Here is a 72089-nt window from a genome sequence, read left to right as displayed (position 1 = left end):
ACTTTGAACTGATATATTTTGTTTTTGAAAGTGAACCCTAACCTCATTCTGTGAGTTACGTCCTTAAAGTCGGCGGAAAACATGAAATACTTTCCAGAGATAATAATTTTGAGTACGCTCTAGAAAGAATATTTGAAAGATGCTGCTGACATCTATTAACAGAGTCTAAGAACTTTATCAGTTTTCGGGATAGTGACAGGAAAGACGTTCTCTGCCTTTAACATCTTTATGACAGTACCTAACGTGAGGTCACTGTATGATAGCATGCTCAGAGTCACTCGTGTGGAAGAATCTATGGCCAAGAATGACTTTCTGTCAACTGATATGAACTTTATGTCCTCTACTTATGTGGTAAAGCTTTCTAATTAAGTTATCGATTAATATAGTTAAAATATGTAAGGTGCAAACACGAAGTTTAGATGTGTCACTTTTTATTAAGGTAAAGGACATATCCTGCCAAGTTTCTGCCTAACGAGAAACTTAGATGTACTACTTACTACCTATTTGTATTGATGCGTTAAAGTGATATGTGGATGATAAAAATGTATAATAGATACATTTTATGGTAAGGGGGACGGATAATAACTTTATGCCGGACTGACCTCTATTCTGTTGTTTTTAGAAATACCTTGGAATCTTGTCCTATTATTGTAATTATCTTAGTATATCATTAGTTATTGTTGCAGTATCTAGAACTTGTAATCTACTTGGGACAGCAAATTCTTGCATAATATCTTTATATGGAATTATTACATGTTAATTAGATAAAATTATCGTCTTTTAGACAACCTCTCTACAATCTACCTTTAGCCCCTCGAACATACCCAGTTGGTACGCCTCATTAGTTCGGTCATAGGCACGCTACCAAAGTTTAATTACCTTAGGGCCAGAGTTTATCTCCCCTATAAAGGAAGAATAAAGGCATCTACAACAACATCACCCAAATACCATAAAAGATACTTCACAACACTTATCCAGTTGATGGTAACAAATGGACTTTGGGTTTATGCGTGGTGCCTGTGAAGCTGAAAATGCGTCTTGACATTTGTAAGCTCTCGCTAGGTCCGGGATGCCGAAAGGGTCAAAGAAGTATTACGTCTTGAAACGATATTTTCTTCAATATTATAAGTATATACTGTTATCCAGCTAGCATAGCATATTTGTAATTGAACGCTGGAATTAAATTCAACTCTAATCACCAGAAAAACATACCACATGCCAGACCAGACCTATAGGTCAGCGCTGTAGTCGTTACAATACTATGCAATGACGGTACGTACGTCCAAGGAGTCGTGACCTTATATAATGGCGGTCTGTATTTCCAAAGCATTATGACCTTATGTAATGAGGGTCTGTACTCCCAAGGCGTTATGACCTTACGTACTGGTGGCTTGTACACCCAAGGTGTTATTACCTTATGTAATGCCGGTTTGTACGCCCAAGGCGGTATGACCTTATTTAATGATGGTCTGTACACCCTTTATGTAATGAGTAATATACCATACCATAAATATTGGGTTTAACACACCCAAATGATTAAAATACAAATAAGACACAAAAACTCACTTCTGTAATATTCTGTTTCATGATTTCTGCGTACTACCAGGGTTGCCAGCTGCCAATATCTAAAAAGGGGTAAAAACTGAGGAAAAAGGGGAAACCTTACTCAAAGAGTGAAAGTCCGAAACAAAGAATTGCGCACGCCTGTGCTTTCGCTCGGCCCGGTATGTCGAGAGGATCAAATAAATTACCACGTTCTGAGAGTGACTTATTCTTTGTTGTTGACTGCAGTTCTTCTGAGCGCTGCTTGATGAAGTTTTTCAGCATTGGGAAGAAAGGTAACGTGATAAGCGGTTTTCTGTTAAATGTCTCACTTGCAAAAACAGATCTGCTACCGAGAGCGGCTGTTGGATTGTAATGGTAGGCCTTGGGCAAATGGTGTCACCCAGTACTTCGTATACAAGGTCCAGCGACTCTGCCAAAGAGACCATGTCATCTGTTCCGGGATCGGTGTCTACCATCGACAGTTCGTCATAGAAATGCAAAGAATCATTGTCCTCATTCTCAGAATTGCCATCACCTGTGTCTTCTCGGTCTCTCGAGGTCGTTGTTGAGGGGCCTTCACCTCTGTTAGTGTTGGAGGTGTGGTCACGCTCGAAAAAGGATCTTCCATCATTTTGTAACAAACAATCTGTGACTTCGTATTTTTCATTTCATCCTGTAGTGATTATTTAAACAATTACAATATTATAAATACCTAATTTTAACCAACTATAAAATCTTTAGAATTAGATGCTGGGCCTAATCTGAGCTGCAATCTCCAGACCAACTTATCCCTTGCCAGAAAGCCTATAACGCCGTAGGCGTTATAACATTGTTTAATGGTGGTCTGTATGCCCTAGGCGTTATGACCTTATGTAATTATGGCCTATACGCCCTAGGCGTTATGACCTTATGTAATAACGGCCTGTACGCCCTAGGCGTTATGACCTTATGTTATGACGGCCTATACGCCCTAGGCGTTATGACCTCATGTTATTACGGCCTATACGCCCTAGGCGTTATGACCTTATGTAATGACGGCCTGTACGCCCTAGGCGTTATGACCTTATGTATTGATGGTCTATACGCCCTAGGCGTTATGACCTTATGTAATGACGGTCTATACGGCCAAGCTGTTATGACCTTATGTAACTTATAAAATATAAACCTATGAAAGGTATTATCCATACCCAAATACTGGATTTACCGCAGCTAAACCATTAAAATAAAATTAAAGTAGATATTTATATAAATATAGATAAATATGTTAAAAATGTGTATATGTTTCCTATGTAGGAAACATAGGAGAAACATTTTTGAAGTGCATCTATGCATTTTAAAAACGCATAAGAGTCTTTGTTATCAAAGTTTGGACTAACAACAGAGTTTAAAACGAGAAAGGTTGCAAAATTTCAATAATACGGTTTTTCATCTATTCATCATTTGATTTAACCATTTAGTGGCACAAAAATGAACAAAAGAAAGACTCGTGGAACAGTCTTTTAAGGTACTAAAAATCAAATCAAAAATTGAATTTTTATATACAATATCGCAATAGTGTCCTGGATAACTCTATTGAAGAAGGTATAATCATTAGCAAACATTACACATATTCCCAAACAGATCTTGTGAATAATTGTGCAATATGCATGCGGGGAGGGTAGGAAGTTCCTCTCCTATTACAAAAATATTTTGAGCATAAACTCATTTTCTTTTTTATTAATAAAAATGTTTTATATGTTGAATTAAAACCAAGAAACTACCTTGGATAGTGTCTATGCTTATGACCCCTTGTACCACGAAATAGAAACTGGCCTGAGTCGGCCATGGAGAGGGACTGGATAGTTGTGGAAACGTTTGTTTTTTGGAGGAATTTTGATGTCTTTGACCCCGTCTTTGTATTGCAAAACCGGAGAAAGCTTTTGTTAATAGATGTACCAATGTATGAGGTAATGGCGACGCCAAACTACACATACTTCAGAGCCTTAGGGGAGAGGAGGTGTACCAGAATGGATATACTTTTAAACTCACAACTCTTTAAAATATATTTTTAACTTTTTCTATCTCAATGTTTCAAAAATGAACTAAGTGGAAATAGAGTGCCTCATTAAATTGAGCTTGCTCAAGGAACACAACCAAATTTGTGTTCAAAATGTGTTGGAATCGGTATGAAACATTTGCATTTGCCAACTCGCTCCTTTTGTTGGTGACCGGCGTTTACCCCCCCCCCCCCCGCTGAAAATACTTCCCCATGGAAAATACCACCCGGCAAATATCACCCCGGAAAATACCCCCGTGGAAAACGAGGCTTTCCAAATTTGAGAATTTTATTTAAGTTATATTTTTTTTATTTCCGTAGGGGAAAGGAATTTTGGTACTTGTGGATTATGCGCCATTTACTAAAGTCTTCGCTGTGCAAAACTCGAGGACAAACCGGTTTCTTCGATAGTTTCTTTCATCATAGCATGAGACAAGACAAAGAAAAGTGACAGAATAGAGGGGAAATATATAATTCGGGCTATATTTTTGCACATAAAGGGGGGAGGGTAAAATATTTGGAAATTTTGAAGTCAGAAAACAATTCCTTCTAGGTATGGCCACTAAAGACTATAGAAGAATAGCGAGGTATCTGGAAATTTTGTTAACTATATATAAAAAAAAAAAAAGTATACAGTAATTGTAATGTTTCATTTAAGTGCTTTTTTTAAGTGGAAAGTGGTTTTTTTTTTAAATGACCGATTTTCCAAGTATTAAGTACTATTATTATCTTAATGTAGTGTTTAATTTGAGTGTTTTATGGATAATCCCTTATCAAAGTTCATGTTATTTGTGCCTTTTATTCACTTTAGTCTACTTTGTTCTTGGCCGTATATTTTGACTTTAAAATACAATTCTTTGTCGTTCAATCTAATATGCAGAATAATTGTACCAGACATATTTAGCATTCAGACCCACTCTACTTTACCCCCCCCCCCCTAATGTGCAAATCTATAGCCCAAATTTATTCCTAAAGCAACGAACAAAACTAACGAAATAACTGAAGTGTTCTCAAATTTTAGTACCAAAATTCGTTCCCCCTACGGAAATAAAACAAATAAAATTATCAAATTTGGAAAGCCTTTATTTCCACAGGGGGGTATTTTCCGGGGGTATTTTCCACGGGCGGAGTATTTTGCGGGGGGTAATCGCTGGGGGGGGGGGGGTAAACGCCTAGAACCCTTTTTCTTGGCAAGCTTGGCGAGCCTTAGCGTAGAAAGCAGAGTTGAGGGGGGTTGCAAACTTCCTCATATATAGGATAATCTTTGGTCATTTCATTTCCAACCCCACTCTTTACTTTCTTTTATTTGTGCTAAAATTGACATTTTGTAATGGCAATACTTATTTTGTTTAATGGAACAAATGCTTCAACTGACAAACATCAAGAAAAATATACTTTTTTACATCATTACTCGGTTGAACGAACAGTCGAACACTGTGCTTTATAAAATCTTCGCTAGGGAAAGGCCGAGGAACCGTAAAGTACCGCCTTTTTTTTATTAAGTATTGAGCTCTGAGTTTTTAGAACTCATAAAAATTCTGAAAAAAGCTCTGAGCCTTATTTTACACCTTATTTTCTTTAGGCCATGGAAATCCAGAACATTTCGAAAAATTTCCAAGACACTAGGACAAGACCCTTAAATCTGAGACTCAAGATTTTCTGGGGAGTATGGTCGCCGTATCCGTGTTATCCTATGAAACTGATCTCAAAACAGCCTAAAAGAAAAAAACACCATACTTGTGAAATCAAATTCACATTTTTTTGAATAAAGTTTATGATTTATATAGTTTTACCACAGTAGACAGAATATACGAACTACGATACGATACTACGATACAGAATATACGATAATATATGAACTGTGAGTTTTACTAAAAACTTCTCCAAGCACGTCTCCCAGTCAATACCCGTTGAATGGCCACTATTCTTGGACATAAAAACAAAAACAAACTTCGGATTCCTTTGGAAAGAAACATAAATGAAATATGGGTCTCTCACTGTGTAAATATCAAATAGTTGATGTGCTCATTCATTGCATTGCTGACATCCATATCACCGCAGAACAAATCAAATACAACTAAATAATAGTTACTGAGAGAAAAGTCAACAGAGTGGTTTGCTAATACTAGAAGATAAGATTGACACGCAGTCTCTTAATCTCGACGAGGCCCCGACAAAATTCAAATTTATAGAAAATAAGGTTTCTTTTTTTTTTTTTGTTTGTTTTTTTTTTTTTAGGAGAAAAGGTTAGCAAAATTCCGTTTAAACGTAAAAAAACCTTTTTTTCTTAACTCTGGAACGTGTATCGCGGTTTTTTGGAATAGTTTCATTGAAAAACGCTTCTTTTTGGTATTTTCATTGTGGAAAAACAACAAATTTGTTCCCCCAAAAGGTATTAAAAATATATTTGGCCCACCCCCCCTAAAAAAAAAAAAATTTGAATTGACACCACCAGCCTATCCCAGAACTGGCCTAGCTACTAGAACTAGCTTGGTTCTGTTAGCCAGCAAATGATTTTGAAACCTATTAGGGAGTAGAAAAGATTGTGAACTTCAGGTTAAGGGTTTTCGCTCATGGAGATTATGACAGTACCTTTTTCAAGCTTCCCAAATTTTCCACTCTAGAAATGACATTCAAAGTGACGATTTTGGGTGCCATATGGCACTTTATGGTGGCAATATTAAAGTTATAAATAGCGGTTAAATATAAAAATAAGTTTTTTAATAAGCCCTTAAATGAATCTATGATATTTTAGTGCCCAACTAGCGGCGAAAAAAAAACAAAACGAGACAGTTCTTTCCATGCCAAAATTGGTTTTTCTTGTTTTTAAAGGTGGAGGGCCAAAATTCTACATTACTGGATTTTCAACCATGAAAATTCCAATGGTACACTTCTCAATTCGACCCGCCACCATTTTGAGGGGTTTCAGTCTCTTACAAAATTCCTAAAAGTTTGTTTTCTAAATAACATTTTACTATGGATATTAGTCAAAATAATAGTTAACCTATTATTTGAAACAGAAACAGATACTACACTAAACAGTTCTTATTCCACAGCACGTTAATAATCTTTTGGTTACTATTGGCCGAGGTTCGCTCTTTACTAAGTTACAGCTACCGCTGCAACCATGATGCACTTTTTATATTTCAGTGACTATGAACAGTGGTCCACTTTAGTATTGGGTTACTGTTACAGTTACTGTTGTAGCTGCAAAGATGCAAAAGCAAAGATACAAAAGATGTAAAAATTCCACAGCTTGTGACACAAAAACAATGACACACGATCCGAGAAAAGAAAAAAAATATTACATTTTTTGAAGTAATAGATGAAACAATGAAAAATTCCTTGGCGATAGCAAAAAATAAAAAACTAATTTTGCATGATAAAACAATGATAATTTGGCTGGTGACACACACAAACAATGACACTTTTTTGTAATGATATTAAAAATGATAATGTATTTTGAATGGCAGATAACAAGAACGACATTTTGTCTAATGACCTAACATGAAACTTGAAACAAAACTTCCAAAATAGAACCAGTCAGCAGAAATTTCAGAATAATTTTTGATTCACATTATTTGTCCAAAATTCTTCCCTGTCACATGGAAATAAGGAAGATCTGCAATACCAAACATATGTTTTAATTTTTAAAAGGATTCGATGCCTTAAACATCGGTTTGTGAGTCTCAACGTCGGCTTACTGTCGCAATGGCAAAGGGTCCATTAGCGATTTCTCCCAGGGGAGTGCTTATCATAGAAACCTATTTAAGAATTTGTGATTTGATTAGGAAATTTGACTGAAAATGCAATGGAATTGTATCGGCAAAGTTTTCAATCAAAGCGGGCTGCAGCACAGAAAATGCGAAGAGCTGTCAAACTGATCAAACGACATTTCTTTTAAGGCTATTTTTGGTATTTTCCTAGCATGTGTACTAGACTGTTCTTACAGACAACCCTTTCCTGAATTAAAAAAAAATCTGCTCAGTTTAATCGAAAAAACCTAATTTAAACTTTCTAATGATATAAGTTTCCCTAAAACTAAATATCTCTATCTCTGGCACAAAACAATAGATGCTACAAGGTTTTTCCAAGATGTCAGGGAAAGTAGGTGTCGGTTTTTAGTTTTCTGCCATTTATTCGGATCTCTTATCAAAGCTATACAAGTTATGGCAAGACTGCCCAATCAATTCTGAATAATTTGGCAACAGAAACTAAAAAAGTTCGTAATGGACGAGGGTATTTTCCCCGTGGAAAATACCCCCCGCGGAAAATACCCGTCTTTGTCTTGTTTCGCGCTAAGCTGAAAAAAAAACCAACGAAGAAACCGGTTAGTTCTCTAGTTTTACACAGCGTAAACTTGAGTGAGTGGCGCATAATACACAAGTACCAAAATTCCTTCCCCCTATGGAAATTAAAAAAATAAAAATAAAATAAAATTCTTAAATTTGGAAAGTCCACGGGGGGGGGAGTATTTACCGGGGGTATATTCCGCGGGGGGGAGGGGGTATTTTCCGGGGGGATAATCGCCTAGAACCATGGACGAGAGAGGCTGATTCTTTAAGGTATCGAATCCCCTTAATGACCGTAAAAAGAGTTTCTCCCGAACGGTGATATCTTAAAATCGCCCAATTTGGAACCTTCTCTGAAAAATAATATCTTCTGCAACGGACATGGACCACTGTGCTATAGGTTGTGATCACTGTGAAAACTATAACTGGCAAAGAAAAAAGGGGCACTGACCTTTTAGGGGATTTTCGTTATTCGCCAGTGAGATAGTAGGAATATTATCATTTTCTTGTGGGTGGTATATATTGCAAATAAATAATCATGCAATTGGCAAAGTATCTTATTAGTCATGTGGAGGTTGATCTTTTATAGTAATTTTTTGGCCCTCCATCAACAGATGTTTTCACTAGTAACCAACCACATTCATTGCAAATTTCTTTTATCGATTTGTGTTAAGACCAACTGAATGAAATAGGATGACGATCTGGTCAATTTGTCTATTGGGTTTATTCGAAAGATATTTAAACCAATTAATTGGTTCTTAGTTTTAAATAGCTCAATTCTTAAACAATATGAATTAAAACGGCTGCAGGAGGCTTAGCAGGAATAGATAAAACTGGAAATATACGTATATGTTACCGTGAATGACCTTTGTTTCTCCTTGGATTTAGACAGCACAGGTTAGGTGAGATTAGGTTTGGTTTATCAGAAATAGGTTTTTAACCCATTTCTGATATTTATAAGCAAATGTAGCTTAACCTGAAGTAACATAATCTAACCTAACTTTAACTTTTACCATAATAACTTTTGTAAGACGGAAAAAGCTGACTCGCAAAGCTAATTGAATTCAAGCTGAGAAAAGGAAATTTCGGCCATTCACCAGTGAAAATCGACATTAACCGAATTTCAGACATTCACGGCAACATTTTTATTGGGGGAGACAAGAGGGGTCTATATCGGGAAATTCAAGGGGCATGGGCGGTACAATAGTTGTCTCCAAATTATTAGAGGGCGACAGCCCCCTTGTCCCCCCCCCCCAAAAAAAATGACGCCAATGGCTGTGTATTTGGGTAGTTTTCATAATTTCTGGGAACCATTTTCTAACAGAAAATTGTGGCCATTTTAAGAGTCTTAGGAAGGGATTAGAATAAAATTTGCGAAGGAAGTTATTATGTTCACCTTCTACCTAGCTAAGCAATGGAAAAAACTCCCAATTTACCCGGGGGTACTTAGCTGAGCCTTAGAAAATAAAAATGATAAAAACAAATAAAAAATGAAGAAAGGTAGACCTGTTCAATTATAAAATGATGTTAGTTTCTAATAGGATTATACTTTCCTCCTAGGGAAACAAATCATAACTTGGAGACTCAGAAGTTTCGGGAATAAGCTTCTTAAGTACAGTGGCGGATCCAGGGGATGGGCGAGGGGGGAGCGCGCCCCCCTAATATAGTCTAAAGTAGTTTAATTTACTTAATTACCTCAAATTTGTATTAAATAAACATGACCCTATCGCAAGTTTGTCGGATGAACCTATTTTGCGCCCCCCCCCCTAAAAACTCCTGGATCCGCCACCGGTTAGGTAACCATCTTTCCTAAACAAAAATATTTAGAGATATGATTTGTCATTGTGTCTTATTTTGCTAGCAATTTTAAAACATGATAGTCCATAACAAGTAACTCTTCCAAAATCCCAAACAAATGAATTAAGGAATAGAAACCATATAGAAGACAATGACAAAGAAATTAACAAACTTGAAATTTTCGCCTTTATCTCTAATAGCTGTCAAAGGACGAAAAATAATTAAAAGATAATATCTACAATCTCATACAGCGGAAAAGGTTAAAAAACTCAATCTTGATTATGAACAATAGTAAAATTATTCCTTAAGGTTTATATCCTCTTTGAAACATGCGATTTTGCGATAGACCATCAGCTATAACTTGTATCGGAAGAACAAGATACTTATATCGTTGGATTCATTAGTTTCAGATAGATGCATCCACTAGGCCAGAATTAACATGTTACGTAATTTTTTTCTTAGAAAATGATCTAAACGTGCTTAACAAATAGGCAATTCTTCTATTTTCGACAGTTTTAAGAAAATTTTTCAACTTAAAAAAATAATCAGCTGTCTAAAACTACCGGAACTATCGCCTTTAAACACTAAACACAAAACATTTAAACACTAAAACTGCAAGAGTGTAGAAAAATGACATACCAAAAACGTGCAGAGGGGACATAAATATGTCCCCTCATAATATGGAACATATTATCATAATATGGACATAAATATGCAAACCTCACCTTTGAGGCTTCCTGCCCCCTCTCCAGAAAAGTTTTTTTATTTGTTTAGTATTTTCGTTTATATCTTACTTATAATTTATATTTTTTCTTTTTGTTTGCCTACGAAAGCTGCTAGAGAAATAGCTTCGCTGAAACTATTTAGATTTAATTGTTTCCGTGTTTTTTTTTTGGGGGGGGTATTAGAAAAAACTTTAAGAAACGCATCAAAAATTGGTTTCTATTCATTTTTGTTACTTTTTTACGAGTCGGACAAACATTGCGGGGGGGAGGGTCAAACCTCTTCCCCCCCCCTGGAGACGGCCTTGGCCCCCCCCAATTCTTTCGCATGTCAATTGGGCTAAGAGTAAGGCATAGCTGCGTCTTGAAGCTACCTGGGAATTCCTAAAAGCTATATATATATTGCATCAAATATGGCCACGTAATTGTCCTAACTTACCTTCTGCCTGAAATAAAATCGTACAAAAATTTTTCCGTTTACAATCATACTTAAAAACCCTGTAATTTCTACTAAAGAAAATACATATTCCTTCACGTAATAATACGGCTGGGTTAAGAGCAGGCACGTACCCATAAGTGTTGCTTCAGGAGAGGGATGGGTGGGGGTGGCAATAATACCAAAACAAAATTGTATTTGTAAGTTTGAATAAAAAATGCCAACAAATTCAAGAACATTAAGGATTTAAGGAAGGGGGGATTCCACTCCTATGTACATCCCTGGTTGAGAGAATTGAAAGGCCCTTCACATTTATGATTATTTCTATTCGCTTTAAGTTTAGACGCCACTTCTCCACTTTTTGTGAAGAAAATATTTTTTTTTTCTAATTTTAAATTACCTAAAGAAGATATGAGTAGGGAAAGGGGTGCCAGCCCCAGGGGGAACGCGTGCTGCCATCTACAATTTAGCCTAACGCCAAGCCTATATATTTTATTCAAGGATTATCGATCGAGTCTAATGGGGTCAAGGTCGATTTATTTGTTGTTGTTGTTTCTAGGTTTAATGACTCCGGGGCGAAATTTGCACATGCGCACTAAGGGGAAGAGATGTATTGATCGAATCAAAGGGGAAGTGGATTTCTGAGAAATTGATTACATAATCGAGGGGAGAGAATTTCTGAGAAATTGATTGTATAATTGACTAGGAAAAGCGGGGAGCGGGAATGACGCAATATGTTCACTTAATACGAGCATGACAATGTTATTGATCTAGGGACTTAGAAATGACATCACTTGATTCCTAGGAATTATGCAGGACTCTAAAGAGATAGAAATTATATTTTAATAAGGCTTCATTTTCTTTAGGCTTAGCGATAAATGGTCTTTAGTGACAGAGATAAATTGATATTTTATTTTTAAATATAGCTTTTCTGATCTTTAGTGACAGAGATAAATTAATATTCTATCGAAACCTTAATAATGTAGGTAGGAACACATATGAGATGAAGAGATTAACGTGGGAATTTTTTCCGGAGAGTTTCAAATGTGACAGCGAAGGGATGCCAAAACAAAAGGAACACGCAGAAATTACGTTTAGGGATTATTTGGGCGAAACCGTTTGAGACATTTAAGAAGATGATATAGGCGAAACAGTTTGAGATATTTTAGAATATGATTTGAGCAAAACACTTTGAGACATTTTAGAAGATGATTTAGAAGATGATTTGGGGTGAAACTCTGTGGTCGTTATAATACACAAGCTCCATTTGAACAGTGTTGTGAGGTCCCCTACCCCAACCCCAGATAGCCCCATCCCCCCAACCCAAAGGGCCCCATCCCCCCGGACCCCAAAGGCCCCCTGGGCCCCAAAATGCCCCCCGGCCCCCAAAGGCCCCTCGGGGCCCCAAAGACCCCCCTTCCTCCCTCCCTTTTTTGTTTTTTTTTAAAGTTTTTTCGGACTGAATTTTTTTATACTTAGAAATTATCCAAAATTTTTCGGTTTTTTCTTTAACCCATTGGCATAATGTCTAAAGTGACTGTCTTTCTCGTTTTGTATGTATGATTCTATTTTCATGCATGTCAGGGTTTGTGTTTGCCAGTCCAAGAATTTGTCTTTGTTGGTTTGAATGTATAAAGTTTCTGTCTTTCTCTGTTTGTGTGTCTGATTCTGTCCGTTTGCATAACTGTATTGGTGTTTGCAAGTCCAAGTATTTGTCATTATTGGTTTGAATGTCTTAAGTGTCTGTCTTTCTCTGTTTGTGTGTCTGATTCTATTTGTTTGCATGTCTGTGTTGGTGTTTGCAAGTCCAAGTATTTGTCTTTGGTGGTTTGAATGTCTAAAGTGTCTGTCTTTCTCTGTTTGTGTGTCTGACTCTATTTGTTTGCATGTCTGGTTTGTTGTTTGCAAGTCCAAGTATTTGTCTTTGTTGGTTTGAATGTCTAAAATGTCTGTCTTATTCTGTTTGTGTCTGATTCTATTTGTTTGCATGTCTGGGTTGGTGTTTGCAAGTCCAAGAATTTGTCTTTGTTGGTTTGAATGACTAAAGTGTCTGTCTTTCTCTGTTTGTGTGTTTGATTCTATTTGTTTGCATGTCTGGGTTGGGGTTTGCATGTCCAAGCTTTTGTCATTGTTGGTTCGAATGTCTAAAGTGTCTGGATTTCACTGTTGGTGGGTTTGATTATTTTTGTTTGCATGTCTGGGTTGGTGTTTGCAAGTCCAAGAATTTTTCATTGTTGGTTTGAGTGTCTAATGTGTCTGTCTTTCTCTGTGCGTGTGTCTGAGTCTATTTGTTTGCATGTCTGGGTTGTGGTTTTCAAGTCAAAGTATTTGTCTTTGTTGGTTTGAATGACTAAAGTGTCTGTCTTTCTCTGTTTGTCTGTCTGATTCTATTTGTTTACATGTCTGGGTTGGTGTTTTGCAAGTCCAAGAATTTGTCTTTGTTGGTTTGAATGTCTAAAGTGTCTGTCTTTTTCTGTTTGTGTGTCTGATTCTATTTGTTTGTATGTCTGGGTTGGTGTTTGAAAGTCCAAGAATTCGTCATTGTTGGTTTGAATGTCTAAATTGTCTGTCTTTCTGTGTTTGTGTGTCTGATTATATTTGTTTTCATGTCTGGCTTGGTGTTTGCAAGTCCAAGAATTTGTCTTTGTTGGTTTGAATGTCTAAAGTGTATCTCTTTCTCTGTTTGTGTGTCTGTTTCTATTTGTTTTCTTGTCTGGGTTGTTGTTTGCAAGTCAAAGAATTTTTCTTTGTTGGTTTGAATGACTAAAGTGTATGTATTTCTTTGTTTGTGTGTATGATTCTATTTTTTTGCATGTCTGGGTTGGTGTTTGCAAGTACAAGAATTTGTCTTAGTTGGTTTGAATGTCTAAAGTGTCTGTCTTTATCTGTTTGTGTGTCTGATTCTATTTGAGTGCACGTCTGGGTTGGTGTTTGCAAGTCCAAGAATTTGTCTTTGTTGGTTTGAATGTCTAAAGTGTCTGTCTTTCTCTGTTTGTGTGTCAGATTCTATTTGTTTGCATGTCTGGGTTGGGGTCTGCAAGTCGAAGAATATGTCTGTTATGGTTTGAATTTGTAAAGTGTCAGTCATTATCTTTTTGTGTGTCTGATTCTATTTGTTTGCACGTCTGGGTTGGTGTTTGCAAGTGCAAGAATTTGTCTTTGTTAGTTTGAATGTCTAAAGTGTCTGTCTTTCTCTGTTTGTGTGGCTGATTCTATTTGTTTGCATGTCTGGGTTGGTGTTTGCAAGTCCAAGTATTTGTCTTTGTTGGTTTGAGTGTCTAAGGTGAGTGTCTTTCTTTCTCTGTTTGTGTGTCTGATTCTATTTGTTTGCATGTCTGGGTTGGTGTTTGCAAGTCCAAGAATTCATCTTTGTCGGTTTGAATGTCTAAAAAGTCTGTCTTTCTCTGTTTGTGTGTCTGATTCTATTTGTTTGCATGTCTGGATTGGTGTTTGCAAGTCCAAGTATCTGTCTTTGTGTGTTTGAATGTCTAAAGTGTCTGTCTTTCTCTGTTTGTGTGTCTGATTCTATTTGTTTGCATGTCTGGATTGGTGTTTGCGAGTCCAAGAATTTGTTTTTGGAAGTGGGATTGTATAAAGTGTATGTCTTTCTTTGTCTATATTTTTGATTCTATTTGTTTGATTGTTTGGGTTGGTGTTTGCATGTCCAAGTATTGGTCTTTGTTGGTCTGAATTTCTAAAGTATTCGTCTTTCTCTGTTTGTGCGTCTGATTCTATTTGTTTGCTTGTCTGGGTTAATGTTTGCAAGTCCAAGAATTTGTTATTGTTTGTTTGAATGTCTAAAGTGTCTGTCTTTCTCTGTTTGTGTGTCTGATTCTATTTGTTTTCATGTCTGGGTTGGTGTTTGCAAGTCCAAGTATCTGTCTTTGTTGGTTTGAATGTCTAAAGTTTCTGTCTTTCTCTGTTTTTGAGTCTGATTCTATTTGTTTGCATGTCTGGGTTGGTGTTTGCAAGTCCAAGAACTTGTCTTTGTTTGTTTGAATGTCTAAAGTGACTGTCTGTCTCTGTTTGTGTGTCTGACTCTATTTTTTGCATGTATGGGTTGGTGTTTGCAAGTCCAAATATTTGTCTTTGTTGGTTTGAATGTCTAAAGTGTCTGTCTTTCTCTGTTTGTGTGTCTGATTCTATATGTTTGCATGTCTGGGTTGGTGTTTGCAAGTCCAAGAATTTGTCTTTGTTTGTTTGAATGTCTAAAGTGTCTGACTTTCTCTGTTTGTGTGTCTGATTCTATTTGTTTGCATTTCTGGGTTGGTGTTTGCAAGTCCAAGTATTTGTCTTTGTTTGTTTGAATCTCTAAAATGTCTGTCTTTCTCTGTTTGTGTGTCGGATTCTATTTGTTTGAATATCTGGGTTGGTGTTTGAAAGTCCAGGAATTTGTCTTTTTTGGTTTGTATATCTAAAGTCTCTCTCATTCCCCGTTTGTGCGTGTTATTATATTTGGTTGCATGTTCGGGCTGATGTTTGAAAGTCCAACAATACTTCATCTCTGGGTTGATTGTCCAAAGTTTCTCTCTTTCTCTGTTTTTTGGTCTTAATCTATTTGTTTGCATTTCTGTGTTGTTTTTTGAAAGTAAAAGTAATTGTGTGGGTTGTTTTTAATGTCTAGTGTCTTACGTGCGCGCATTCACGGACACATCAAAACCACGGGGTTCTCCGACATGCTGAATCTGAAAGTTGACCTTTTAGGGTTCTCCGACATGCTGAACCTGAAAGTGTGTTCTCCGACATGCTGTTCTGTACCATGGAGTACCACTGGGAAAGCCGCTTCCAATGTAAGAGCAACCATAGAGTACGTTTGCTACAGCCGCAAGCATACATAGTGAGAGAGAAATACAAAGTCGACATGGGGGGATTTTCCGGCGGGTATGGTTAGGTTAGTTTAGGTTAGATTAGGTTATGTCTGCACACCTAACATTTTTAGGTTTCCTTACACTAGGTTAAGTGGCACGCCACTTTAGACATTCAAACCAAAAAAGACAAATACTTGGACTTGTAAACACCAACCCAGACATGCAAACAAATAGAATCAGGCACACGAACAAAGAAAGACAGGCACTTAGACATTCAATCCAATTAAGACAAATTCTTGGACTTACAAACACCAACCCAGACATGCAAACAAATAGAATCAGACACACAATCAGAGAACGACAGACACTTTAGACATTCAAACCAACAAAGACAAATTCTTGGACTTGCAAACACCAACCCAGACATGCAAACAAAAACAATCAGACACACAAACAGAAAAAGAAAGACACTTTAGACATTCAAACCAACAAAGACAAATTCATGGACTTGCAAACTCCAACCCAGACATGCAAACAAATAGAATCAGACACAAAAACAGAGAAAGAGAGACAGTTTAGACATTCAAACCATCAAAGACAAATTCTTGGACTTGCAAACACCAACCCAGACATGCAAACAAATAGAATCAGACACACAAACAGAGAATGACAGACACTTTAGACAATCAAACAAACAAAGACAAATTCTTGGACTTTCAAACACCAACCCAAACATGCAAACAAATAGAATCAGACACACAAACAGAAAAAGACAGACACTTTAGACATTCAAACCAACAAAGACAAATACTTGGAATTGCAAACACCAGCCCAGACATGCAAACAAATAGAATCAGACACACAAACCGAGAAAGACAGACACTTTAGACATTCAACCCAACCAAGACAAATTCTTGGACTTGCAAACACCAACCCAGACTTGTAAACAAATAGAATCAGACATACAAACAGAGAAAGACAGACATTTTAGACATTCAAACCAACAAAGACAATTACTTCGACTTGCAGATACGAAGAAGGACTATACTACTAACATATCTAGACATACATAATGAGCATTTCAAACTCAATAGACAATTCAACTACCCAAGAACCTTACAAGTACTTGCAACAATCAACCTCGACATGCAAAACAAGAAAATTCAGAGAAAAACGAAAAAACAGAAGTAAACTATTGACATTAAAACAATCATAGAGAAATTCTTGGACTTGTAAACACCAGCCCAAACATGCAAACAAATAGAATCAGACACACAAACAGAGAAAGACACACACTTTAGACATTCCAACCAACAAAGAAAAATTATTGGACTTGCAAACACCAAAACATACATGCAAACAAATATAATAAGACATACAAACAGAGAAAGACAGACACTTTAGACATTCAAACCAACAAAGCAAAATTCTTGAACTTGCAAACATCAACCCAGACATGCGAACAAATAGAATCAGACACACAAACAGAGAAAGACAGACACTTTAGAATTTCAAACCAACAAAGAGAAATTCTTGAACTTGCTAACACCAACCCAGACATGCAAACAAATAGAATCAGACACACAAACAGAGAAAGACAGACACTTTAGACATTCAAACCAACAAACCAAAATTCTTGAACTTGCAACTATCAACACAGACATGCGAAAAAGTAGAATCAGATACACAAACAGAGAAGGACAGACACTTTAGACATTCAAACCGACAAAGAGAAATTCTTGGACTTGCAAACACCAACCCAGACATGCAAACAAATAGAATCAGACACACAAACAGAGAAAGACACACTTCCGACATTCAAACCAACAATGACAAATTCTTGGACTTGCAAACACCAACCCAGACATGCAAACAAATAGAATCAAACAGAGAAAGACAGACACTTTAGATATTCAAACCAACATAGACAAATACTTGGACTTGCAAACACCAACCCAGACATGCAAACAAATAGAATCAGAAACACAAACAGAGAAAGACAGAAACACCAACCCGGACATGCAAACAAATAGAATCAGACACACAAACAGAGAAAGACAGACACTTTAGACGTTCAAACCAACAAAGAGAAATTCTTGGACTTGCAAACACCAACCCAGACATGCAACCATATAGAATGAGACACATAAACAGAGAAAGACAGACACTTTAGACATTCAAACCAACAAAGACAAATTATTGGACTTGCAAACACCAACCCAGACATGCAAACAAATAGAATCAGACACAAAAACAGAGAAAGACAGACACTTTAGACATTCAAACCAACAAAGAAAAATTCTTGGACTTGCAAACACCAACCCAGACATGCGAACAAATAGAATCAGACACACAAACAGAGAAAGACAGACACTTTAGACTTTCAAACCAAAAAAGAAAAATTCTTGGACTTGCAAACACCAGCCCAGACATGCAAACAAATAGAATCAGACACACAAACAAAGAAAGACAGACACTTTAGACATTCAAACCAACAAAGACAAATTCTTGGACTTGCAAACACCAACCCAGACATGCAAACAAATAGAATCAGACACACAAACAGAGAAAGACAGACACTTTAGACTTTCAAACCAACAAAGATAAATTCTTGGACTTGCAAACACCAACCCAGACATGCAAACAAATAGAATCAGACACACAAACAGAGAAAGACACACTTCAGACATTCAAACCAACAAAGACAAAATCTTGGACTTGCAAACATCAACCCAGACATGCAAACAAATAGAATCAAACACACAAACAGAGAAAGACAGACACTTTAGATATTCAAACCAACAAAGACAAATTCTTGGACTTGCAAACACCAATCCAGACATGCAAACAAATAGAATCAGAAACACAAAAAGAGAAAGACAGACACTTTAGACATTCAAACCAACAATGACAAATTCTTGGACTTGCAAACACCAACCCAGACATTCAAACAAATAGAATCACACACACAAACAGAGAAACACATACACTTTAGAGATCCAAACCAACAAAGACAAACTTATGGATTATTAAACACAACCTCAGACATTGACAGATTTAAAATCAGACACACAAACAGAGAAAGAAAGACATTTTTTACATCCGATTCCAAAACGACTAATTCTTAAACTTGCAAACTCCAACTCCGATATGACGAAAAGTAGAATCTGGCACACAAACAGAGAAAAAAAAGACTTTAGATATTCAAACCAACAAAGACAGATTCTTGGACTTGCAAACACCAACCCAGACATTCAAACAAATAAAATCACACACACAAACAGAGAAAGACAGACACTTTAGACATTCAAACCGATAATGACAAATACTTGGACTTGCAAACACCAACCCAGATATGCAAACAAATAGAATCAAACACACAAACAGAGAAAGACAGACACTTTAGACATTCAAACCAACAAAGACAAATTCTTGGACTTGCGAACACCAGCCCAGACATGCAAACAAATAGAATCAGACACACAAACAGAGAAAGACAGGCACTTTAGACATTATGCCAATGGGTTAAAGAAAAAGCGGAAAAATGTTGGAAAATTTCTAAGTCTAAAAAAAATTCAGTCCGAAAAAACTTTTTAAAAAATCAAAAATGGGAAGGAGGAAGAGGGGCCCGGGGCCTTTGGGGACCCGGGGGTCTTTGGGGACCCGGGGGGCCTTTGGGGACCCGGGGGACCTTTGGGGGCCCGGGGTTTGGGGGGGGCATTTGGGGGCTTTTCGATAGTTTTTCGATAGGTTTCGATAAAATATTAATTTATTTCTGTCACTAAAGATCAGAGAAGCCATATTTAAAAAATAAAATATCAATTTATCTCTGTCACTAAAGACCATTTATCGCTAAGCCTAAAGAAAATGAGGCCCTATTAAAATATAATTTATATCTCTTTAGAGTCCTGCATAATTCCTAGAAATCAAGTGATGTAATTTCCAAGTCCCTTGATCAATAACATTTTCTTGCTCGTATTCAGTGAACATGTTGCGTCATTCTCGTTCCCCTCTTGTCCTAGTCAATTATGCAATCAATTTCTCAGAAATTCTCTCCCCTCGATTATGTAATCAATTTCTCAGAAATCCACTTCCCCTTCGAGTCGATCAATACATCTCTTCCCCTTAGTGCGCATGTGCAAACTTCGCCCCTGAGTCATTACACCTAGAAACAACAACAACAAATAAATCGACCTTGACCCCATTAAACTCGATCGATAATCCTTGAATAAATTATGTAGGCTTGGTGTTATACTAAATTGTAGATGGCAGCACGCGTTCCCCGTGGGGCTGGTACCCCTTTCCCTACTGATATGTCATTGTAGGGAAACTTCGTACACGAATAACTTTGTGGGGAATTTAAATAAAAATATTTTTTGTAGTTATTTAGCCTATAAACACCTCCCCCTCCAATGACTACAAACAATACTGACTTAAAGATCCGTTTAGAGAAATATGAAATTCATAATTAAAGGGCAACTCTCAGCCTAATTATGAAGCATCATTATTCATGGAATTGATAGCAGATGATTGAATCTATGGAAATTATCAACTAGGCTTCATTCACGTTGAAATATGCTTTGTCCCACACTCAAAACTCCCCACTCTCTTTGGTCCATATCTTTAGAAGCATATCAAGTCCAATTTTTTTAGGGAGGGGGGGGGGGTAAGGGCTAATATTGAAAGAATTTCAGGCTCCAGCCTTATGCCTTTCATCAATTTTATATATCCTTTTCAAAACTTTGCTTAGAATTATGGATTAATTTAAACCCCCCCCCCCCCCAATGTGCCGGTACAATTGTATTTTTTGTAGCAAGTCAAGAAAAGCAATGACTACAAACTCAAACGACATACCCTCCTTTGATTTCTTGGTCAGGAGTTTTTAAATAACCGCTCCTCCGGAAAGATGCTGGGAGGGTCTGAGATTCGGGTATTGCGGGGCCGTTCTTCAAACTGGCAGATGACATGATTCAGAATGTTGATGATTCAATTACACATATCCTGAAATAAACAAGCACTAATAAAAATGACGTAATACAATTTCTTCGCAAAGTAACTTCAAGAATCACGACATTAAAAAACAAAAGTTGCCCTTTTCTGACATATCCAAAGATACATGGAAAACTTAACGAATTTTAGTTTTATAATCTACGTAAACCGTAAAATGTAAAACGCAAAACTTAACGTTTGGCAAAAAAAAGGAATGGCAGCAAAGACTGAAACAAGTATGAAAATTAGCAAAATTAAGGCAGCATTTAACCAATATTCAAAATAAATACGTAATAAAGATACTCAGACTACATCTGATAAATTAAAATGGGGTGAGGGTGAGGCTGGTGAGGGGGTTGAGAGGAATAGAAATAAGTCATAAGCAGTAAAACCACAAGAAATATTAAAAAAAAACGGGATTTATGACTGAGGGTTGCCTCAAAAGATGAAACAAATCATAATCCCCGTTGTTCGGATTTTGCGGTCTTTTCTAGGTAGCATCGCATTACATAGTCTTTACATTACATTACTCGCATTACTTTTAGCTCTTTGCCCATTTGATGATGGATTTTTGGGGCAAGGCTTATCCCCCCCCCCAGTCAAAGAGAAAGAATGACGAATACAATTAGAAGATAAGAAGGAATTTTGGAATATTCTACCGAAATTTTAAGATATAGCCAGAATATGCGGTTAAAATATATCCTATAGCATTTATTTTAAAATTTTTATTTTAGATTTTATTTTGTGATTCTGGGCTGTTGAGTTATCATGGCAGGGTAAAATAAGGGTTAACACTGGGACTGTGGGATATTCCACACGTTGGGTGGAAAATTTTTTTGCTACTTATGTAGCCCTTTTAGGGCAGTAATTAGAGGGGAAGCAACACGTTTTTATAATACATTGGGATCCCCTAAGTAGTGGGCTAAGTATGGATTCTAAGGGTTTATGTTCCTTCCAATGTTTTTCTAAGGTTTTTTGTTCCTTCCTAGGCTATTCTGAGAGTTTATGGTCCTTCCTATGATTTTCTAAGGATTTATATTCCTTTCTATGCTATTAAAAGTGTATTTGTTCCTTCCTATGCTATTCTAAGTGGTTTTGCTCCATCAAATGCTATTCTATAGGTTTATATTCCTTACTATGCTATTCAACAGGTTTATGTTCCTTCCTATACTATTCTAAGGGTTTATGTTCCTTCCTATGCTATTCTAAGGGTTTATGTTCCTTCCTATGCTATTCTAAGGGTTTATGTTCCTTCCTATGCTATAACAAGGGTTTATGTTCCTTCCTATGCTATTCTAAGGGTTTATGTTCCATCCTATGCTATTCTAAGGGTTTATATTCCTTCCTATGCTATTCAACAGGTTTATGTTCCTTCCTAGACTATTCTAAGGGTTTATGTTCCTTCCTATGCTATTCTAAGGGTTTATGTTCCTTCCTATGCTATTCTAAGGGTTTATGTTCCTTCCTATGCTAATCTAAGGGTTTATGTTCCTTCCTATGCTATTCTAAGGGTTTATGTTCCTTCCCATACTATTTGCTTGATGCTTTACACCTTTTCAAAGAGAGTGAGTATCCTCTCACATGGCCTTATACTTTGCTTGAGGCCTTAGGAATTCCCATACTATTTGGTTGATGCTCTACACCTTTTCAAAGAGTCAGTACTCCCTCACATGGTATACACTACAGTTTGACGTGCACATTGCAAAAGGCGAACAAACCTTTACAGACACCTGTTCCATTTCTTTGAAGTATGTGCTATCAGACTGTTTTTCTGATTTTTTGGACAATTGCCTTAACTCGAGAGTAGTTTGTTATTAATGCGTCGTTGCTAATTAAAAAATTGGATGCTACTATCAGAATTATTTGATTGACATTTTCAAAAAGGGATAAGGGATTCGCGAATTGGACTGTGCGAACGATCTTATTTGAATAATAGGGAAAAAAGAGAGCTAGATAACATTTGCGAATTGGATCGTATGAAGGTGGAGAAAAACAGGTATAGCATTTGCGAATTGGACTAAACGAACGATATTAATTGAATAATAGGGGAAAAACAGAGCTAGATAGCATTTGCGAATTGGATCGTATGAAGGTGGAGAAAAAAAAAGGATTAAACTGATCATTGGACAATTGCCTTTAGTCAAGGCTAGTTTGTTAGGAATGTGTCGCTGCTAAAGCTAACTCTAATTGCAAAAAAAGGGTTTGCGAATTTGCGAATTGGTGATTATCAGTTAAGGTAACCCCTCGAGGTTGTTAACTCATAGCTTATTTATTATAAATTTGGAACAACATCAATCTATGGAAATGGTTAACGATGATAAAATGGACTTATGACTTGACCTAGCTTTACTTCTTCGATGTGTTCTGTATAATACACAAGTGGTGTTTGAACAGTGTTGTCAATTTAAAATAGAATTTAACGTTATAGTATACAAAAAATTTGATGCTCAGAGAGATGTAGATAGCAAGAAAATAATTTTAATAATGAAATTCAGAACAAACCTTAGAAATCCTTGCAAAATCAAGTAGTATGGTGTGTGTGAGTACGAACCATCAAGGATCATAAGCACCAACGACCCTAACCACTAGAGACCTCAACCCCCCAAAGGTCCCCTATCCCCAAACTCAAAGGGCGCCCCCTCCCCTCCAACTTTTTGGCCCCCTCCTCCCACTTTTTTTTTGAATTTTTTTTTAACTTTTTTTATTATTTTTTTTAACATGATATATTTTTTTCAACTTTTTTTTTACATGTCTTCGAATGAGATGAAACATACTTAAAAATAAAATCACATTTAATATTTTCCAAACTCAAAATGAGAATGGTATAGACATGTTAGTTATGACCTTTACTATTAGAAAAATAATGTTTGTAGTAGCACTTTTTTTTATTGGAGTAAAAATTTTTTTGGACTTCGAAATTATTCAACTTTTTTTACGTATCTTAAAATGACATCGATGACACACCAGTAAAAATTGTGCATGACTCAAAATGGAATAATGATTATTCTACTGATTACGAACTAAGAGAAGACAATAACTACAATATCAAAAGAGAAAATGGTAAACTATTTTATGGAGCAGATTCAAAATGTGGATCCTTTGTCAGATCTGCTGGATAAAATTGACAAAATCTAAGTATCACATTGAATAAATGCTTTATCAACATCATTTGTCGGATATGACGGATAAAATTGACAAAATCTAAGAATCAGAGTGATTAAATGCTTTATCAGCATCCCTTGTTGGATATCTCGGATAAAATATAAGTATCAGAGTGATTAAATTCTATATCAACATGCCTTTCCCAGATATGTGGGATAAAATTGATAAAATCTAGGTATCACAATGAATAAATGCTTTATAAACATCCTCTAAATGCACTATCAACATCAATTGTAGGGTATGTTAAAAAAAATTGAAAAACTGTAAGTATCAGTTTGATTAAATTCTATTACATGGGATAAAATTGACAAAATCTAAGTATCTGATTGATTAAATTCTATATCAACAACCCTTTCTCGAATACATGGGATAAAACTGAAAAAATCTAAGCGTCAGAGTGAATAAATTTTTTTATCAACATCTATTGTCAGATACATCGAATATAATTGACAAATCTAATTATCGGAGTGAAAAAATTATTAATCAGCATTCTTTGTTGAATAAACCGGTTATTCGAGACAAAATAAAAGCATTGAAATAAATAAATGAATGATCAATGACATTTGTTAAATATCTCATAATAACCTTACTAATCGAGTAATATGGAGGTGGAATGAATAATTTTTTTATCAATACACTCTGTAAGATACATCGAATAAAGTTGACAAAATCTAAGGGTTTGAATGAATAATTTTTTTTACAGCATCATCTGTCAGATACATCGGATAAAATTGATAAAATCTAAGTATCAGAGTGATTAAATGCTTTATCAGCAACCTTTGTTGGATATCTCGGATAAGTTCTAAGCATCAGAGGAATTAAATTCTATATCAACATCCCTTTCTCGGATATATGGGATAAAATTGATAAAATCTAAGTATCAGAGTGAATAAATGCTTTATCAACATCCTCTAAATGCATTATCACCATCATTTGTCGGGTATATCGGATAAAATTTAAAAAAAATAAGTATCAGTTTGATTAAATTCTATATTAACAACCCTTTCTCGAATACATGGGATAAAATTGACAAAATCTAAGTATCGGATTGATTAAATGCTATATCAGCATCCTTCGTCGAATATATTAGATAAAAGTGACAAAATCTAAGTACCGGAGTGAATAAATGCATTATCAACATCATTTGTCAGATATGTCAGTTAAAATTGACATTTCGGAAAAAATTGACAAAATCTAAGTGTCAGAGTGAATTATTTTTTTTCTCAACACCTTTTGTCAGATACATCAAATATAATAGACAAAATCTAAGTGTTAGAGTGAATGATTTTTTTATCAACATCATCTGTCAGATACATCTGATAAAATTGACAAAATGTAAGTATCAGACTGAATAAATGCTTTATCAACATCATTTGTCGGATATGTTGGACAAATTTTTTTTATCAATGAAATATCTGAATGCGTTTAAGGTATAGTACGAATGTCTTGCCAAAAACACGAAAATACTCAGAATGAATAAATTCTTTATCAACATCCGTTGTTGGATGTCATTATGAAAAAATTGTAAGTAGGTAAGTAAGTAAGTAACGAACTTTCTTGAATTCACCTCTTGGATACACAATACAGAAATTTAATTTAGGAAGTTCTGAAAAATTAAGTTGATCAAACTCCTTATTAAAATTCATTATCGATGAAGTCACTTCCTAAACAGACATTACATCAACTTTACAAAATCTAAGTATGAGAGGGATTAAATTTTATGTCAACATCCATTTATTGGATATACAGGAAAAAGCTAACAAATTCTAAGTGTTAGAGTGAATAAATTTTTTCTTATCAACATCCTTTGCCAGATACATCGGATAAAATTGACAAAATCTAAGTATCAGGGGGAATAATTTTTTTATCAACATCCTTTGTCAGATACATCGAATAAAATTGACAGGATCTAAATTTCAGATGAATAAATGCTTTAACAACATCCTTTATCAGATATGTCGGATAAAATTGACAAAATCTAAGTATCAGTGTGATTAAATTGTATATCAACATCTTTTTCTCGGGTACATAGGATAAAATTGAAAGAATCTAAGTGTCAGAGTGAATAATTTTTTTTTATCAACATCCTTTGTCAGATACGTCAAATAAAATTGACAAAATCTAAGTTTCAGAATGAATAAATTCATTATCAACATCCTTTATCGGATATGTCGGATAAAGTTGACAACATCTAAGTGTTGGAGTGAATAAATTTTTTTTTTATCAACATCTTCTGTCAGATACATTGGATAAAATTGACAGAATCTAATTGTCAGAGTGAATAATTTTTTTTATCAACATCCTTTGTCCGATACATCAAATAAAATTAACAAAATCTAAATTTCAGAATGAATAAATGCTTTAACAACATCCTTTACCGGATATGTCGGATAAAATTGACAAAATCTAAGTATCAGAGTGACTAAATTCTATATCAACATCTTTTTCTCGGATACATAGGATAAAATTGACAAATTCAAAGTGTTAGAGTGAATAAATTTTTTTTATCAACATCCTTTGTCAGATACATCAAATAAAATTGACAAAATCTATATTTCAGAATGAATAAATTCATTATCAACATCCTTTGTCGGATAAAATTGACAAAATCTAAGTATCAGAGTGAATAATTTTTTTATCAACATTCATTGCCAGAAACATCAAATAAAATTCATAGAAGATATTTGTTAGAGTGAATACATTTTTTTTATCAACATCCTTTGACAGATGCATAAAAAAGAATTGAAGAAATATATACTTAAGAATGAATAATTTCATTAGAAACATCCTTTATCGGATATGTCAGATCAAATTGACAAGATCTAAGTACCAGAGTGACTAAATTCTATATCAACATCCTTTGCCAGATACATCAAATAAAATTGAAAAAATCTAAGTGTCAGTGAATAAATTTTTTTATATCAACATCTATTGTCAGATACATCGAATATAATTGACAAAATCTAAGTATCAGAGTGAATAAATGCTTTATCAGCATCCTTTGTCGAATATATCAGATAAAAGTGACAAAATCTAAGTACCAGAGTGAATAAATGCATTATCAACCTCATTTGTCGGATATGTCAGTTAAAATTGACATTTCGGAAAAAATTGACAAAATCTAAGTGTCAGAGTGAATTATTTTTTTTCTCGAAATTTTTTATCAGATACATCAAATAAGACTGAGAAAATCTAGGTGTTAGAGTGAATAATTTTTCTTTATCAACATCCTCTGTCATATACATCGGATAAAATTGACAAAATGTAAGTATCAGAATGAATAAATGCTTTATCAACATCATTTGTCGGATATGTCGGAAAATTTTTTTTTATTAAAGAAATATCTGAATGCGTTTAAGGTATAGCACGAATGGCCTGAAAAAAAAACACGAAAATACTCAGAATGAATAAATTCTTTATCAACATCCGATGTTGGATGTCATTATGAAAAAATTGTAAGTAGGTAAGTAAGTAAGTAACGAACTTTCTTGAATTCACCTCTTGTATACACAATACAGAAATTTAATTAAGGAAATTATGAAAAAAAATTGAACAAATTCTTTATTAACATTCATTATCGATTGAAGTTGCTTCCTAGACAGACAATACAGCAATTTCACAAAATCTAAGTATAAGAGTGATTAAATTCTATATCAACATCCATTGCTGGGATACATGGGAAAAGTTGACAAAAGTGTTAGAGTGAATAAATTTTTTTTATCAACATCTTTTGTCAGATACATCAAATAAAATTGACAAAATCTATATTTCAGAATGAATAAATGCTTTAACAACATCCTTTATCGGATATGTCGGATAAAATTGACAAAATCTAAGTATCAGAGTGACTAAATTATATATCAACATCCTTTTCTTGGATACATAGGATAAAATTGACAAATTCTAAGTGTTAGAGTGAATAAATTTTTTCTTATCAACATCCTTTGCCAGATACATCGGATAAAATTGACAAAATCTAAGTATCAGGGTGAATAATTTTCTTATCAACATCCTTTGCCATATACATCGAATAAAAATGGTAAAATATAAGTGTCAGAGTGAATAATTTATTTTATCAACATCCTTTGTCAGATACATCAAATAAAATTGACAAAATCTAAATTTCAGAATGAATAAATGCTTTAACAACATCCTTTATCAGATATGACGGATAAAATTGACAAAATCCAAGTATCAGAGTGACTAAATTCTATATCAACACCCTTTTCTCGGATACATAGGATTAAATTGACAAATTCTAAGTGTTAGAGTGAATATTTTTTTGATCAACATCCTTTGCCAGATACATCGGATAAAACTGACAAAATCTGAATATCAGAACGAATAAAGTCATCATCAACATCCTTTGTCGGATATGTCGGACAAACTTGACTAAATCTAAGTATCAGAATGAATATTTTTTTTTAACACAAAACTTTGCCAAATAATTTGAATAAAACTGATAAAATATAAGTGTCAGAGTGAATAGATTTTTTCTCATCAAAATCCTTTGTTAGATACATCAAATAAAATTGACATAATCTAAATTTCAGTATGAAACAACATCCTTTGTCGGACATGTTTGATAAAATTGACAGAATCTAAGCACCAGAGTTATTAAATTCTATATCAACATCCCTTTCTGGGATACATGGGATAAAATTGACAAAATATAAGTATCAGAGTGAATAAATTCATTATCAAAATCCTTTGTCGGATATGTCGGATAAAACTGACAGAATCTAAGCATCAGATTGATTAAATTCTATATCAACATCCCTTTCTCGAATACTTGGGATAAACTTGACAAAATCTAAGCAACAGAGTTATTAAATTCTATATCAACATCCCTTTCTTAGATAGATGGGATAAAATTGACAAAATCTAAGTATCAGAGTGAATAAATTCATTATCAACATCCTTTGTCGGATATGTAGGATAAAACTGACAGAATCTAAGTATCAGAGTGATTAAATTCCAAATCAACATCCCTTTCTCGGATACATGGGATAAAATTGACAAAATCTAAGTATCAGAGTGAATAAATGCTTTATCAACATCCTTGTAATGCAATACTCAAAAAGTTGAGTTAATTTGTACCCCGCGCACCGCACGGGGTACACTCCATGTCTTTCTTGGTTTTTGTGTCTAAATCTACGTATTTGTATGTGTTTTTATCTATCTCACTCTTTTTGCCTGTGTGTCTGGGCGGGTGTTTGCTTATTCCAATGCATGTCTGGCGACTCTAAGTGAACCTAAATTAACTCAACTTTTTGAATATTGCATTTCAAGGATGTTGATAAGGCATTTATTTACTCTGATACTTAGATTTTGTCAATTTTACCCCATGTATCTGAGAAAGGGATGTTGATATAGAATTTAATAACTCTGATGCTTAGATTTTGTCAAGTTTATCCCAAGTATTCGAGAAAGGGATGTTGATATAGAATTTAGTCAATCTGATACTTAGATTTTGTCAATTTTATCCGATATAACCGACAAACGATGTTGATAATGCATTTCAAGGATGTTGACAAAGAATTGATTCCCTCTGATTCTTAGATTTTGTCAATTTTATCCCATCTATCCGAGAAAGGGATGTTGATATGGAATTTAATCACTCTGATACTTAGATTCTGTCAGTTTTATCCGACATATCCGATAAAGGATGTTGATAATGAATTTATTCATTCTGTTACTTAGATTTGTTCAATTTTACCCTATGTATCTGAGAAAGGGATGCTGATATAGAATTTAATGACTCTGATACTTAGGTTCTGTCAACTGTATCAGACAAATCCGACAAAGGATGTCTTTTCATACTGAAATTTCGATTATGTCAATTTTATTTGATTTATCTGACAAAGGATGTTGATAAGAAAAAATTTATTCACTCTGACATTTATATTTTATCAATTTTATTCGATGTATCAGACAAAGGATGTTGATAAAAACAAATTATTCACTCTGATACTTAGATTTTGTCAATTTTATCCGACATATCCCACAAAGGATGTTGATAATGAATTTATTCATTTTGAAATTTAGATTTTGTCAATTTTATCCGATGTATCTGGCAAAGGATGTTGATAAAAAAAATGTATTCACTCTGACACTTAGGTTTTGTCAATTTTATCCTATGTATCCGAGAAAAGGATGTTGATATAGAATTTAATCACTCTGATACATAGATTTTGTCAATTTTATCCGACATATCCAACAAAGGATGTTGATAAAGCATTTATTCATTCTGAAATTTAGATTTTGTCAATTCTATTTGATGTTTCTGACAAAGGATGTTGACAAAAAAAATTATTCACTCTGACACTTATATTTTAGCAATTTTATTCGATGTATCTGGCAAATGATGTTGATAAAAAAAATTATTCACTCAGATACTTAGATTTTGTCAATTTTATCCGACATATCCACAAAAGGATGTTGTTAAAGAATTTATTTATTCTGAAATTTAGATTTTGTCAATTTTATTTGAAGTATCTGACAAAGGATGTTGATAAAAAAATGTATTTACTCTAACACTTAGAATTTGTCAATTTTATCCTATTTAACCGAGAAAAGGATGTTGATATAGAATTTAGTCACTCTGATACTTAGATTTTGTCAATTTTATCCGACATATCCGGTAAAGGATGTTGTTAAAGCATTTATTCATTCTGAAATTTGGATTTTGTCAATTTTATTTGATGCATCTGACAAAGGATGTTGATAAAAAATTTATTCACTCTGACACTTAGATTCTGTCAATTTTATCCGATGTATCTGAAAAAAGATGTTCATAAAAAAAATTATTCACTCCAACACTTAGATTTTATCAACTTTATCCGACATATTCAATAAAGGATGTTGATAATGAATTTATTCATTCTGAAATTTAGATTTTGTCAATTTTATTTGATGTATCTGACAAAGGATGTTGATAAAAAAATTTATTCACTCTGCCACTTATATTCTGTCAATTGTATCCTATGTATTCGAGAAAAGAATGTTGATATAGAATTTATTCACTCTGATACTTAGGTTTTGTCAATTTTATCCGACATATCCGATAAAGGATGTTGTTAAAGTATTTATTCATCTTAAATTTAGATTTTGTCAATTTTATTTGATGTATCCGACAAAGGATGTTGATAAAAAAATTTATTCACTCTGACACTTATATTTTATCGATTTTATTCGATGTATCTGGCAAAGAATGTTGTTAAAAAAAATAATTCACTCTAATACTTAGATTTTGTCAATTATATCTGATATATCCGACAAAGAAAGTTGTTACTGAATTTATTCACTCTAATACTTAGATTTTTTCAATTTTATCCGATGTATCTGGAAAAGGATGTTGATAAAAAAAATTATTCACTCTAACACTTAGAATTTGTCAATTTTATCCTATGTATCCCAGAAAAGGATTTTGATATAGAATTACATCACTCTGATACTTAGAATTTGTCAATTTTATCTCATATATCCGATGAAGGATGTTGTTAAAGCATTTATTCATTATGAAATTTAGATTTGGTAATTTTTATTTGATGTATCTTAAGAATAATGTTGATAAAAAACTCTATTCAATCTGACAGTTGGATTCTGTAAACTTTATCTAAAGTATCTGACAAAACATGTTGATTAAGAAAAATTTATTCACTAACCCTTAGATTTTGTCAACTTTTTCCAATGTATCCAATAAAGGGATGTTGATATAGAATTTCATCACTCTTATAGTTAGATTTTGTTAAATTGCTGTATTGTCTGTCTAGGAAGCGACTTCAATCGATGATGAATGTTAATAAAGAATTTGTTCAATTTTTTTTTCACAATTTACTTAATTATATTTCTCTATTGTATATCCAAGAGGTGAACTCAAGAAAGAGTAAGTTACTTACTTACTTATCTTATTACAATTTTATCATAATGAAATACCCGACAACGGATGTTGGTAAAGAATTTATTCACTCTAATAATATTTTTTTGCTTTTGGCAAGTCATTAGTACTATACCTTAAACTAATTAAGATATTTTTTTGATAAAAAAATTTTGTCAGACATATCCTACAAATGATGTTGATAAAGCATTTATTCAGTCTGATACTTAGATTTTGTCAATTTTATCCGATGTATCTGACAGATGATGTTGATAAAAAATTATTCACTCTAACACATAGATTTTGTCAATTATATTCAATGTATCTGACAAAAGATGTTTAGAAAAAAAATTTATTCACTCTGACACTTAGATTTTGTCAATTTTATCCGACATGTCAATTTTAAATGACGTATCCGACAAATGATGTTGATAATACAATTATTCACTCTGGTACTTAGATTTTGTCACTTTTATCTGATATATTCGACAAAGGATGCTGATAAAGCATTTATTCACTCTGATACTTAGATTTTGTCAATTATATTCGATGTATCTGACAATAGATGTTGATATAAAAAAAAATATTCACTCTGACGCTTAGATTTTTTCAATTTTATTCGATGTATCTGGCAAAGGATGTTGATAAGAGAATTATTCCCTCAGATACTTAAATTTTGTCAATTTTATCCGACATATCCGACAAAGGATGTTGATTTTGAATTTATTCATTCTGAAATTTAGATTTTGTCAATTTTATTTGATGTATCTGACAAAGGATGTTGATAAAAAATTTATTCACTCTAACACTTAGAATTTGTCAATTTTATCCTATTTAACCGAGAAAAGGATGTTGATATAGAATTTAGTCACTCTGATACTTAGATTTTGTCAATTTTATCCGACATATCCGGTAAAGGATGTTGTTAAAGCATTTATTCATTCTGAAATTTGGATTTTGTCAATTTTATTTGATGTATCTGACAAAGGATGTTGATAGAAAAATTTATTCACTCTGACACTTAGATTCTGTCAATTTTATCCGATGTATCTGACAAAAGATGTTTATACAAAAAAAATTATTCACTCCGACACTTAGATTTTGTCAACTTTATCCGACAAAATAAAAAATTTATTCACTCTGACGCTTATATTTTGTCACTTTTATCCCATATATTCGACAAAGGATGTTGATATAGAATTTAATCAATCCGATACTTAGATTTTGTCAATTTTATCCCATGTATTCGAGAAAGGGTTATTGATATAGAATTTAATCAATCTGATACTTAGTTTTTGTAAATTTTATCCGATATACCCGACAAATGATGTTGATAATGCATTTAGAGGATGTTGATAAAGCATTTATTCGTTCTGGTAGGTTTATTTTACAAATTTTATCCCACGTATCCGAGATAAGAATGTTGATATAGAATCTAATTACTCTGGTACTTAGATTTTATCCGAAATATCCAAAAAAGGATATTCATAAAGAATTGAATTAGTCTGTTACTTGGATTGTGTTTATTTTATTCGATATATCCGGCAAATGATGTTGATAAAAAAAATTATTCACTCTAAAACTTGGATTTTGTCAATTATTTTGGATGTATCTGAGAAAGGATGTTGATAAAAAAAATTATTTACTCTGACACTTAGATTTTTTCCATTTTATCCGACATGTCAATTTTAACTGACGTATCCGACAAATGATTTTGATAAAGAATTTATTCACGCTGGTACTTAGATGTTGTCACTTTTATCTGATATATTCGACAAAGGATGCTGATAAAGCATTTATTCACTCCGATACTTAGATTTTTCAATTATATTCGATGTATCTGACAATAGGTATGGATATAAAAAAATCATTCACTCTGACGCTTATATTTTTTCAATTTTATCCCATGTATTCGAGAAAGGGTTGTTGATATAGAATTTAATCAATCCAATACTTAGATTTTGTCAATTTTATCCCATGTATTATAGAATTTAATCAAACTGATACTTAGATTTTGTCAATTTTATTCAATAAACCCTACAAATGATGTTTAAAATGCATCGAGAGGACGTTTATAAAGTAGTTATTCATTCTGATACGTATATTTTATCAATTTTATCCCATGTATCTGAGAAAAGAATGCTGATATAGAATTTAATCACTCTGATACTTAGATTTTATCCGAGATATCTAACAAAAGATGCTGATAAAGCATTTAATCACTCTGATACTTAGATTTTGTCAATTTTATCCGTTTTATCCGACAAATGATGTTGATAAAGTATTTATTCAATCTGATACTTAGATTTTGTCAATTTTATCCAGCATATCCGACAAAGGATGCATATTTTGAATCCGTCCCATAAAATAGTTTACCACGTTCTCTCTTGATATTGTAGTTATTGTCTTCTCTTAGTTCGTAATCAGTAGAATAATCATTATTCCATTTTGAGTCATACACAATTTTTACTGGTGTGTCATCGATGTCATTTTAAGATACGTAAAAAAAGTTGAATAATTTCGAAGTCCAGAAAATTTTTTCAGTCCATTAAAAAAAGTGCTACTACAAACATTATTTTTCTAATAGTAAAGGTCATGACTATCATGTCTATACCATTCTCATTTTGAGTTTGGAAAATATTAAATGTGATTTTGTTTTGTTTTAAGTATGTTTCATCTCATTCGAAGACATGTAAAAAAAAGTTGAAAAAAATATATCATGTTAAAAAAAATAATAAAGAAAGTGAAAAAAAAATTCAAAAACAAATGGGGGGAGGGGGCCAAAAAGTTGGAGGGGAGGGGGCACCCTTCGAGTTTGGGGATAGGGGACCTATGGAGGGTTGAGGTCTCTAGTGGTTAGGGTCGTTGGTACTTATGATCCTAGATAGTTCGTACTCACACACACCTTACTACTTGATTTTGCAAGGATTTTTAAGGTTTGTTCTGAATTTCATTATTAAAATTCTTTTCTTGCCATCTACATCTCTCTTAGTATCAACTTTTTAGTATACTATAACGTTAGACTCTAATTTAAAATGGCAACACTGCTCAAACACCACTTGTGTATTATACAGAACACATCGAAGAAGTAAAGCTAGGTCAAGTAATAAGTCAATTTTATCATCGTTAACCATTTCCATAGATTGATGTTGTTCCAAATTTATAATAAATAAGCTATGAGTTAACAACCTCGAGGGGTTACCTTAACTGATAATCACCAATTCGCAAATTCGCAAACCCTTTTTTTGCAATTAGAGTTAGCCTTAGCAGCGACACATTCCTAACAAACTAGCCTTGACTAAAGGCAATTGTCCAATAATCAGTTTAACCCTTTTTTTCTCCACCATCAATTTTCTCCACCGTTGATTTTGAATTGAAGTTATCAAGTATTTTGCAATAGGTTGCACAGGTTGCATCAAGACGCTGGGTAATTGTAGACAGAGAAAAGCCAAGACAGATAGTCCAAGTAATTGAGAGGCAAATGTTTAAATGGCTGGGGCACGGGTAAATGGCAGGAGTATGCATGACTCTCTTATTGGACACATACTTGTCAGGTTAGGTAAAATGAACTTTTACATGAAAGAAATCCAAAATCAACTTTTAGAAATCAATAGAGTTTAAGTGTGAAAAGGTAAATCACAATAAAACAATACTGAAATATTCCAAATCTTGTCTTTAATGAAAGAAATTCAAAATGAGCAGTGAAAAATTATGGAAATTTAACTATGAAACTGTAAAACATCACATAACACTACTGAAATATTCCAACTATTGCATTTCACGAATGAAATTCAAAATGAACTTTGAAAAATCAAGAGAATGTAAAAATCCAAAATGAACTTTGAAAAATCAAGAGAAAGTAACTATGACAAGGTAAAGCACAACAAAACACTACTGAAATATTCGAACTCTTGCATTTCAATGAATAAAATGCAAGATTAACTTTGAAAAATCAAGACAATGTGAACGTTACATAACACTACTGACAAAACACACCTTAATTTAATTATGGCTCATCTCCTTCGATGACACATCAAAAAAAAGCTGATAAAAATACATCATGTTAAAAAAAATAAAAAATAAATGGGGAGGGGGGGACCAAAAAGTTGGAGGGGGGGGGGGGCCCTTCGAGTTTGGGGATAGGGGACCTTTGGGGGGTTGATGTCTCTGCTGGTTAGGGTCGTTGGTGCTTATGATCCTTGATGGTTCGTACTCACATACACCTTACAACTTGATTTGCAAGCATTTCTAAGGATTGTTCTGAATTTCATTATTAAAATTCTTTTCTTGCCATCTACATCTCTCTTAGTATCAACTTTTAGTATACTATAACGTTAGACTCTATAAGAACACATCGAAGAGGTAGAGCTAGGTCAACTCGCAATGTCATTCTATCATTATTAACTATTTTCATAGATTTATGTTGTCTCAAATTTAAATCAAAATGCCTGAGTTAACAAGCCCTTCGGGGTCGCCTTAACTGCTAATCACTTTAACTCTTTTTTTTCTCCACCTTCATACAATCCAATTCGCAAATACTATCTAGCTGTTTTTTTCTCTATTATTCAATTAATATCGTTTGTATAGTCCAATTCGCGAATCCCTTATCCCTTATTTTCTCTACCTTCATACGATCCAAGCACTAATTAGAATCATTCATGCTCCTATTATACAAACATTAATTAATATCGTTCATAGACTTCAATTCGCAAATGCAAAACCCTTTTTTTTGTAAATAGAGTTATTTTTTTGGTAAATGATTCAGCAGCATATTGGCATCAATTCTAGACATGTTACATTCTTAATTAAACAACTCTCGAGTTCAGGCAGTTGTCCAAAAAAATGTCTCGCTTTTTGCAAGAGGAATCCCCGCTCGTACTGCTCGCTTTTTTTGCAATGTGCACGTGAAACTCCATATTCTTGTAGGTGTGAATGTATTCTTGAATGTAGTCGTCAAACCTTTAAGGGAACATAAGGCAAGCAAATAGCATGTAGTTTCAAAGCGTGTTTCACCACTTTATAGGTTTGCACGCTTTTTGCAATGTGCACGTGAAACTGTAGTGTATACCATGTGACGGAGTACTGACTCTCTTTGAAAAGCTTTAGAGCATCAAGCAAATAGTATGGGAATTCCTATAGCAGCGGTAAAAATGGTAATTCCTATAGCAACGGTAGCAATGTTTTTGTATAGCAGCGGTAGAATAGCATGGTAATTCCTATAGCAGCGGTAGAAATGGTACCTACTACTCTACTAATGGACACTTCAACTATTTTACCACCCTCATTCCAGGGGTTTTGGGAGTAATGTCTTCGATGTTTGAATATACTGTATATACATATATATATATATATATATATATATATATATATATATATATATATATATATATATATATATATATATATATATATATATATATATATATATATATATATATATATATATATATATATATATATATATATATATATATGTATATGTTTAGATACGTAAAAACATTGTATATAAACAGGAATAGACAAATACTTCACCATTTAAAATCACCGAAAACGAAGCTCCTGGCAGATTTTGCTAGCCCCTCAAAAACATTTCTTGGTGAGGCTAATGATGCCCCGTGTTTCTGTGCCGGTAGACCTAAGATTATAATATTTTATGCTGTCTAGAAAAAGATTGTCGCAATAGAGGGAGCACTATTACCCCCCCCCCTTATCACCAATAATAAAGGCATTCTGCCTCCCCCTCCTCCGAAACTCATCCCATATTTATCTGAATGCTCATTAGGACTTAGCATACTTTGGCATTAAAATGTACTCTTAGAGGTATCTACCCCCCCCCCACCTAAAAAATGATCCACAGCCTCCCCCTCAGAATAGGTATGAACATACACACGCGTCATTGCTTAGTATTTATGAAACAAATTAGTCTAGCTAAATAAAGCTTTAAAATACACGTCAGAAACATTTTTCTGTGATAAGAAGTGCATGAGGTATCACCCCACAGCACCCTTATTCAGACTTAGTCTAAATAAGAGGGATTAGAGATACATTCCTACGAAATGCAGTCGTTTAGGCATCTGCCACTCCCGCTCCTTCATAATAGCTCATGTAAGCCATTATTCGTTTTTTTTTTATTTGTCTTAGTTTTCCTTTGGATAATCAGTTTTTCAAAAGCGGATAATTTCCCAGGTGGGAATGGTCAGAGGTGGGATTTTTCACAGGAATACTTTTTCTGTATGCTGGACACCAGATTTTCCATGGATTTATAGGACTGGAAAAAATTACTCCAGTGGTGGAAGGATTTGACTACCAATTTATTTCAACGTAAGTTAAAACAATGGATTGTACACAATAGCTTTCCTGAAAGACAGCCCACATTGGGACAAAGAAGCAATGCGCCATCCCCGTATACCAAAACTAAGTAGCCCAATGGAAGCAAATTTACCCAATTTTCCAGTTTCAGCAAATAAAAGAGCTAAGAGGAATACAAGAAAATAATTTAACAAAGCTGTTTGTTGTCTTCTTCCACAAACCGTGTATTTTTTTCTCTTTTTTTTCTTTTTTTTTTAGTATTATAAATTTAAGGTAGGCTATACTAGAATAAAACTGTGAGGCACAACGTAATGAGAATACAAACATTCAAACTTCGACGTTGTTTTATTTCCTGCAGGTACAGCAATTCGGCTTTCAGGGGATGAGTATTTTATCGTCACAAAGGGATCAACAAAAGCATTAAGACACAAAAATACCTAAATTATTCAATAACTAAAACATAAATTTTAGAAATAGTCATTCATGTTTCTAGCATAAGCATACCCAGACTCTGCCACGGTGCCACAGGATTACCGACCAGACAATTTTTAGCACCATCATAAAATGTGTAATAATTCACCAAAAAGTGAAAAAGGTACCTTATATTCACGTTCGCCAAAAGTTTGAACATGAGTTCAACCACTCCCACGGCTGTTGTTCCCTTACCCGGACACGGCGCGCGAAATTAAACGTTGGTACTCGTATAAATGTGCAAGAATTTCTTTCAACATAGGGGGCGGGGAAATTTGGTAAGGCCGGTAAGGCAGTAGAAAACGACTAACAATGGAAAAGGTTATGCAAAAATCACGACATTTTGGGAGAAAGGAGGTAATTTTGCACAAGAGACATTCTTCCCAAAACAAAAAATCATCGGACTTCAAACTTAGCCTACATCCTAAAACTTCTAGTCAGAGATTATTTAAATGATATGTATGGCAATATCGTCTAACTAAGAAAATTTTAGAAGGTTCAGAGTCTATAGATTTTCTTTCAATCCTTCATGATCCTGGATTTTCCCTGGCCTCATATATGTGCCTAAGGCCGTACCCAGGATTTTTTTCGGGGGATTTAACTAAAAAAAAATCGGAGGGGGGGGAGGGTGTTACACAAAAAAACATCAAAAAATGCATAACAAATTGGTTTATATTCATTTTCATTACGTTTTTACGAGTCAGACAAACATTTCGGGGGAGAAGTTCAACCCCCTCCCCTGGGTACGGCCTTGTATACGCCTGATGCACTCATAGCTGGAACCCATGCTCTCTCTCTCTCTCTCTCTCTCTCTCTCTCTCTCTCTCTCTCTCTCTCTCTCTCTCTCTCTCTCTCTCTCTCTCTCTCTCTCTCTAGCTATCCACGGATTCCAGAGTTCAATTTTAATTTAAAGAATTGTGCTTGAGGTTGTGGTAGTCCGCCAAGGGGGTAAGAACTGGGCATTTTGAGGGACACCTGGAGGCATGAGGCACGGAGGCACGCCAGAGGCATATTCCAAAGAGTGCAATATGTAAATATATACAGCTTGCCTGTTATTCGGTATCTGTCGAATATTTCAGCACCTTCAAAAGCGATCTTTTAAAACTTGGAAAAAATCATTTACGGGTTTATTTGGCAAGGAAAAGAACGCCCAAGACTGAAAACAACTGATATGTTGTTTTTTGCCGTTTGCATTAAAGAAGAACGGAGCTATTGCTATTTAAAGAAGAAGAACGGAGGACTGCAAGTTGTTGATATCTATGCAAAAACTAGGTAACCCTAAGATGGCACTGATGGTGTCACTTTTTCCTATTACACATGCAGCGTTGCCACCAGCTCAAAAATAAAATTCCGATTTTTCTTCAAAAAAAAATCCCAAAATAACAAAAAAAGTCCCGGAAGACGGTTTTTAAGTTATACAACATAGGGCTGCGCGGTAATGACGTAATAAGCAAGGTGCGAAATTCAAAGTACCGTGAAACGTGGTTTCTAGTCGTAACTAACAACTGATTGTCAATATTCCTAGTATTATTTCGACGTGAAAATGTTCTGGTGGATTAGTAGGATCTACGTCAAATATTTTAGGCCAAAACAATTCACCAAAGTTCCGAAAAAAAATGTCTACGCATCCACGTTTCATCGTTATTTGAATTTACCGCCCAAGAATTGATATTACGCTTTTCAGCCCTATTCAATATGGTTTGGCCAGCGGTAAAAGTTGCCTTTTATGAAGTATTTACATGTCCCTTTCCCTTTTATCATACCTTCTTTTCTGGTTTGTGGATGTGCCATGCCGCAGCCTGTCATATCGGATTATTAATTGTACTAAAAAAAAAAAAAAAGAAATCTGCTTCTTTGACATGAAAGGATCCGGAAGAAACACAGATCCCTTTTTCCCGAATGTACTTAGAATCCAACTTTCTTGGTATTAAACCCAGGCCTTTGGGTATTTGAAGAGAAAACTGTAAAGCAACAGTCAGAAAAACTGTTACTACCGAGTTAATAGTAAAAAGCGCTAAGTCAAGCAACCAACTAAAAAAATAACTAGTTTCTCGATATTTATTGGTACGTTTCCGTAATCATCTCGATAATCACAGCTCAAATGACAACCCTAAGAAACTGGACAAATGAGCTTCAGTAAATCAAACTAAGCTCGGTTAGCACGAACATAAACACTAAGTCTTCTACTACTAAGTCTTCTACTGAGCATAACAAGTTTTCCGATGGTATTCATCGCTTCCGCTGCCCTAGATCTCGGAATGCATTCGAGACTCATAAAGTTATATCAAGAACTCAAGCGAACGGGGGACGAGGGGCACACGCACCTGAGCTGGAAGGACCAGCCCCGCCATGGGTGGCCTCCTCGTCCGTAAGAGACATGGTTCAAGATTCTGTTCAGTTCTGTGACCTCCTGCACGTCGGTATTAAGGTTATTTTTGGTTTTTTTTTGTTGGGTTGGTCGTATTTTTTTTTTTTTTTTTATTAAGGTTGGGCGTAAAAAGGGCTGAAAAAAAAATAAAAAAAAGAATGAAAAAAGTGCCACCGCAAAAATGGGTTTGTTGTGGACAGAGGGCGCCCAGTCTACGGGGGAGCAAATAGTTTTTTTCGTGTTAAAAAATTTTAAAGTTGTAACAGTAAGCCTTTTGGAAGACCACCTTTAAAATTCGAATTCGTATTAGTGAAAATTGAAGGATATGAATTTTAAGAAATGGAAGTAAAAATGCCACCGGAAAAACGTCTCCTAGAGGGGGAAGGACACCCTGGAACGGGGGGAGCGATAGATATTTGGCAAGAAAAAAGTTAAATGGTAGTTGGCCTTCATGTCCACTAATACATTGAATGGTTTATAATAATTTTTTTTTTTTTTGAAGCTTAGGTTATATGATAATATATAAAGTTGTAAGATTTATATATTTTTGTATTAAAATATTAACGAGTGGAGTGGTGGAGGGGAGGGAAAAAAATAAAAACTATCTCTGAAAAATGTTAAACAAAATTCTTTCTATTGACACACAGAACATGGCGATGGTGGTGGTTATGGTCTTGAGGTTAGTTTTGGGTTTAGGTGCCATTTTTAACATGATGATTGCGATGCTGACGAGACATCAAAAAAGTGGAACCCTTTCTTCTGGATAAATGAATTCAGCTTTGTGAAGACGTCTGAGCCAAAGCCAAAGACAATGTTTGTGCCGATTTCCATAGAAACGGGTTCTGCTGAATGCATGATATACAGGCTGGAGTCACAGTAACCCTGGTCTACCAATGCGGCAGTTAATGTGAGAACAGCATTCAGCCGGAACCACTGGCACTGATTTCCCATATCGTCAGGGAACTGCATCGCCATATTCTGCGTGTCAACAGAGTGGCATCTTCGCCCAGACAAGTAGCCAAACTGTATGACCCGCCCAACTAACACTCTCTTTCCCCTGCCAACCGGTCTGTAAACGCACCATTCACCGATACGCAATTCCGATTTCACACCGACCTCTGCATTGGTTTGTGGCGCCACACGTAGTCCTACTCGTCGGCCCTGGACCATCACCCGTTTTAATCGGTCACTGCTCAGCTTCTCAGAGCTTTCCCTCAGAAGCCACAACAGCGTGGATTTTTTTATTGGTGTTATGGAGCCGTCAGAAGTCTTGACAAGACAAAACCTAGAATTCTTTATGTTCATCACAGGCTCACTAACTCAGTTTTCTAACTTGGTGTTTCACACAGTGAGCAATCACTGGCAAATCTTCAAAGATGCCGTCACTTTCCGAGCCTGATTCAGTGTCAGTCGCGGAAGCCTTTTCCTGCTTATCGGACAGAGTATTCACCTCTGAGTCATCGTCTGAGTCATTGTCGTGAAGTACAGAAAGACGAACATTCGGTACTTGGTGACCGAAAGCAGAAAGTACGTCGTCGGGTATCAAGGCTTTCATTATTCGCTGGCTTTCAATACGAACTCGCCCTAGCTCGAGCTTGATTTCATCGTCCCCGGACAAAGAAAAATCGGACGGAACTGACAGATACAACACCAATTGATCTAACTCGCTTGGCCTTGGGCAAGGACAAATGTTCATTAGAATATTGAGCTTCAAAATCTGTTATACTTTCATATCGACGAATTCGACGTAGAAGTTGGAGGAACGAAAAGTTTATTACAGTACTGTAAGTGCTGGTTTGAGACCGCATCTTCCTAAAAAAATCTTCACACGGTTGGCTATTCATGTCGGAGAGTTTGTAAGGACTTTCGAGCCCAAGCCGTTTGAATTGACGAATTAAAAGCAATAGGGAATGTATATTTTTATCTAGGCAATGGTAAAGGTTTGTGGTAATAAAATTCTCGTTCAAAGCATAATGTCCACTTTTTAGGACCCAGGATCTCCAATGTCGAACGCAGTAAACAACACGACCAAGTAAAGATAACCTCTCAAGAGGAGAAATTTTGCCGTCGTAAAAAACGCCCCGTACGCTTTCCATAAGCCAAAGATAAAACTGTGTTCCTTCGCTTCCAGGAACACGCTGTTTCAGGCATCCCGGAGGCACGTGCCTCCGTGCCGGAGGCACAGCCGGAGGCATGAAGGAAGGGACACCTGTGACGGTCAGTTATTAGCCCCTCGTAGTCCGCCTCAAATTTAGGGTAACCCTAGGACGAAAAGAAATTAGACAAAAAAAAATGTTTTTTTTCCAAATGGAAGTATAGAGCGACATTAAAAATCAAGACGAGCAGAAATTGTTCGTATATGAGGGGGGTCTTCCCCCTCGCTCTTTACGATGAAGTTTGACTTTAGATTCTTCAAACACAAGGGTCGTTTAATTGGAGTAAGGAGTTTATTTCAACACTATAAAACTTTAGCGCAAAAAGCGAGAAGGTTGACGAGGGGGCAGCCCTCTCATATATGGAATGATTTATGATCTCTTTAAGTTCTGATGTCGCTCTTTACTTTCATTTGAGAAAACCTGTTTTTCTTTATTAGTTAAAGGCTGATTTCACCGGGCTGAATCAATACTGAAAATCAGCTGTTACCTTTTACTATACCCCCCCCCCCCCCAATAGTATTTTTATAATTTTAGATGGTTTTCTATTCACCTGTTCGTAAATCTAAATATCATGCTATATAACTTTTGAAGACGGCTTAAGCACAGGAACAAATCAAAATGATTACCAAAATATCGGTCTACTCTGTGCGCTTCGTGCAAAGAGTAGTGCGCTTCGTGCACAGAGTTGTGCGCTTCGATCTAAGGACAACTTCTTGTCAAGGAAAGGTCCTCCTACTGGTTAAGGGTAGTCTTTCGGGGGAGGGGCAGGGAGATTGTCACCAAAAGGTCTAAAACAAGTTGTCAAACTCATACAAATTTTCAGAAAAGGACTACAATAGAGCTGTCTTTAGCCTTGACCCAACATTCCTAGAAATGTAGTTAGCTCTCACCCTTGCTGTAAAGGAAAAACTGAAATGAAGTTTCTGCTATTCTGCGCGCGATATTGAGCGTATTAGATTACACGAACTTGAATAGCGAATATTAGACGTTAAAACTCAGCAAAATATAGTGGCCTACAAGTATCAACTTACACCAACCGCTATAATAACTGACCATCATGATTATTAGTCAATGCTCGAAACACGGTGATACATTAGCCAAAAATTAAGTAACTATATTTATTCATTGAATTGATCATTTTGAACAAGAAAGCTTTCATTATTCTTGTCACAAAACCAAGTCCAGATGTTACGTCAAAAGTGACAAGCCTAAATATATTCAAAGAATGTAGGCTTCTGACCGATCTCAAGAAGATTCTTTTACAGAATAAGAACAACTCTTGAAACTATTTATGAATAGGTACTTAATTCACCATGTGGTATTCATTAAACTGAAAATCTCGGTACTCTTGCATTATGCGGGCCTTTCTAAAAAGTCAAGTTTGGTTGATGCTAATGAAATAAAATAAAACAGGATGAATATATAATAGTTTAGAAATAAATTTGGGCTATACATTTGCACATTATTGGGAGGGGGGGGGGTGTTGGTAAAGCATATCATATATTTCCCCCCCCCCAAAAAAAAAGTTTAATATCGTATGCGCAATGAAAAGCACGCTATCATTGCCTAGTCCATAGCGGTAAACATGTCAAAAACCGGTTTTATCATTGCCTACTCTATAGTAGTTAACCCGAGAGGCCCGCATAATGCAAGAGTACCAAAATCTCTCATTAACAAATGATATTAGTTGCAAAAATTTGGTACTTGTATGATATACCCCCTGCAACTCAAGTTGTTCATGCATTGACGCACTGTAAACCGATTCCTTTCGCTAGTTTCTTTCAACTTAGCGTCATAAAAGGCACAAAGAATTGACAGAATAGATGGGAAATATATAATTTGGGCTATATATTTGAAAATTAGCGAGGTTGGGGTAAAGTACTTAGACAGTATGAATTCAGAAAACAACTCTTACTTCATAATATCAGAATAATTGTAGCTAACCCATTTTGCATGCAAACCCGCTGTACTTTACCCCCACCTCCCTAATGTGCAAATATATAGCCCGAATTTGTTTCCAAAGTATTATATTTTTATCATACCTAGGTATATTTTATTAGGATTAACCTAACTTCACTTCTTAAGCTGGAGGGGGTATATCCTACAAGTACCAAAAATTGTTATACAGAAATATCTCTGGAATAGCCTTACTTCAAAGAGGATGTTAAGAGGATTTGATACCTTAAAATCATTTTGCGAAAAAGGGGCGTAATCTACTGTGGGGCAGGGGGATCGATTTCCAGAGGAGAAGGGGGGGGGTAGGGGGTTAAAAAAAACCTACCCCACTAGATCCCAATTCTCCCCCCTCCAGCTGAAATTTAGTTTCTTCAAAAATCTTGTCAAAACTAAGATAAGCCTGCATAATTCAAGTATCCAGAGAGAGAGGTCAGTTTTTTTTAGTATAGCTTTGCCTTTATGGTACTACATAATCCATTTTCACTGTCGTTTTTACTTGATTTGGGAACATTGGCTCCAACTTTGCCCCCCCCCCCCCCAGGATTTTTGATAAAATTATGCCACCGTTGCCAACCTCAGTGTCGGCTGACCGTCTCAAAAACAAGGGAACCATAAGTTAATTCTCCCAGGTGACTAGCCACCAGTGAGAGCTATTGAGAATCAACGGTTAAATGTAAAGTTTAATTGAAAATACAACTACTTGTATGTCCTCTGTGTCAGTAAGGATTTAAGTCAAAGCGAGTAGCAACACAGGAAACTCCCTAAGCTGCCAAATTACTAAAATGATATTCCCTTTGAGCTGATTTTAATGTTTTCCTAGCAGATATGCTAGACCTTTTTTAGGGACTACCTTTCTTGAACTTTAAAAAGAACACTCTGCTACGTCTAGTCGAAAAAAAAATCACACTTCCTAATGATGTAAGTTTCATTAAACTGAAAAGCTCTATCTCCGGAACAAAACGGAGGAGTTAAATGCGTGGGCACCCATTTGGGGGGAGGGGGCAGAGGGGGGCTCCAGCCCCCCTGGCTGAATGATTTTGCCTTATAATTTTGTTTTGAAATTTCTATAATATAGCATTGGCAGCGTCGATTAGACCAGCTAAGCCCCCCCTAAAATCCAGCTTATTAGCGCTAATGGTTAAATGGTCGCTATGGGCGCTAAATTCAACCATTAGCGAACTTTAACAGGGAGAACTGAATTTTAGTTAAATTTAACAGGGAGAAGTTTATATGTTTTTTTTCTAAGATTTCTGGGAGTATGCGTCGGCTTTTAGTTTTCTGTCATTTATTTGGATCTGTTATCCAAGCTCCACAAGTATGGCAATATTGTCCAATCAATTCTAAATTGTTTGGCCACAAATATTAGAATAGTTTATAATAGACGAGATAAGCTTAAAATCCCCTTAAAAATGACCTTAAAACCACATGTTTAAAGTTCATCTCATTTGACGCTAAATGGATTAATTAAAAGGGTAGTTTTAAATGCTACATTTCTTTCCGTAACAATGAAAGAACAAATAAGAGAGCATTTAATTGAGGAGTAAAAGCAAATTAAAATATGGTATTCAGTGGCGTAATTTCGTCCAAATCCCATCCAAAAGAAAACTGACCCGTTTCTGTGAATCCTTGAATTATGCAGGCTCATCTTAGTTTTGACAAAAATTTTGAAAAAAGTAAATTACAGCTAGGGGGAATGGGGTCTGGGAGGGGTAGTTGCCCCCCGCTCTGCCCCATGGCAAATTAGGCCCCTGATGATATTTCAGAGCTCCATCTAGTCCTCATTTCTAACAGAAAAAGAAATAATTAAATACAAACAAATTCTCTTATAGGCTTTACACTAACTGTTGAGAACGAAGCAACGTTTGATCGAGCCAGCTTGTTCCTTCCTCTAGATGCCTTTTCACCATTGTATTAATATATTCCTTACCTTTCTATCGTATAATCCTATTTTGGGACTGTAATCGGTAAAACGAGGACGATTCTTTAAAATTTTGTTTAGAATCGAGGGGTGAACACAACGTTTTGACTACTTTGCCTCTTAGACCCTGTTCTTACCCTATCGTGCAAGAACAATAGAAAAACGGACATAGCCAATTGATCAAATTGGATTCATTCGTTTGTTCAGAATGTTCAGTGATTTATGATACTTTCAAGAATTAAGAATCGCTTATTCAGTACAGATGGCCATTAAATAATATATAATATAAATTACAAGCCCACGATTAATTAATCACTAGGATATTGGGCATTATCAGAAGATTTGAATTTCCCACACGCCAATTTTTAAGCCTGAGTTTTTCAATTTTTGCTGGGAGTACCTCAGACTATACTAAAAAAAATTATGATCGTTTACATCGTTTCTTCAGTATTCAAGATGTAGGCCTACCAAAGCCTTAAAATTATCCTTAAATAAGGTACCAATCCCAAATGATGTTCGATTATAATTAGAATTTCTTGGCTAATCTAATTCAATCATTTGAAGTAAGATATTTTAACATCCAATTGTCGAAACATCGACCAATAATCCCTAAAGACCTATCTAGTTTCAGAATCTCTATGATTTGGCGTCACTCTCGACGGCAGATCGACAACCATGTCGATTTTTGTTTATATTTTCATCGATATCTGGACATCTGTTTGCTTTTGAAACTTTAAACTTGTTGTTAATGTTAGTGGTAGTGACCTGATTTGCCCTCAGACATGTTTCTGTAATTTTGAGCCAGATGTACGTAATGCGTGTGTTTTTGCCCGACCACGTGTGCTTATATGCTAGACACCGTGCTAGACACTGAGCATTTCGTATCCAGGATCAGAAACGTATCCATGAATTCATTTTGGTGGGGACAAAAAAGGAAAAATTGTAAAATATAGGCTAACTATATGATAGGTTGGGTATATTACAACAAACATAAAAAAAATGGTACTTGTCCATTATATCTCACCCACCGCTATACACGAAAGAAGTCAAATTTGGTTAATGCTAATGAAATAAAATAGGATGGAAATATAAGTTTAGAAACAAATTTGGGCTATATATTTGCACATTAGGGAGGTAGGGGTAAAGCATAGCATATATTAAATACGTAGCCTAACCTAACCTAGGTACCTCCCCCCTAAACCCCAAAAAACAATTGTTTAAATATTGTAAACACAATCAGAAACCACGCTTTGCAATCATTTATCTCTTGCAAATAGACGTTTGCCGGGTTTCGTGTATGTTTCCTTGTATAGTCTATAGCGCTGGGTGAGATATAATGCACAAGTACCATAAAAATCAAAGGACTTTAGAGTCACGGGTCCAAAGGCCCATCTTACGCATGTGCCGATACATAGTGGGGTATTCTGAAGTGCTAAAAGTCAAAGTCTAAGAAACGTGAGTTGGACCAACGAAATTCCTTTATAATAATGACACGCAAGAAGGAGGAGGGTTAGCTTAACATGTCCATTTGACTGGGAGAGAAGTAGGGTTAACTTTGAAATTTCAAATGAAAGCAAAATACGCTGCTATATATTTGGAATATAAAAGGATTAAGATAAATTATTTCGTCTTTTAATTCCCCCTATCAAAGCTTGTCAGCATTCAAATCAGGTCACCCTTATAAAATGTTGTGCATTTGGAATCAATAGATTTTGTCACCAGGTTTGTTTGAAATTGTTCCGTTCGAAGCGCTGCATATCAAAATTAAAAGCATTTGAACTGTATAAGACATTGATATAAAAAATGATTGCTTAATAATTAACCTGTTTTGTTTTTTTTTCAGTAAAGCTTGGTTTAGTTTCTTTGTCATATTCATTTCACTTAAAGAATTAAAATTAATTCTGTGTCGAAAACTTAGCACAATTCTTCAACAGACTGAGGGTGATTACTCCCCTTTAGGGGCTGCCAGGAGGGGGGTATTTCCCTTAAGGGGCTAGGATGAGTACCTCAGAATTTTAGTAAGGTAGTCTAAATATAAGAAGTTTTTAAGGTCTGCTTTATTTGTCTCCTGTGTCTTACATTGTTTTACTTCAACTCTTAAATGCTTGCGAATTCATAGATCACACTTATATATAGGATAGAAATCAAACAAATTGGCTCCTATTTTGATTTGTATTGCCCGAAAATTCTGTATTTTACGTTGGCGCTATTTGAAATTTTTAAGCTGCCTCCCCTCACACTTAAAGGAACATATGCATGCCTGTTGAAGAATACGACGGTTTTCAACGATTTAAATGTTTATAACGAATTTTCTTTTGCTTAACCCATTTTTGTACACTTTTAGCTTGTTTTTGTTGAATAAGCATGCAAATTTCCTCTTTAAATAATTTTAACTCTTGATTTTAACTTTCACAAGAAAGCTTTTCGGTAAATATATACCAAATCATATTATTGAGTTAGGAATAAAGTGAATACACCATTCGATGACTTTTTTTAAGCTGATTACGAATATAACAACCATTTCTATCGGATATTTTACCCCCCCCCCCCTATATATATGTCAATTCAGGATATATATTTGCACATATGGGGGTGGGGGTTAGGTTAGGGGACTGAAAATGATTATTATATTCGTAATCAGCATAAAAAAAGGCATCGAATGGTGTATTCACTTTATTCCTAACTCAATAATATGATTTGGTATATATTTACCAGCTTTTCTTGTCCACTGGAGAAGGAAGGGTATGGGAGATTTCCAGTTCTTGGTTCATGAATCCTGTGCATTAAGAAAACTTTGGGAGGAATTCGAAAAAAAAAACTACATAAAAATACAGATATTCCGTTCTAGACTAAATTATGTTTTAAAGGAGCATCAGACATGATCATATCATCTCACCGAGATCCTGTTGGACAGACTTAATTCACTTTTAAGAAGAAAAAGAACTTCCAGACAAAACAGCAACTTAATTGAGCAAAAACAGCAATTATAAACGGGTAAATGGATTTCCTTTTTTAATCAGCCTCAATGTAAAACGAAACGCTACAAACAGGAAAAGACAAATTCGAGGGGTTGCCAACTTTCGAAACATCTTTCACATCAAATGGCAAAAAATGTACCGTGCCATGAGAGACGGCAAAAGATATAGCGTGGCCACACCTGTTAGAGCAAGTGGTTTTACCAGAAGGGGGAAAGCGAGTAGCCCCTAGGGTAAATAATAGAAATAGGACAAAATTAAACAATCAGTTTACCTGAAAGGGCTACTAATTTACCCGTCATAAGGTATAAATCCTTTGATACAAATCCTAATGTTTTCATCTACATGAGGACAAACTTCCGTCGCGCTTCAGAACAATTGCAATCTCAAAGATGACTGTCTTGAGAAAATGTTTCAAAAACTAGATGAAGAAAGGGGCGGAGCCGGAGCAACTAAAAATAAACACCTTTAAATTATGGCACGCAAAAAGGTATGTGCACACGGTCGACCAATGAAGGGGGTAACTTACTGAGGGCTGAATTTATCGTCTTTCAAGGGTCCTGACAATGGATCTTACTGGATTTATTTAGAACGTCTGTTGGGCAGACGGACACCTATAAAGGATCAGGTACCCCCTGCATAAACCGCTACTTCAAGATTATTTTCAATTTCAACATTAATTCACACTGAAATAACATAATTAATCCTCTCACCAGATCTAGCATACTTTTTCACAAAAATACCAGATCTGGATCTGGTGATCCCCCTCCCAGAAGTGTTTGCGGATGATTATTGAAAACTTCAAAGTAAAGTTAATCACTTTTCGAAAATCCGAGATCCAATCTAACAGTTGGAACATAAATCCTTCGCTATTTACGGTTAAATCTCTAAACTAGGGTTCGTGCTTTAGAATTTAGTTACTAGTCCCAAAAAAACGTGCAACGGAATGCAGTTCTTGCTAAAATCTTTAGGTTTTCTGGATTTTCCAAGTAAGAATTCTATTCTTATTCTGACACACAGTTGAGGTTGGGCGACTTCTTACCTTGGCCGAGGAATAGCAGCCCTAAAACTATAAGGTAAAATATTTGCTTATCAGAACATCGCTTAGGAATGAACCAGAACGGACGGATTGACTGCAATAAAAAAGACAGTATAAACTGGATGTGGTTTTAGTAAATTCTCGTTTTATGAGAGAAACTGGCAATCAAAATTATAAAAAGTAGCACAGAAAAAGGTAATAAAATAGAAGGATCAAGTCTGCCCCTCCCTTTTCAAGTGATGTTTCGAGAAATTTCTCAGTCGGTAAACGAAAAACAAATAAAATAAAAATATACTAGAAAGGATCTTAGGGGATACTTAGACGAAAGTTCAGGAATATGACCATAAAAAATATCCTTTTTGCATAGATTTCCCAAATATCCTTACATATTTTCGATCGCCATCTTTTAAAGGTATGCTGTCCTTGCATCCTTAGCCCAAAGGAATCTCCACCAGCTCATCCTTGGGGGATGGTTTAGACGATATTCAGGTATATGACCATCAAATATACCTTTTTTTTTATAGATTCCTTAAATATCCTCACATGTTCTCTATCACCACCTTTTAAAGGTATGCTGTTCTTGCATCCTTAGCCTTAAGGAGTATTTAAAAAAAATAATATTCGGAGTCTATGCATAAAACGAATCGAGCAATTAGAACGAACGATCTTGGAACGGGAAGGAGGTCATTCAATCAGAAATTGCAAGCTCTAGAACGTTTTTTTAGGTCAAAGGCAATCATTCACCCCTCCCCCAATATTGCCTTTTTAGTAAAGTGGAAGGTATTTTCTCCTTTTTTTTTAAACCAGCATCGTGCTAGGATTCTCAATCTAAGCACAAAAACAAATCCAGGCAGCAAACTAATAATTATTAAACAAAAAGTTTCGGTACTTGTGTCATAAAGCCACCACACTCAAGTTCTCTCGAGATTTTGTATCGCGAACATGAGCCAATAACCGGTTTTCACAGTCTTTATACCAGACAATATTAGTTTCGGCTCGGTGGGAAACTACATTGTAGCTATATTTTTATTAAATATTTAAGTTGGTCTTTTGGTTAGGTTAGTTTAGATCGTATTTAATATAATTAGGTCTGGGCGGTCCCAATTCCATAATTCTTTGTCATAGTTTCCATAATTTTGTTACTAAATTATTATATTCTTATCATATTTTCGTATATTTCATTATGATTATCCTAACTTCACTTCTCGAGTGTGGTGGATATAAGACACAAGTACCAAATTGTCTTAACTTGTTTTCAAAATGGAATTTTTTTTTTTTTTTTTTTTTAGCAAGTCTATGAATATAAATGAGATACGAGAGGCACAAACCGGAGTGGGCTTTACATAACATAGTTATCAAACTGGTCTTTGGTGTAAATGAGAAAAGACAGTGAGTCGAGGAAAACAAGATCATGTTATGTAAACTCGATCATTTTTCCGTACCTCGTTTTCACTTATATTTATAATTCTTTAGAAAAAAAAATATTGGTATAAATTTAGGATCAGTCCTGGTCATAAGGAGACATGTTAAGAAAACAATTCTTACTTCATAATATGCATAATAATCCTAGTTAATATGTTTTCCAGGAAGAACACCCTTATCCTTACTTCTTTCACTGTTGTACAATTTTTTTAACAAAATTGAGAAAAATAAAAAGATTTTACTGCATTTTCCATTTTCAAATATTCCATCTAGGAAATTTAAACACCATCTTTACCATCTATCCAACATACACATATAGTTTAGTATTCATAAATCTAGGTTAGTTTAGATTAGCTACATGGCTATTGTATGTTTGTTTCAAAACAATTTTCAAAACTTTGAGAAATGACATAAATATTTAAAAATGTGATAAAAAAAATGAAAAAACATTGATAATAGTAATTAAAAAGGTTCTCCCACTGGAAAATATGTTAACTAGGATTATTATGAATATTATGAAGCAAGAATTGATTTCTTAACATGTCTCCTTATAACCAGGACTGGTCCTAAATTTATACCAAAATATTTTCTACCTTTTAGTCCATTATGAAAAGAATTTTTTTTTCTTAAAAAAAAACTGTATTGATAATTTTTGCTTTTTAGTGTTCTACAAGACTAAAAAGTCTTTAGTCTTCCTTAAGTCTTATTTAGTATCCTTCGAAAATAGTTTTCTACTTTTTAGTCCACTTTAAAAACGAGTTTTTAAATTAGATTGATTATTTTCGACTTTTTAGTATTCTACAAGACTAAAGTCTTTAGTCTTCTTGAGTCTCCTCTAAGACAAAAATCTGCTTATCTAAGATTTAAACCTAAGTTGCCACAGGCAAGTTTTCTTGCCGCAGCGCTGTCAAATCTTGTATATTAGTGTTTGTTTTGCACTTTTTGCTTTACCCAATCACGAATTTATGTTGTTTTATTTACACAAGGGGAAGTATACGAGAAGAGGGAATTTTATATTGTATAGTTGCAATGTGCATATACTGATAAAATTTGGAAGTAATTGAATATTCGCAACTGATCGAAAAATGGCTCAGAATTTAAAAAAATTATGTGACAAAAATAGAAATGACAAAGGTACAACAAAAAAAGTACAAATTGGTGAGCTGAGGAATTAATAACAAAAAATGAAGTAACACCTTACTAGGTGTAAAAATAGAATAAATCATGACTCATAGCAAAATGGAGCAAATTCAAACTGTGTACTTCCTCGACGCCAAACTGAACTAGCTCTTGACTCAGTGCAAGAATAGACCCAAGTCCAGCCTCAGTGTAAAACCAAGCTAGGTCCAAGTTGTGGAACATTGATGAAGCTATGAAAATATGAACAAAGCCTGATTCGATGCAATAGCCAATTTTGAACAAAATCGCAAGCTAACTTAGTGCAAGCTACGTCTCGACACGGTGTAAAATGACCCAAGTCCAGCGTGTGGAGCTTTAGTGACACGACGTGAAAAAAGCCCGCGACGCGACGTGAAGTCCTGACTCGAATTAACAATGGTCTACGTCCTATCTGCAGATGGACTCGGTGCAAAAATGAGCTAAGTTAGGAGAAACAAAGAAAGTCCCAGCTTGGGGATTCCAGTGACTTGACGAAAATATGAGCAAAATGCAGACACAGTGCTAAAACGAGCTAAGTCCTGACACGGTTGAAATTGACCAAGGTCCTGGCTGCAGAATAAGCCTGCCACGTTACAAAACGAGAATAGTCCTTACTTAGCGGAAAACGACCAACTACGTCAAAGCAGACCAACATGGTGCGAAAACGAGCTAAGTGGTGACTTGGTACAAACTCGAACAAATTCTTGACTCAAGTGCAAAAGATAAATGAGCCCAGGCTCAGTGCAAAAAGGATCTAAGTCCAAACCCAGTGCAAAAGCTAGCTTAGTCGTGGTTCACTGCAAAAACAAGCCAGGTCCTGATTCAGTGTAAAAATGAACTAAGCTCTGACATGGTGCAACACTAATATAATTCCACAGTTGGTGCACAAGTGAGTGAATTCTGCAACTCAAGCAAAAACTAGTCAAGGTGAAGGTAAAGGCTGTGCCACTAGACCCTTAAGGTCCGAATCGGCAGTGCTGATCTCCGTCTCAAGGCCCTTCAGCCAGGAAGTGCAATAGGGGGATGGGGTCCAGCCATCCTGTGCTTTCGCAAACCCCTCCTGTTTACCTTCCCCAGATTTCTCCAGGTACCCGTTTAGAGCTGGGTTGACTGTGGCTGAGCTTACAGAGTCATGCCACTGACCCTTGTCCCAAACTAAATAATTGGGTATTCTAGGATTCCAGTCCTCGCCCTCTCAGACAAAGGATCCTAAATCCAGTGCACCAATCCACTCGGCTAGGATGGCTGTGGAAACTAGTCAATCCCTGAATCAATGTAAAAACCATCCAATACAAGCTTCAGAACATCAGTGACGAAATGCAAAAATGAGTGAAGTCCTTATTCACTGAAAACACCACCTAAATCCAAGTTGACTCGGTACAGACTCCACGCAAAAACAAAGGTCTGGACTTGGTGCAAAACGAGTGAAGCCTTGACCCGGTGCAAAAACGAGCTAAATCCAAGTTACCGAATGTCAGAAACTTGGTGCAAAAGCAAGCTAAGGCTTGGTGGAAAAACGACCTACGTCTTGATTCAGTACAAGCACTAGATACATCCTGAAACACTGCAAAAAAACAACTAAGTACCCACTTGGTGCAAAAATGATAAGAGTAGTGTGCTACTTTTGATTATGGTCATTCTAAGGCTTCTGTTAAAATTCTTGGGAAAAATGTAAAGTTCAGATGTGAGGTAAGGCGGAAAAAACCTAGTTCTACTGCAAGTACAAGTAGGTTCAACTGGTTTCATAATCAGGAAGACATTGATTAATCAACATCCTCAGTGTATCTATATAGAAAGAAAAACAGTGATGTGGTTGATATTGGAACGTAATCATATAACCTGACCTGGGACAAAGGTTAGAATGAATAATGCAAATACAATGTAGTGAAAATAATCTTAGACCAAGAAAACTATTCTAATCTTTCTGTAGTGAGTAGTTCTGATTTCCAATGCTGCATTCACTTTTTTTGCCTTCTTTTAATATCGAATTTCAACTTGAGTTTAACTGAGCATTTAAAATGTATTTGGTGGTACTGACATTTTTTACCTTTAAATACAATCCCGCAAAATTTCAAGGAATCCTAAAAATTGTATCCGTATGAGCTAAAAATAAAACCTAAAAGTAAATTCTAAAGAGATAAACAACTAAAAATGTTAAAATTATCATTAAAAAAATAATACCAAATGTTATAGATAAAACTTGACAGTAAAATTAAAACTTCCTGTTAAACCAACAACTTATTTTGTTTTTAATAAATAGGTTCCTTTATAACTTAACAAATAAGCTTAAATATACAATGAAGCTGTAATTTAATAGAAAGGCAATAAGATATACAATATTTTATAGAACTTGTAAATAACTTTATTGTCTCATTGAAGGGCATAAAAAGGGTTTGAAGTTCTTCCTTCCCCATTGGTCCTAATAAATATAAATTTTTATCCATTTATTTGATCAATTTGAACTACTTCACATAGGTTATTATCAAATTAAAAACAAAAAGTTTTTTTCATGAAATGTGAAGAACACATTTAAAATTTAAAGCAAGTAGAAACTAGGTAATATAAGATGTCAAGCACAATACAAGCAAAAATTACTATGACTGAAGAAATGAAACCTAAAATGAGCATAAATTACAGGGACGGCGGACAATGAAGAAACAAAAAGTGCAACTATAGGTATGGCTTGGCTTTTCCTCAATCCCCTTTCCTGTCCAAGAGTATAAAGCATTGCATGTACTCTACCAGACCCAATCTACTAATGTACTAAGTACAAAACACAATCAAAATCCAAAATCCAACCATTCATCTCAAAAATCCTCCAAACCATGAGCTAGAAGGGATAACACCACATTTATTTGCCAGCTCAAATAAACACCAAACTTAATCCAGAGACACCAACTGAAGTGAATAGGCATATTCCCTTCCTCATTATTACTACTGTAATGAGCATTATTATTTGGGAAAATCATGTCTTACAAGGAAAAATAATGCAAAGTAAAAACATAATACAAATGAAATACTTGGCCAGTGGCTTTAAAACTATTTTTGACAAAGGAATCCTTTTACATTGTTTAAAATTTAATCCAACCCTTATTTTAAATTAATGTACATAAATACAATTTTTTCTTTGAAAGACAGTTGTTTTAATGTTTCACTGCAACTTCAGAGAAAGGAACATTTAATTGATGGATTCAATTGGTCTCAAAAAATGTTATTTGAGTTCAACCAGGACTGATGAAAAGCAACCAGGACTTTTCATCAGTCCTGGTTGAACTTTGCTGAAATAAGGATGCTAGGACTGCTTTGAAAAATTGGTAAAATTCTACTTTATTTACTTTTGGCTATCTTGGAAAGGGATTGGGGTTAGGAAAATGAAGCTTTCAGGGATGGATCTACATGCTAAGGTATGGGTAAAGTTCTACCAAATCATATTATTGACTTACGCATAAAGTGAATATACCACTTTATGCCTTTTTTTATGCTGATTACAAATATAGTAATCATTTCTATTGGAAATGAATTTTAGCCCCCCCCCCCCTCTATATGCCAATTCAGGGTATATATTTCTACATTAGGGGGGGGGGGGTAAAGTTTAAGCTTACCTCCCATTTACATCAGAAATAAAATTTGCCTCCAACCCCCCTAGTGTAGAAATATATACCCTGAATTGGCATATTTAGGGGGGGGCTGAAATTCATTTCCGATAGAAATGATTATTATATTTGTAATCATCATAAAAAAAGGCATTAAATGGTGTATTCACTTTATTCCTAACTCAATAATATGATTTGGTTAAACTTTACCAAGGTATGTCCTGGGAAGGTACTTTGAAGTAGGCTACCTAGCTCCACTCCTCAGTCCTCCCCCTCTATATAATGGTAAATTACTGGGCATTACTAGTTGTTTTAGCTCACATTTCATCCTATATTACTATCATAATTATAAATCACTGCTTACCTTACACAACTTTAGCTTTTAACATTGTTCATTAAAATATATTCCCAAATCCTATTTTCATTTAAGTCATCCCTTTAAATAGCCAAAAGTAACTAGGCTAGCCTAAAGTAGAATTTTACCTTGGGCAGTGTTTAAAATATATCTTCAGAAATTTACGTTTATCAAGAGCTAGATTAAATATAACTAGGTACCTTAACTAAGGCGGGCAAGCAAGTCAAACTTCCAGGATTAAATGTTTAACCTTTACTAGGAATTATTGTATTTTTCTATTGAATTAATTCCATACAGGCAGGGTTGCCGCCAGTGTTTCCACTTTTGTTTTCAAAAAATCTGTAAAATCTCGACGATTTTCGGGAGAAAATCGGGAGATGTCTGTCAGGATTCGGGAGAAAATCGGGGGATGGCTCTTAGGATTTTGTAGAATTTTCAGTAAGAACTTTTTTTATTTTTAATTAAGTTTTTGGAGGTGCTCAGGCCATTTGCGAATTCAGAGCGCAGATTTACTGGAGCCAGCTGCGATTCCGACAAGAAAATTCGTTGATCAACTTTGTCAAACATGACAAAATAAAGCAGCTAGAAGCTTGAAATGTATTTAATTTTGTAACTAAGTGCAGTTAGAGATACTTTACTCTAGGCGTTTAGAGGACTCTACAGTTTAGTTACTTTTTTGTGCCTGTAGAGACACTCTACTCTACGCATTAAGAGGACACTGGAGTTTAGTTGGAACGACACAAATTATTTTTACTTACTAGTGAATTTAGAGATAATCCACTCTACGCATTTAGAGGACTGCAGTTTAGATGGAATGAAATAAGGTATTTTTTACTTTTTTTGTGTGTTTAGAGTTACTCGACTCTACGCATTTAGAGGACTCTACAGTTTAGTTGGAACGGCATACATTATTTTTTAATTTTTAGTACATTTAGATATACTCTTCCTTACGCATTTAGAGGACTCTGAAGTTTTGTCGGAACGAAATAAATTATTTTTTACTTTTTTGTGGATTTAGAGATACTCTATTCTATGCAATTAGAGAACTCTACAGTTTAATTGGAACGACATAAATTATTCTTAACTTTTTAGTACATTTAGAGATACTCTACTCTACGCATTTAGAACACTCTACGGTTTAGTTGGGTCGTAATAAATTATTTTTATTTTTTTGTGCATTTAGAGCACAGTTTATATAATTATCCAGTAAGTTTACCGCAGATGATTTCTGGCTCTTCATTCTCGGTGCGAACAAAAAGCTCCTCCCACTTATTTGTGCACTTATTGTCCACTTATTGGTTGAGCCGGCCAAGTGGTTTTGTCAGTACTTGTTCCGTAGGTGATTATTCTTTGTCTACCCGTGAAAAGATCTAATACCACTTATGTTTATAGGTTCTCTGGAGCACTCTTACCTCGGTCCGGAATTTTATAATGGGTGAAACAGGGAAAGATCGTACTGCTAATTATATAAACTGTGATTTAGAGATATTCTACTCCAAGCATTTTGAGGACACTACATTTTAGTTTGAACGACATAAATTATTTTGTAATTTTTAGTGTATATAGAGATACTGTACTCTACGCGTTTTGAGGATTCTACAGTTTAATTGGAAAGACATAATTTATTTTTTAATTTTTGTGTATTTAGATATACTCTATTCTATGCAATTAGAACACTCTAAAGTTTAGTTGATACGACATAAATTATCTTTAACTTTTTAGTGGATTTAGAGATACTCTACTCTAGGCGTTTAGAGGACTCACGCCTACAGTTTAGTTACCTTTTTGTGCACGTAGAGAGACTCTACTTTACGCATTAAGAGTACACTGCAAGTAGAAATAATTTATGTCGTTCAAACTAAACTTTAGAGTTCTCTAATTGCATACGATATCTAAATGCAGTATCTCTAATAGGATATCTAAATGCAGTAAAATTAAAAATAATTTATATCGTTCCAGCTAAACTGTAGAGTGTTCTAAATGCGTAGAGTAGAGTATCTCTAAATGGACTAAAAAGTAAAAATAGTCGTTCCAACTAAACTGTAGACTCCTCTAATCGCATAGAATAGAGTATCTCTAAATGCACTAAAAAGTAAAAATACTTTATTTCATTCCAACTAAATTTTAGAGTCCTCTAAATGCGTAGAATAGAGTATCTTTAAATGCACAAAAAAGTAAAAATAATGTATGTCAATCCAAATAAACTTTAGAGTCCTCTAAACACGTAGAGTGGATTATCTCTAAATGCACTAAAAAGTAAAAAATAATTTATGTCGTTCCAACTAAACTGCAGTGTCCTCTTAATGCGTAAAGTAGAGTATCTCTACATGCAAAAAAATAATTAAACTATAGAGTCCTCTAAACGCCTAGAGTAGATTATCTTTATATCCACTAAAAAGTTACACTAAGAAAATCCACGAAAAATAATTTATTTCGTATCAAATAGACTGTAGAGTGTTCTAGTTGCATAAAATAGAGTATATCTAACTGCACAAAAAGTAAAAAATAAATTATGTCATTCCAATTAAACTGTAGAGTCCTCTAAACTCGTAGAGTACAGTAACCCTAAATGCACAAAAAATAAAAAAACAATATTTGTCGTTCCAACTAAACTGTAGAGTCCTCTAAATGCTTAGAGTAGAGCATCTCTAAATACACAAATAAGTGAAAAATAATTTATGCCGTTCCAACTAAACTTTAGATTGTTCTAAATGCATTTAGTAGAGTATCTCTAAATGTACTAAAAAGTAAAAAATCATTTATGTCGTTCCAACTAAACTGTAGTATCCTCTAAAAGCGTAAAGTTGAGTATCTCTAAATGTACAAAAAGTAAAAATAATTTATGTTGATCCAACTAAATTATACAGTCCTGTAAACGCCTAGAGCAGAGTATCTCTAAATCCATAAAAAATGTAAGAAATAATTTATATCGTTCCAACTAAACTGTAAAGTTTTCTAAAAGCGTAGAGTAGAGTATCTGTAAATGCACTTAAAGATAAAAAATGATTTATGCCTTTCCAACTAAACTATAGAGTCCTCTAAATGCATAGAGTAGAGTATCTCTAAATGCACTAAAAATTAAAAAATAATTTGTGTCGTTCTATTTAAACTGTAGAGTGCTCTAAATGCTTAGAGTAGAGTATCTCTAAATTCACTAAAAAGTAAAACATAATTTATTTCGTTCCAACGAAACTGTAGAGTCGTCTTGACGCGTAGAGTATCTGTAAATTTACTAAAAAGTAAAAACAATTTATCGCGTTCCAACTAAACTGTAGAGTCCCCTAAATGCGTAGAGTGGAGTATCCCTAAATGCAAAAAAATAGTAAAAAATAATTTGTGTCGTTCTAACTAAACAGTAGAGTCCTCTAAACACTTAGAATAGAGCATTTCTAAATGCACTAAAAATTAAACAATAATTTATTTTGTTCCATTTAATCTGTAGAGTCCTCTAAACGCGCAGAGTATCTCTAAATGCACTAAAAAATAAAAAATACCCAACTATCTGTAGATTCCTCTAAATGCGTAGAGTAGAGTATAAACACGTCCTCTAATAAACTAGTCCTCTAAACACGTAGAGTGAAGTATCTAAAAATGCACTACAAAGTAAAAAAAGAATTATGTCGTTCTAACTAAACTGTAAGTAGTATGGCCTCTCTACTTCACAATACAGACCTATCCCGTATTCCCAATACAGCCCTATACTATATCAGTGCAGTCCTATTTGAGTTAGCAATCCCTCTCATCCTCTCTCTGCTTTCAAAAGGAGCCATAACATTTTCTTTGAAACAATTATTCTGAATGAAAGAATGCTAAAACTCCAAGCACACATAGGACATAATTTCAAGTGCACATTCTTATCTCAAATTCTGCGATAAGGATTCTAGGAATTTTTCCCTAGCAATGCCAAAATTTCAAGTGGGCATATTGCTCACGTGATCTTTGGTATAATTAATTAAAAAACTTTTTTCCACAAAACAAACTTTTCAAAAATAGTAAAGAACTCCATTAAACCAGAAATGAACAAAAACAGAATCAAATAATCTACCAAGCATACAACTACCACAAATAAGTATCAATAAATAAATCAAACCCAAAACAAACAGAAATTAAAATAAATAACAAAGTCAAACTCAAAACAAGCAGAAATTAATATGAACAGGGTTCTAAACCCATGCTTTTTAAAAGCCAGAATATGATTTGTACTTTACTGAAATAAATTCAAATTAATTTACTACAAAAATATTAATTGTCAGTTTAATATGCACTTGCTGATATCTCTTCCTTAAAATCTTAATTAATTTTTTATTTCTTAAAGTTATGAAAGTGCAAACATTCAAAGAATTTTTCAGTAAAGTATAAATTATATTCTGGCTTTTAGAAAGCATGGGATCTAGAACTCTACTCATATTAATTTCTACTCGTTTTGAGTTTGACTCAGTTATTTATTTTAATTTCTGTTTGTTTTGGGTTTCATTTACTTATTGATACTGATTTGTGGTAGTTGTATGCTTGATAGATTATTTGGTTCTATTTTTGTTAATTTTTTGGTTTAATGGAGCTGTTTACTTATTTTTGAAAAACTTATTTTGTGGAAAAAGTTTTTTTAGTTATTAATTTCAAGGGACAAGCTAAATTCTTGTTGCTAAAGGGGTCATTGCACAATAATTAAAGGTTATGTTTAAATTCATTTTTGGCCAGCTGATCTCGGTCGTTAAAAGATAATGCTATTCAAAACAGCCAGTTAATTCTCATTTTCCTTTATTAAATTGGCCAGTGTCATTCTGGGCTTCATCTCAATCCCAGTTTTCCTTGTGTGACAACAGTGAATTGCTAGTTAGTTCGTATATAGACTTCAGAGTCTACGCTTAGCATTTTGTTTAGACTTCATGTTTTGTCGGAGTTGATATTTGGAGAATAAAAGTGAGTTATATTCTACAACTGTACGAGATTTTTCAAAAAGTTCTTGAGAAGTATCGTTATTACAATATGGACAGAGGGTCGGTTTCCTTTCTAAAAAGATAGTTAGAAAGATATTAGTGGTAACACAGATCGTGGCACCTTGGGCCTGATCGTTTGGCCCTTAGCTCCTCCAAAGGTGGTACACTTTTCGAACCCCCATTGGTTATAATATCAGTACGGGAAGAAACTGTGTAGCCTTCTACCCAATCGATTGCATTACTATATTCTAGTGGTATCGCTAGCGCTGCTGGTATGGCATTAGGGATCGAATACTAGTTATAACCAATACAATATTTGGTCATAAAATTGCCCATAAGATAACATGGTATTCACAAGATGGTAAAGAAGCTAACCTTATTAATTATGTTATTTTAAACCGAAGACTTGCAGAATCAGTAATGGATACTAATACATATAGGAGTGCTGTTATTGATGTTAAAAGTAAATATCATCATCTATTAATGTCATCATCTTTTTAATTTACAGCTGAAATTTCGGAAGAGTAACTGTATTCCAATAAGTTATAACGTTGTTAGACTCCTGGATGAGAATTTTTTTAGAAACTTTTCAGGAATAGTTGATTACTAAACTGGATATTTTAAAATTTGACAATGTAGAGGATTAATAGAATATTTTTAAGAAAATAATTTGTGAAGCTGCTGAGGATTTCTTTGGGAAGAAAGTTAGGAATACATCTAGGAATATTAGTGAAAAGACTTTGTATTTAACAGAGAGGAGAAGGGGCTTATACCAGAATTATCTGAGTGATAGAACATATAAAAATAAGAAGAATTTAAAGAAAGTTGAGAAAGTATTAACATGTGAACTAAGAAGGTCGGAAGTGGAGGTCATGGATAAAATTACCAAGTACCTGGAAGAAGAAGCTAGACAGCAAAATAGTATAATATTGTATTGGCATGTTGATAAATTGAGAGGGAGTAGTCAATCTGGACTTGTCCCAGTTAATAATAGGAAAGGGTCAACAATTAGGGATAAGGGACGTGTTAAAGAGAGATGGGAAGAATATTTCGAGAATGTGTTATACCGGAATAGAGTTACAAGAAAAGATATAGAAGAAAATTAAAGAGTTTGTGACACCTTGCCTGTAAAGGAAGCTTTATTTTTTGAGGAAGAATTAGTGATTGTACTTAAAGGATTTAAAAATAATAAGAGCTCATGTTCTGATAGTGTGGTAAATAAGTTTCTTATTTTGGTGGCTCTGAGGTTTGAAATAAGCTGCTGGAGATTATTAATATGATTTTGAAAAGGAGGAAGTACCTAGCGATTTTAGGAAAACTCTATTTAAACCCTTGTATAAAAAAAGATGATAAGAGTGAGTGTGATTACTATAGAGTTATTAGCCTGGTTTCTGTAGATAGCAAATTACTTAGTATGATAATACTTTTTAGACTGAGAGAGGCTGCATATAAAGTTTTAAGAGAAGAACATTGCGGTGTTTGGGACGGGTAGAGGATATGTCGACCAAATTTTCACCCTTAGGTTAATAATTGAGAAGTGCCTGAGTCAGCAAACACCGTTAGTCCTCACTTTGATAGATTATGAACAATCGTTTGATTCAGCTGATAGAAGAGCTCTAGCGAATATCTTATCCCTTTCACATATCCTTTAACACATTAAAATGATTAGCGTTACGTATGAGAATAACACTACTGCAGTTAAGGTAGGAAATGATATTATTATCTAGTTTCGTTTTAAATCAGGAGTTAAGCAGGCTTTAGTTCTATTCCTATTTATATGGATCATTTATTTTTTTTTTTTTTGGTCTTAAGGACCACAGGAAAAGTAATAGGAGAACATGGAATCAAATGGGGAAGAAAAACTTCCCTGTACTTAGGTTATGCTGATCATTTAAGCATCCTAGATGAAAGTGTGAGCAAGATGAATAAACTTTTGGAGGTTTTGTGAGTTCTGGGTGCCAGAATAGGTTTCAAATAAATGTTGAGAAGACTATGTCGCTTAGGGTAGGAATAAGTGGACATGAGAAAGTAATGTTAGGTAACGAAAGATCGATTAAGTGGACAGCTTCACTTACCTACATAATCATAGTATTTTTAGTAAATGCGGTAGGATCAGTGAAGATGTTAAACGTAGAATAGCCAAAGCTCTGTGTGTGTTTTCAAAGTTGAAAAATTTTTGTAAGAATAGGAAGATAATTCTGCCAACCAAGATTTTAATATTGAAAGCTACAGTGATGCCAGTGGTCAAATATGGTTCTGAAACATGGGCGCTCCAAACATAAAAACGGAGGTAGATTTGCTAGATGTTTTCCAGAGAAATTGCCTACGGATCGTTTTGGGTACCCAACTGGCTGACTGTATTTCAAACAGTAGGCTGTGCGAAAAGTGTGGTTCAATCCCGCTTTCAAGGGCTATAGTGAGAGAAAGGTTGAAAAGGCTAGGGAGAGTTTTGTGGATGAAGGATGACCGATTGCCAAAAGTGTCCTTTTCAGCCAGCTATCTAGGGCTAAATGGAAAGCAGGTCATCTGTAATTGGGGTGGGAGAATATTGTAAAGAAAGATTTAAGGGAAATGAGAACTTTCTGGAAGGGTGTAAAGAGGGAAGCTTTGAATAGACTACGATGGAGGAGGACCGTGTGTAGTGTTTTTTTCGCCTCAAACGGTTTGGTGCTGCCTTGAGTTCTTAGTAGTAGTAGTAGCTATCATTTATTCTGGCACTATACAGCCTTTTATTCTTCAATAGCTAATCTGATTTCTTCTGAACATCAAAATCTTCAATATTTCTTTAATGATTATGACTATGACCGTCTCTAAGAAAAAAATTTTAGTAACAAATTGCATTCAAAACCAAAAAATAACATAGACTTATCCTCTTTCTTACAAAAAGGAAAAATCTAAAATTTCTAATTAGCTGCCAAAACGTATGTATATTTTATTATTTTTCTTACTCTTCTAATTTTACAAAGAAAACAGCATATTACTGCTCTTACATTTATTCAATTTACTTGTTGCAGAGTTTAAAGTTTACTTGATTCAAGTTTAATCAATACAATTATAACAAGGGCTGATTTCAGTCAGATTATGAATCGAAATCAAAATCCATTATCAGATTGCGAATACAAATCCAATTTTACGATGAGATTCTCAATTGCAGAATCCGGATTGTCAATCAAAAACGCCTTTTGCAAAAACACCTTTTGCATCTATTAAGATGTTTACTAGCTTTATCTAACAAAGTTATTTTGATTGTTCCTAGAGTAACATCTTATCTTCAGGGCTGCCATCGCCATCGATTCGTCCAAGTTTAAATCGATTTTAGACCCTGCCATAGAAATTAGGAATGCTATGAATTACCATGGATTTACTTTTTAAAAACATAGATTTCTCGTGAATACATGCATTTTACTCGAAATCACGAGCTGATGGGGTTATGCAGTTATTAAACAACATGATGAAAATTCAACAGTTTAGAAACAAATTTGGGCTGTATATTTGCACATTAGGGGGAGGGGGGGGGGGGGATAAAGCATAGCATATATTTTATACGTAGCCTAACCTAACCTAGGTATCTTCGTTTGCCCATTCCAGAATATAGAGCAGTAATAATTTTATCAGACTTGGTTAGGTAATGATCAAAATATTTTTAAAACATTCATCAACAAAACAATCAGCTGTATCCTATTTAACTGCTGGTTTTAAGATCTTTGATTATGCGACACTGTCTTTTTAGTCTAGGATTTCAGGAATTGAGTAACCCCCCCCCCAGTATTTCAATAATGAATTACCTATGTTATAATATCTTATTTTAAGATAATTTCTTATAATCTTTATATCCTATATTTTCCAAATAATATTTACTATGTTTGGTCTATCTGAACAATTATTCTTCTTATGACTTAAACTTTATATACTATATAGATCTAAATGCTTTCTGGCGTCTGGCCTGTTTATCTCTAACCTGTCCTGTAATGTATTAATGTCTTCAGCATCTAAAAGTGTCTTCAGCATCACAAGACAAGAGAATAATCTATCAATGAAGAGCGTTACTTCCTGTTACACGAATGTTTGTCAAAAAATTTACCAGAAATCGTTTATTTTTTACGGGGAAAGAATACTTTTTTTCCCGGGGATCAAGTTTTCTGGAGATTTTCGGGAGATTCGGTATCTTATTTTTTTGTCGGGAGAAGGATTAGAAATTCGGTAGATCTCCCGAAAACTCGGGAGAAGTGGAAACACTGGTTGCCGCCCAAGAAAAAAAAACAATTGAAACCATAAGAAAAAAGTTCCATGACTTGTCCAAAGCAGAGGAGCATATTGTCGAAGGGAATCAAAATACGTTCCTTGTGACGCTTCGAGGCGCTCGCATTACTACCTTTCAGTGAATAGATCCTCGTTACGTAAAAACACTTGAATTACCGGAACAATGAATTTATTCTCCCGAATGGTGCAAAATTCTGTGTCCTGTGAGAAGCCAGGTGCAAGGAATTTTTCAACGCATCTGACGTCATCGTTGTTGCAACCTCAAATTGACCAGGAAACATCACCTTTGAAAGCCGAAACACATTTATTATTTTGCTATTGTATCTGTATGAACAAAAAATTGGGGAACAGACAGGGTCTTGGTACCGAAACAAAGGCAAAAGAGGTTCCTTCTCTCGACCAACGTGGAGAGCTTGAAATTACCTAGTAGATATCGATATGGAGCCTTCCCTTCGCCATTTATGATTCTAAGTGCTCGTTATTGAACATTTTCAATCTTACAAATATACTTTGAAGAAAGACCGAAATGCCACACTGGACAAGCATACTCCAGTATTGGCCGAATAAATGAACAATAAAATTGGAGATCATTCTTAGGGGGCAAGAAAATTTTATCAAAAGTTTTAGAAGGGAAACTAAAGGGAAAGCTTGTTTGAAGATGTTTTGAACATAGGCATCCCACTTCAAGTCAGTAGTAATTGTCACCCCAAGTAGTTTAATGTATGTGACGGAGATTCTGGGAGAAATAGGGTTTTTGAAAGAAGGGGGTGAATTTAAAAAAAATACCGTCACAACTGACGATTCCTTAGCGTTAACTTTCATTTTCGACAAAGAAGCTTTCTGTGTGACATCGTCAGGTAATGTTAAAATTGATTTTTTAATATTTCTTTGACAGACCTTAAATGCATACATATTTTCCACATACTTCCATTGATCTTTATTGTCATTTCGATCCGAGATTATTTCTAGGAGTTATGGGCTATTGTATTTCTTAGCATGGGACGTGATCGTCTTTTAATATATTTGCTAGCTTTCGCTGCAACACGGATTCATGAGGCTGTTAATCATAAAGAAGATGTTGAGGAGATCTTGAGAGAGACGAATTTGCCAGATAGTATGTGGTGAACAGTATAGTGGGCTGTTTTAACAGCCAGCTATCCACCAAAGCTCAAAATCTAATGAAAGGAATTGGAGAGCTATTTGTTTTACCATTATGTGTTCCCACCCTTTTTATTTAACAAATGAAACTTTTGACTTGGTAATTTTACTCTAATAGACCAACCTAGGCAATGTAGATCTGGGGTGTGAATTGTACCTGGGCCAGAGTCATGGGGAAGATGCAATATCCTATGTCCGGGATCATGAAGGGCAAAATTGTTAAAAAAAAAAAGTGAAATTTAGTGACTCAGATGCAGAAAAAGTGAAGTACTGTAAAGATCCTCGTAAATTTGGAATATAGGACCATAATAAGATAAGTAGAAAATGCAACTTTTGATGTGAACAGTCTACGGTTTCACTACTGCGGTGATGCGGTGCAGAATACGCACAACATTGCGTTTTCCTTGACAACTGTCTGTGTGAACAGTAGTGCCTTTTTTCGTGGATTTTTGAATTAAAATCAAGTCACCATCAATCCATGGCTAATTGGAGAAAATGCCAAAACAGATAGTCTATTTGAGAGGCACATCTGTCTGTGTGAACAGTAGGTTCGGAGTTGTCTTGGTAGCGAATTCAGATGATATTGTAAAATAATTTTTGAAAACCGAAACGCACTTATTATTTCGGCATCGCATCTATGTGACAAACGAGCAGCCACTGGACCATAAAAAACAGTTCTGCTTTTTCTTTTCACTGCCAATTGACTGAGGCACTTTTCACTGCCTACGGTGTTTTTCACTTTTGAAAACTAAACTAAGTTTAATTCCCCCCCCCCCTTTTAAACTGCTCTGCTCGTTTATTTTTTCGTTAGTCGCCTTATTTTGCTGAACGATAAACTGAGCTCGGATTTCAGTTTAACTTTCTTGTTTGCTGTTTTGCTCTTTTTCTCTAGATCGGAATAGGAAATCCGCCCGAAATTCCTTAAAGCACTATAAAACGTTTTTACAATATATTATCTATTGTAATAAGAAATTTTGAGCTAAACTAAGAAAAACGAATTCTCTATAGTCGTAAAACAGTAAAGAAAGGAAAAATTAAACGATGAAAACGAATGCAGTTAGTATGCGAATTCCAAGGTACATCAAGAATGGATTTATATGAACTTCCATAACAATAAACAAAATGATAATTGCATAGACTAGCCTAAACACTGAAAGATGTAAGACCCAAAAGAAAACAAAATTAAAATTCACAACAGCCTAATCAAAAAAAATTTTCGGTGCCCTTTTATGTTCACTTCCGGCACCGAGCAAGCCTTATCACAGAATCATGGATATTGAACTAGTGAGGGGCAAGAACGTACTGATTCACTATAATGAGTGCCAACACTGTCTCTGCATCTAACTTGTTACTCATTGGTGCTTTATTCAACCTCAAAAACGGTAATTGTCTTTTTGCTGCTGCAGAGGAATGTGACAGAGACATAAAAATCAAGCTTAGATAGGGACGAAGACCACACTGCCTTTCCATCATAAACAACAAGTAGAACAACAGGGAATTATTTTTTATATAAGACAGTGGAATGCAACTTTCAATGAATATTTCGACCCTATATCCAAGGGCCGTCCTCAGCAAAACCAATGAAGAAAAAAGAATATAAAAGAACTCAAATTAAAATCCAATCTTCAAAACTAAAATATTTTCAAACAGTCCTAGCATCGTTACTTCAAGGAACTTCAACCATTTTTTCATTGTTCATTCTTCATTTATTTTGCTGTGGACGGCCCTTGGATATAGGGTCAAAATATTCATTTAATGTTGCCTTTATCTGTCTTATATAAGAATATCCCTGTTGTTCTACTTGTTGTTTATGATTTATGAAAAAAAATTCCCTATTGTTCTGCTTGTTGTTTAGAATCAACCTTGGAAGTGCACTTACCACGGGGTTGTCATTAACGTAGTGTGCTTGCCAAGCTCGCACCCCAATGCCCCTAGTTTTTTTTCTATCAAATTGCCTTGTGAATTGCTGATAATTCAAATTCCCGCCCAGCTCCTAATACCATACGTTAGGATAAACGTACTGCACCCAAACCAAAAGCTTGTCAACATAACGGAGACTTCTGATGATTTCTACACCCAATTTCTGATAAAACATGACACACTTATGTTTGCCGGAGGTTAGATTCCGATTAAAAACTAGGCTCTCCATTCGTCATCACAGAATACCGGAAGTTTTGTCCAAATTAGGCATTTTCATATGATTTTAAATTGGTAATCAACCATACATTAAGCTTAAATGGGCCATTTTCGTTCACTAATTCTTCTTTGGCAGAAACTGCATAATTTCCCGTAGAGTTTTGCATAGTTTCTTAAGAATTAAGCGAACTCTTCACACTTTTGCTCTGGAATTCTAGGTTCAGGTTTTTCACTGCAGGTAATATATACCCCAAAAAGAGGTAATGCTGATGAAACATAAAAATTCCAGGTTCCTCATATTTTAAGGTGAATATTTTAAGCTGCGAAAATTTTAAGCTGGCATGCTCAGGATATAAATTTTCTGGGTATCCCAATGCTCTGGTATCCCATTGTAACAATATACTAAGCAGTGTTTCTTAGACTGATAGAGAATAGAGTTTCCGGCAACTTCGACGAATTTATGGCATTCAGTCAATTCCTTTTTGTTTTTGGGGCTGTACACAACAAGATTCTAAACGTCATGAGCAAACTGAACGATTTTGGGATCCAAGATATCACATGCTGTAGCCGAACACAGAGCGAATAAATGGCAAATATATCCGAAAAAAGCAAACCCTGGCACATCTTTCTTAGAAGCAAAGCCAGACCTGCTAGCTTGCCAACTATCACGCTTGTGTTATCCAAAGCAAAACCAATTAGGCTGGATGAAGGAATGTATCGATCCACAGTTCCTTAAGAGAAGGTTTTTCATCCCTAGGATTGAAGTGTTGTCATTCAATCTAAGATTTCATATTTGAAGAAATGAATGGCAAACGTTTAGAAGAGTGGCTCATTAGAAGGAAATATGCTTGAACAAAAACAGAGACATTTTTAGATTACTAACTGTTTATTTAAAAAATTTTTTTTCACTTTTATGACATCTTATGCCTAGCCCACTTTAATAATTTTACATAGCAATAGGCTATATAAGAAAACTAACTAAAAAAATGATGGACTTCCTACTTTATAATATATAGCAAGTATCAATAAATAATGTTCCTCTTTTTTCCCATTTTTATCCGTTTTTGAATAAATTCTTATCAATATTTAAGTTAGTTTTTTACACAGCCTATGGCCAGGGGTGAAGCTAGATTTTGAGTTTGGGGGGGGGGGAGGGAGAATATGCCTACAAAATCGTCCAGTGGGCCGACAAATACGAACACATAAGCTTAAATAACTCACCAAAGACACCCAAATTTCCAAGACGACACCTTGGAAGTTGGTGGGTAGATGGAATCCTCCCCTTAGCTGCACCTCTGCCTACAGCTACATGAGACCATTAGAGGGGTTCGTGCAGATGATTTGTCAAGAACACAAAAAAAGACTATTGAAATGAAAATAAATTAGCAATCAAAAAGTATCCCTTTTTTTTCTAGCATGTGTCTTCCTGAAGAGCTGATATTCTAAACATTTACCTAATAAGCCTTTGACAACCTATATGCAAAGCTTTGCAGATCTCGCAATTTAAAGTATAATGCAGTCTAGATTAACTGGAAGAGCCTTTATAGAGCTGAGGCAAAAGTGAGGCACTTGTGTACATCTGTGCTGAAAGCTTTTTCTTAATCTCTCAAACTGTCTTTCCATTTTCTCAATGTCTCTTCTGTAAAGAACCCAAAGGCCAATAGTGAACCAGTAGAGCTTTCCGGTGAGGAAGATTTCCAATTTGTCTTAGCAAGGGTAAAAGCAGGGTCAAATTTTTTAGGTATGGTAAAAAGAAATTATTTGCTGAAACTTTCGAGTTCTCTGTGCCTATTCAATGGATTGACGAGACCATCTTGTAACGACGTGAATCCCTTTTAGACCACATAATAGGTTTTGCTGTTTCAAAGTGACAACCATTTTATCCTGCAATATTATTCTGTATGAAAAAAAGCAAAGCTCGTGATTTCTGAGTAAAATGCATGTATTCACGAGAAATCTATGTTTTTAAAAAGTAAATCCATGGTAATTCATAGCATTCCTAATTTCTATGGCAGGGTCTAAAATCGATTTAAACTTGGACGAATCGATGGCGATGGCAGCCCTGAAGATAAGATGTTACTCTAGGAACAATCAAAATAACTTTGTTAGATAAAGCTAGTAAACATCTTAATAGATGCAAAAGGTGTTTTTGCAAAAGGCGTTTTTGATTGACAATCCGGATTCTGCAATTGAGAATCTCATCGTAAAATTGG

General features: G+C 34.8%; 1 long non-coding RNA gene across 1 annotated transcript; it reads right to left on the bottom strand.

Moving 5' to 3' along the window:
- Positions 1-20508: 20508 nt before the first annotated feature.
- LOC148956212 (uncharacterized) lies at positions 20509-57659 on the bottom strand. The gene is made up of 3 exons (XR_016142229.1): positions 57586-57659; positions 50093-50270; positions 20509-20636 (listed from the first exon to the last, which is right to left on the bottom strand). It is a non-coding gene; the product is annotated as an uncharacterized LOC148956212 (long non-coding RNA).
- Positions 57660-72089: the final 14430 nt, after the last annotated feature.

The sequence above is a fragment of the Artemia sp. Qi Xiang Cuo genome, chromosome 1 (genome assembly GCF_049724085.1).
Source record: "Artemia sp. Qi Xiang Cuo chromosome 1, ASM4972408v1, whole genome shotgun sequence".
NCBI lineage: Eukaryota > Metazoa > Arthropoda > Branchiopoda > Anostraca > Artemiidae > Artemia > Artemia sp. Qi Xiang Cuo.
The sequence above is the reverse complement of the archived record's forward strand: the minus strand, read 5'-3'. Positions and strand labels throughout refer to the sequence as shown.